At 38.3% G+C, this 54,286-nt stretch overlaps 1 protein-coding gene across 1 annotated transcript; it reads left to right on the forward strand.

Annotated features, from left to right (window-relative positions):
* Nucleotides 1-253: 253 nt before the first annotated feature.
* TM9SF3 (transmembrane 9 superfamily member 3) lies at nucleotides 254-53,249 on the forward strand. Its single transcript, XM_030029550.2, has 15 exons — nucleotides 254-481; nucleotides 10,177-10,372; nucleotides 18,698-18,820; nucleotides 23,356-23,516; nucleotides 26,910-26,987; nucleotides 27,949-28,080; nucleotides 28,605-28,771; nucleotides 31,503-31,597; nucleotides 33,532-33,662; nucleotides 42,743-42,882; nucleotides 44,463-44,531; nucleotides 44,626-44,772; nucleotides 45,203-45,286; nucleotides 45,397-45,473; nucleotides 49,972-53,249. Exons 1-15 carry the CDS (start codon nucleotides 269-271, stop codon nucleotides 50,037-50,039), a joined length of 1,881 nt encoding a protein of 626 aa, XP_029885410.1. The 5' UTR covers nucleotides 254-268; the 3' UTR covers nucleotides 50,040-53,249.
* The last annotated feature ends 1,037 nt before the right edge of the window (nucleotides 53,250-54,286 follow it).

A 54,286-nucleotide genomic window follows, 5' to 3' on the forward strand; every position in this document is an offset into this window, starting at 1 on the left:
GCGCTCATGCTGAGAGCCGCGGTGTCTCAAACGCCGGCGCTGTCTGAGCGTTTCGGGTCCCGACTGCCCGCCTTTTGCTCCCGCCCACAGCCACCGACCCGCCCGCCGAGGCCGGGCTCCGCCCGTACTCCTGGGCGGCGGCCGGCCCCCCCCCCCCCCCCCCCGCCCCGTACTCCCGGGCGGCGGCCGGCCCCCCCGCGCAGCGCCCCGCCGCTCGGCTCGGCTCCTGGCGGCCGCCGTAGGCGCCGCGCTTCCGGCGTGCGGCCGGATGACGTGGCCGGGCGGAGCGGAAGTGGCGTCGCAGGTCGGCGTTGGCGGCGGGGCGCGGGCCGGCTCCGCGGCGGGGCCTGCTGCGTGCGCGGGGACGCCGAGGCCCGAGATGGCGGCGCCCGGGCTGCAGCTCTGCGCGGCCGCCGCGCTGCTCCTCCTCCTCCTCCTGTGCCTGCCGCTGCGCGCCCGCGCCGACGAGCACGAGCACACGGTGAGGCGGGTCCCGGCCTCCCCCGGCGGCGCTCGGGCGGCAGCCCCGGCCTCCCCGCCCGCGGGCCCTGCTGCCGCCGAGGGGCGGCGGCGCCCGCAGCGGCCCGGAGAGCGCGGCCGGGCGGGGAGCGACGGGCCGCGGCCTGGGGGGGCGGGGGGGGGGGCGGCGGCGCCCCCTCCCCCCCCCGCGGGGCTTCCTTCTTATCTTCGCCCCCGCTCGGGTTGTTTTGGCTGCGCGGGCCGGGCTTCTACGGGATCGGGGCCCGTTCTCTCCAGTTGGGTGCGAGCGGGACGCTCGGGGAAGGGCTGCCGGAGTTGTCTGATCCGGTCGGGACCTCCCTGCGTTAGCCGTTAGCGTGGCAGCCGTGCGGCCGGGTGCGGTAGCGCTGAGCTAGCCGCCGCCTCTGCCAGCTTTTCCTGGAGCAGATAAAAGCCGCGGCAGGTACGCGTGCTTTGTTTAAAGAGGGCTGCCTCGCTGTTTGACTTGCGCTCTGCGGGAATAGCCGTTTGTTCCGCCAGGATGTTTGCGCTTGCTTCGGAACCAAAGTCCAAGCCCGAGCGGGGCTCCGCGCTGCCTGCGCGGTGACAGCCCGGTGGGAACGCGCTGCGGCGTGACAGCTCGCTTCGGGGAGAGGGAGGCATGGGGTGGGTCCAGGCTGAGGAGTAGGGGCAGGACAGGGGGCTCTCGGACTTGGAACGCTGACATGGACCCCTAAGGAAAACGGGTGCATAGAATGCTGCTGACTTGAGCGCTCACCTATTGGTGTGAGGATAGGTTTGCTAAAGTGCTTGCGGTATCACCCGAAAAGCATATCTAGGAAGTAAGTACCAGTGCTTCATCGGTTTCCGATTTTGTATCGGGGTGGTGTTAACCGTGGGTTTTGGTGTGGGAGGGTGGAAGTCTGCGCCGTGAGCTGAGATGTGATTGTGGAACGAGACTTTACTGAAAACCGTCCCCGTTTCCTCACGAGTGGATTAGAGTGTGGCTGTGATTAAACACAATGTCTGTCTGTCAGAACTTTTGTGCTCTTAAGCAGCCTGGCTGGTGAACGCTTGCTCAGTTTCTTAACATAGCTTTCTCTAGGTGTGGTATGGTAAGCTTAATAAGTGTTTTTAATAAAACAGATAAGTAGCATTGATAGTTTTTGTATAAGCGGCAGTTAACTAGGTGCCTAATTCCATGCACTTATGAGACTTGAAAACTGTTTAGGATTGTCTTTATTTTTTAAAAGCGAAGGGGATTTATCAGTGCTGTAGTTAATGACAGAAAAGTTAAGCTAATATTGAATACTTTCAAGAAGCAGATATTCTTTGAACTAGCTTAGGTCCCAGTTTTGTTGCTGAACCTGCGTTTTAAGCTTAGGTTTCTGCTGAGGTGAAGTGGTTTTCAGCATAGCACTGTGTTTATTTTAAAGGCTCTTTGACTTGAGAGGTTCCTGATTATTCATTTAATATTGGTAGTCCTCTGGGGAAAAACGGGTTTCATAAAGCTGTCATTGAATTTATTTACTTTTGAGCTCTCCCTTCAAAAGTGAATTCTGATGGTTTTTAGGTCTTCTGAGTTACTACCTAAACAATTACCAATGGAAATTACAAATTACTTTTGAAGGCTTGTCATTTTTTCATCTGAATTACTAATTCTTCAAGATTATAATGCTGTCTCTTGATTTAGTATTCTCATTCACATGGTGTCCAGTTCAGTAACATCACATGATAGGTTAGGAATAGTTGATGTAGGAAGACGGTTACCTTTTTTTGGAAGGCTGTCTCCTTGCTTAGATATTTTGATACTTTAATATTGCACAGGAGATTGGAGTGGAAGCATTAATAGCATGGATGAAACATGAACAGGGTTTTGCAGTAGTACACTGATTTTGAGATTAAGAACCTGAAGGAAATGTTCCTTAAATACTGCATTTTAATGAATTTCAGTTTCGAATATGGTTGCAGTTGGAAGATTAATCTTTTTATAACCAACGTGCTTTATTACATTTTGGAGGCTCTGCTCGCTTTTGGGGAAGTGGAGGGGAAATAGTAATATACTGGTTCAGGACTTGGTAACTTCAAAATGTAAATTTTTACTAACTTTAAGACTTGAGTCCTATTGGTAGGAATACACACCATTATGCACTGCTGTTTCCTTATTAATGCTTTAGTGTGCAACTTCTTGTGCCCAAGTACTTGGTCATGTCTGGGTGAAGGTGCGTTGTTACATCTTGCCACAGTTTACTTTTAACTGCTGATGTACAGGGCCTTATCTGTATTGAGCATGCTGAACATTTAGAAGTACTGACTTAAGTATTTAATGCTCTGTGTTAGTAGGTTAATTTTTAAATTCCTTTACTGCTGCTATAATACATAATACTATACAATATTTATAAAATAATATACATGTGTGCTATAATATGTATTTTTGTATTAATGTAAATTGGAGGCTAATGTTTTATATGTGTTCTTTATTTTATAACTGTAGGACTGCATAAGCATATATTATAAAAGGTAATTGTGAGATGACTCTGCTTGAAGCTCTAGGACTATAACTACTAGTGTTTCTGGAGATAGTAGGTATGGATAGCTTCATTGGATCAACAGCTAAATCCTTTATCTTAAATTTGAATTAGTCTTTAAAAACGGTGTCTGCATTTGTTTAGGGAAAGAATAGTATAAATACAATTATAAGATAAAGTCTCAAGTCTTTAAAAATCAATAGTAAGTGAAGAGAAATTGGGATTTGACACAGCATTTAAAATCTCCTTTATCAAAAGGCAGCGCAGCACTGTAACTTCAGACCACAACAGAAAAATTTATCAGAAACTAACTGAAAACTTGTCTGCTGATTCTTTAACTTATTTTCGTGCTTCAGAGTGTGTCATGTACCTGAATTTTGCCTGTATTCTGATAATTGCACCATTTTTTGACAGTTGGCCTTTTACTTGTGGAAGTGATAGTATAGGTGAGATATTGGTGGCCTTATCATGATATCTGCTGATCCTGCAGAAGCAGGGTTGATGGGCTCCTGCCTGGCCTTTGCTTTCATGTCTTCTGTTGCTAGACTTGTTGGAGTTGTTGAGAAAATAGGCAAACCATAAAAATATTCTGAGATATCCTGGGGTTTTTGTTGCAGGGAAATGATCTAGGGAGTAGGTAGCTTTTTAATGTTGCTTCAGTTTAATTATCAGTGCTCCATAAGCTTGGAAATACATGACAAGCATTGAAAAATAAAACAAAACCCACCCTATACTACATAGCAAAATTCCTAATTTATAATGATCGAGAAAAGCATTTTTGTTTGACGTTTAGCCTGATGAAGTACGTTAAAACCCTGAGCCTGTAAAGTTTGTTTAAAATTAATACATAAAAATATGAAATTTATATCGTATCTGTAAATTGTCAGTTAGAGAAACACTGTAGAAAACATTTCAGTGCATGTAAAATACCTCTTTGCATATGAAGCTGTGTGCAGACAAGCAGCCTGATTCCTTCTGAAGTTCTCATGGTTCCATTTTGAAGAGGTGAAATAAATGTCACAGAAGCAGGATGTGGTGTGCCTGAGCAACCTTGTGCATCTAGGAAGTATAACAGTAAAAGGACTGCTTGTACAATAGTTCCGACTATGCTGCTAGTACAGTTCTAGCCACGTTTTGGTGAGGCCTACAATTCAGAGAGAGATGAAGAGATTGTACTAGAAATAACCTGCTTTATCCAAAGAAGAGCATGAGGCTGAAATCCACAGTTTAATAAGACTATGGATGTGAGCTGCAAACGTTGAGTATTGTCACAGTGCTTGATAGAATGTCTGTAAGATACTGGGGACTAGAAGCTGCCTGGGATATTACTTGCTGGTTGAGTCTTATTTGCTGCGTCTCTTATTTCCTGTCCTGCTTCGGCAGCTTTGCTCTGTCAGTAACAGATAATGTTGGTCCTTTTCCCCTGAAAGATGTGCTGGAGTTCAAGGAACTGCATCGTGGAAGGCCTCACTCCAAACTTCAACTTGAGAAAAGGAGTAACGTTGCATACTTTCTGAAAGAAACTATCTTGATATGAATTTATTTTGCTGAATCATCACATAAGCTTTGGTAGCTCTAATCCTCTCTGTGCCTCCATCATTTTTTGCAAAGTGTTTTCATGGTTTAAAAAAGAGTATCAACAACCTGCCAGTCTCGTATCCTTTTCTACAGCCTTTCATATACTGACTTAATCTAGTCTTAATTGTTTTATAGAATAAATAGTTCATTTCTAGGGCTACCATGTTAATTTCTATGGTTGTGCAAAGAGAACAGTAAGTTGCTTTCCACATCATGAGTGCCCTATTGGGTAACAGGAAAGAAAGATGCATTTACTGTGTTGAAGATTGTCTGAGTATGGCTATGCTCGAATAGTTTTTAAACCATACAGATGTATGGAAATTGTCTTTGTATTAAGCCTCAAAGTGGTGCATACACCCGAGTTTTCAGTAGTTGTATTGTCATGGCAGAAGTCCACGCTTGGCCAGGTCAAACTGCGCAAGCTTCATGCCAGTTTAATATTCTGCAGGGGACTAGAATGGTAGTGTTGCCTTGTTGCTGGTATAGATGGGTTTAAGGCGATTTTAGCTTGCACGTGCACAACATCTCTATAGCCCAGTGCTCTGAACAGGCAGTATGACCATATTGTGCTGCTTTGGAACAGGTGTCCCCAGCTGTGATGAGGGTTGTAGCTGATACGTGGTTGCACTTGAGGTGCAGATTGGTTGTCCACCACCTGGGTGGCAATTATGGAAAAAAGTTTCTGAAGGTTTGCCTCCCATTAATCAGATTGTACCAGCATATGGTAGGTAACTTGTGTTGATGCTGAGACTTGTTCAGGCTGCCCCTGTGGTTTTGCACAGTTGAAAGATCGTTATATACTTCACATAGTCACTGAAATTACTGAGCTGGTATTAAACTTAGTGCAGAAAAAGATGCAAAGCCAAACTTGCTATGCTTACAGAACAAATACTACGTTTTTCGTAAATTACAGTAAGTAAAAGGTATTTAAAATTGTGTTTTGTAATCTTCGCTCATATTTGGAAGTAGTGAACTCTGTGAATTCTGGCATCACTACCAAGTTGTTAAATGCTTGTGTCTGTGAATTTAGTTAGGATCTCTGAGCTATATGCAGTATATTGTGCTTCCATATAAACCAAAACCAGAAGAGCTTGCAGAGATATACCAGGGTAGAGATTGCAGCATCTTACTTGTTGATGGTTTTTGCCTTGTCAGTTACTATGTTCTTAATAGGACACTTGCGTCCATCTTCTGGCATGTGAAAAGCTGCCTTTCTGCCATCTAATTCTGTGCAAACAAGTCAGGAAAGAGAATGAAGAACAGAAAAGAATTTCTGAAATGGCAGTACTTCAGTACAGCAAAATAAGTCCTTCATGTTAGGAAGATGTTTGGCACTTGTTCTCATAAGGGATGAAGATAAAAATTGCATTCATGCATAAGTGTAATTCTAGATATTAGATTTATGTCACTCAAATTATCTGGAGTCTTCTCTGCAGATCATTGATTTTACTTCAAATTATTTTACCATTTGATGTGTTATTTTGTTACTACCTGCCCCTGTTGCAAGCCTCAGTAGTTTAGATAAAGCTGTAATAGGAATATGTTTGTTTCATTTCTAAAAGTCCTGTAGCAGTGATGGGTCAAATAGTGACTCAGGACCCTTATGATATATGGAATGAGAGCAAGAAATTTTTATTTAGATCTCTTACAATGACAGCTATACTTGGTGAATTTAACTCGTTGGATGTGTGACGTGGATATTCCTGCACATTGTAGCTGACTTCTCTTTTGTTTGTTCTGTACCTGTATTGATAGGGAGTTCTCGATACTTTTGTCATGTTTTCTGGGATCTGGCGGAATCTCAATGAGTTGAAGTATTTTGCTTGCTGATTATGTAGCAGAAGATAAGGAAACTATCACACTTACAGTTGGTTATGCAAGTTTTATATTGCTGTATAACAATTTTTGAAAGAGGCTATTGGACTCTTTGCACCATGTCTTATTCTGTGTTGGTTCTGAGTTATTGCTGACTTGCCTGCTAAGGTTAACAGAAGGCAATAGGATTTTGACTTGCTCTGTTGCATTCAGAGCTCAGAGGGTACAGTCGAACAGTTGCTTGTCAGCCAGTATCAGAACAGTAAAAATAAGAATTCAGGGTTTTTCTGTTTTGTCATTTTGTTCAATGTGTCTAAGGCTGATCGGTTCCTGATGAAATGAGAATAGTTTCTTCAATATGTTCTTTCTGACGAGAATGAAAGGTGGTGCTATGGAGCTGAGATTTTCTTCCTGTTTTCTATGGCTCCAGGTTCTCCACAGTTTGCAGGGGACTCCACATATGCTGAAAGAAGATATAAAAGAGCGTGACAGTAGTTGAAACTACTGCAAGACTGACAATGAATATGCTGACCAAAATCTGACTGGTACTGATACAGCGTACCTGAGTGCTGTGGCTCCCGTGGAACCAGGGCTTTCTTTAGCAAGCTTTAGTTATCTCTCACGTAGTGTGACGTTTTTGTTGGAAGGTATGTTGTATGTTAGCCTTCTCCGAACCTAGAAGTCCTCATATAGAGGTGACAGAACAGTCCTACAAGATGCTCTAGTTCTTTGTCTTGCCTAAATAAGAATTGTTTTCCTGTAAGTGTGTTGACACTGTTATTTGTTGTCAGTGGTTTGATATTGTGAAGGCAGTAATGAAAAAGAAAAAAGCAAACAAACCCCAAAACAAAAAACCCAAACCACCACAAACTTGAACGCTTTGATAGCACTGAGTTCTTGCCACCAAATTACCCTGCCACTAGGGTAAGATTATAAGGATGAGATATGTCATGACAGGGAGACGTATTTAAATGTGAAAGCTCATGTTCATAATGGAGAATGAGCAAAACTTGACAAATGTAGGGAGAAGAAAATCTGTTTGAGTTTCTGCTAGGCAACACCCCCCCCCCCCCCAAATTCAGGCTGAAGTTGCTTAAGCTGGATGTCTTACTACAGTCCTCTTAATTTTGGGAGGGCACTGGGAGCACCTGATGGATTGCAAGTTGCTGTGACTAGCGACTTGCTGATTGTGAGTGAGGTGTAGCCTGGGATGGCTGAGGTGCCATGTTCATTTATGTAGCAGTCCTGAACAGATTTCTCTTGTGCTGTTCTGGGATGGTTGTGAGAAAGGAGGAAGTAATAAATGTAGACTGAATTCTTTGCTTATGTTTGATTTGGTCCCTTTTCTCTCCAGAGCAGACTGATGGCATCTTGGACTCATTGTGGGAAAAACTCGTAGGCTCTGAAGGAGGGCTAAGCATCGTGCAGATAAGAGACAAGCAAACACCAAATTTGTTATTGTAGATGTTGTAATTACAATGTAGTTACGTTATTAGATCAGAATATTTAACAAGATTTTGAATAATGTGTTCTTAAGAAGTTGGTTTCTGTCACTTGATGGTGATCTGGTATAGTTCTAAAAATGCAGAGGTCCAAACTCAGTATGAAGCAGGTCAGAAACAAGAAGCTAAGTAAAGTGGTGGTCAATGCTTTCTTTATTCAAGCCCTGTCAAAGATGAATTCACAGACCTAGGGATGTTGTCATATTCTGTTACTGAAGGTTGAACAGAGACGTAGCTCGGTTCACATGTAAGCTGTTGCATTACAGGGAGTAATGCTAAAGTGGGCTCTTGACAAGTTAAGACCGTTTTGAGAAAGGGCTGAAAATATGTTCTGCAGCTGTTAGAGGAAGAAACAGGAGACGTGCTAGGCATAACAGACTAGAAAGAGATATGGACCAACTTGTCCCTTGCTACATTGGCAAGAGCTAGAGGCAGTATCATAGTGCAGATTTCACTATCTGCTTCTGCTGCTGAGGGGGCTGGAACTGTGAATTTTCTTTCTTTCTTCCTTTTTTCCCCAACTTTCTTTGAAGTTGGACAACTGTGCTGCACTGGTATAACCTTTCTGGTTGCTGGCAGAGAGGAGGAATGTCCACTTTCTCTTGCTGTGTTGTTTACTCTTCCTTTGTTCCTTCGTTGACATTCTTTACCTGTCAGAAATGTTCTGAAGTGTGTGCTCTGCAAACGGGCAGGTTTGCGAAACTGGTAAGTGTTTGGTCTTTGCTGTAACTGAGAATGAAATCGGTAAGATATTTAAAGTTTCGTGTTGGAGATCACTCACATAAGAGGCTGGAATGACCCTTGTGCATCTTTGTAAAGAAAATAGGTGAGGCTTGTAATTGAGATGATGTGTTACTATAAAGGGATTAAATTATTTCCCAAAGCATGTTTGTTTAAAACACTGAGTTTAACTTTTAAACACCTCATCTGAAGAATGTATTGCATTCCACATGTAGCTGATTATTTCTTAAGTTAACCCGTCAGTATGACTGTGGTTTTTCAGAATAAATGGAGTTGAAGAACCTTTGTTCATTTGTTAAAAAGGGAAATACAGAACTGTGTTCAGTATATAGCTGTGCGCTATGAAGTAGTTACGGCTAACTAGCATTTGATTTTCTTTTCCTCTCCAATGTGTTCTGTGTTTGCATATTGGTCTTAAAATGGTATTTTATTCTTCTGTACTTTAAAAAATCAGGATCTATATGGTGATTGTGCTTGCAGGTGTGTACAGTTATAAGTAGGGTTTTTTTCCTGCCTTAAAAGTCAGATTGCTGTCCCTCCTAATCTGTTGAAATTATAGTAGGTGAAGAAGTTGTGTTGGGTGAGAGGCTTTGTGGTAACCAGCAAACATGATGCCTCATCCAGATGCATTCAGATATAGTGCAAGTAACGATTTCAAATCGCTTAATTCTCCTGAATTCACGCAGTATTTGATACTGATAGATGAATGGCTCTAAGGACTTTTTTGTTGTTGAAAAGTTATAAGGGCTTGAAAAAAATTACTGGCTCCTAGCCAAGGAGTAAGTTTTCCTGGCTAACAGTAGCTGTGGAAAGTGAAGGGTGGATGTTCCCAGAAATAATTTCATGGCAGCCACCAGACTCTTCGCTGTTCTGTTTTTTCAGTGTGAAAAAGTTGGAAGTGCATCAAAATACAGTCTTCTGCCTGACTTTTTTGTCTCTTGGCTACTGTAGGTATGCCACAGTTTCATTTTAGTGCTTCCTGTGAGGCATTGCGCTCTTCTGGGAATTTTGAATGTAATTTATACCATTACAAAAATGAAAAGGAGTTGGATTTTAGGAAAATACAGTATACCTGTTCACCATGGGTAGAGATGGCCTGATTTATTTGCTGAAGTCTTGTTTAACAAGATGTTAGTCTGATACTTCCTTTCTTGCAGTAACGACAAATAGAGTTTTGCTTTTAACTGACGTGTGTTTCCACAAAATTTGTAAAAGCTTATTTATTTTTGAGACTTCTGCTTTTCTCCACTTCTGCTCTCTGCATCTTCTGCTTCTCTATTAAATTTGTATGAATCCCCCTCTTCTGATACTTTGATGATAGGCTCTAAGAAATCATATGATCAACTAAGCTTTTTTTTGTGTAGGAAAGCAGGCCGAAAATCTTGTTCTACAATCCCTGCCACCCAAAAGACAAAAGTACTCGACTGTCTTTAAATGTAACTGCTGTCTGTGATTGAACAATCCTGCCTTGAGAGTTAATGTGAATGAGAGAGTTTCTTGAATATTTTTATTCTGCTGAGCTTCTCATCTAACTCAATAACTTTGTCTTTCAGTACCAGGATAAAGAGGAAGTTGTTTTATGGATGAATACAGTAGGACCTTACCACAATCGCCAAGAAACATACAAATACTTCTCTCTTCCTTTCTGTGTGGGATCAAAAAAAAGCATCAGCCATTACCATGAAACCCTAGGAGAAGCACTTCAAGGAGTTGAATTGGAATTTAGTGGTCTTGACATCAAATTTAAAGGTAAGTAATAGAAAGTGCATTTAGTCACTTAAACACCACGAACCCTTAAAACTTGATTTTTGAACTAGAACTGAAAGTTCGCTGCTGCTAGCAACTGAGTGTATTTTGTATTGTTGCTTGAAATGCCCTGCAAGGTTGTCTACTAGCACTGGCTTTTCAGTTTACAGTAAATTTTTCATCTGTGTGCCCTTCAAGGAAGATGCTTGCAGCAGATACATGCTTCTGAAGTAGCTGATTACATTTTCTGAAGTAAAACTAAGCGTTCTGTGTGTGAATGATTAAAAGTATATTTACTGGAATTGTGGAATTATCAGTTCTGAAGATGTAATTTTTTCCTATGATGTTGAATACTTGCAGACTGTGCCATGGAAAGGAGTAGCAAGGGCTCAACATCTCAAAGTTCTACCTTAACACAAAGTTAATTATTGTATCCTTCTGGTTACTGTCTAGTTTAAAATACCGTAGGCAAATACCTTTATTTTATTGGCTCTAACTCATCATATGCCAGTCAGGATGGAGCTGGTCTGTTTTTTCTGTTGTTTCCTGCCCTCTCCCTCTTTCCATACTGTTCCAGAGTTGACATTTAACTTCTTTTGCAAATACATTTCTTGGTGTTAGGGCTGAGCCTTCTATTGTATAATTTCCCTGTGTGTGTTCTTTGGTCCTTTCAGATATTTGTAACTGGTAGTTGCAGAGCTTCAAATAATAACAGATTCTTTTTGTCTGTATTGAATTTTAACATTTATATATTGAATCCAATTTGGGTTTCTGTGTATATGTATTTTTTTCCCTAGAGGGCTAGACTTCATTGCATCACCAGTGCTTAGCTGCATGAAGAACTTAAGCGTAGTATCTCTTGTCTAAGAATTTGCAGTCAGATGTAAGTTACAAAAGTTTTATTCAAAACTGGACATCTGCAAAATAAGAGGCTTGATGATGTTTTGTTGTAAGTACGATAAGTGGAATAAAAGATTAAAAGTTTGTTAAAACTGTAAATCCTTCATAAATTTTTAAGTTGCATAGGGGATAACACCTCAGCATTAAAAGAATTTGGAGTTGAATCTTTCCTTTTAAGAAAGGAACAGTACCTGCACAAACAGTGGAAAACAGTCCTATTACTGGTTTGCAAGACTTGTAGCCTGCTGAAAATTTTATTTAATGTGGGAGAAACAGTTTTCCTGTTGGAACCTCATAGAATATGCTAAAAAGCGCAAAATGGAAAGAACAGAGAAGGCAACTGGCAGCAATTCAACATGACTATGAAAATCAAGTAAAACTTCTATTGTCAGAATATGATAAATATTTATTTTTACGGCCAGTTACACTTGTGATTTTTCCTTCCTTTACTTGCTCCATCTTTACAAAGAGATTGTGTTACTCCAGTGACAAGTGTACTCTCTAGATGCAGCACCCAATTGAAAAGACTGCAAGGTTTGTGAGTTAATGTTTACTGTTATGAAGTGTCCTATTCCCAGATTTATTTTCTGAAGATTATCTGTAGTTAATTTATTCCCCTATCATATCAAATTTTTGCTAGATTAAGTCTTTCATTTTGTGACTGGGAGTACTGAGCAGATTGTGCTGTTCTGTAGCTCACTTTTCAGCACTTGCATCCTGGACCTGCCCTTTTCCTTATTGACCTGGAGGTAGTAATTTAGTAATCTGTTTTTATAGTGGAAGTGTTGAGGTGATACCAAGGGAAGGGAATGGACTAGCTCAACATCAGGAACTGGCTGAAATGCTTGAAAAATTTTCTTCTTTAGGGGTCAAAAAAAGCTAGAGCCTCTGTTGTACCAGAAGTACATGCAATAGTCAGGCTTATTTAGATATGTAAAGCACGTTCATCTTCTTATTCCTGAAATAACAGATGAGATAGATGAAACTTTCAGTTTATCTTTTTTCTCCTCTTGTGACCACTGTTTAGTCTGTAGTCAGATATAGGTTAGCTTTCCAGAGTATTTTCTGCCGTTTCTGAGGGGAATATGCAGAAGCAGAGCATTGGACAAATCCATTCTTCTGCGATATATTCTCAAATACTTCTGTAAAATACTCCAATAATGGAGAAATTAATGAGTTTCTGTTTTGGTAATTCTTTAATCTAACACTTAGATAAAAGATACTTAACATCTGTTTTAGATAAAAGATACTTAACATCTGTTTTCTTAAAAAAAAATAAGTGCAACTTGGGTAATACTGAACCTCCGGCTCCTCAATACATAAGAATTGATACTATTTCTATTTGGTTAAGAGAAGTCTTCTGGAATTCACAACTATGGGGAGCCAAAATCATCCTGGACTAACACGAATTCAGAATGGTGGAAAAGTGCTGTGGTTTTTGTACCTTGTGATTGCTTTGGTTTTGATTATGTCCCTGCCATATTAGTTTATCTGTTGTCTTCTGTAGTTCTTTACAACAGGTAAACCTGTTTTCCTGAAGTCTTGTTTTGCTTTCAGGTTAGGAGTTTCAGATTCTGATTCACAATTGCTTGTACTGATGTTTTGACACAGAAAGCTTTAGATTTTCTCCATTATAAGTATTACTTATTGTGAAAAATTGAGTGCAATTTCTCCAGGGTTTAAGGTCTGGTCTTCCACTCATACTGTTTTTTTCAGGTGCCTTTTTGCATCTCTTAACTGCTTTACCAGTGCGTACCAGATGTGTAGTTGCTATACTGGGGTATATTCTTCCGGACAGACTGGGCATGATGTTGTTTAAAAAAGGCTTTGAATGGGTACGGAAGAGTAGAGATTTCAAAAAGAATCAGGTGTTTATGGCTTGTAAGTATAGGTGATTGATGTGCTGGTACATTTCCCAGCAGGTGGGGAATTCCTCTTCATCCATGTCCTTTGTTTCTTTTTAAAAATTTATTTATTATTATTAACACATTGGCACTCTGTGTAGATCGATAATCTGTATTGGACCTGCAGTGAATTTCACTCCTAACCAAAGTGGCTGCAGGTCAGATGTTTTCTATAAAGCAGATGGTAGGTGGTAGCTGGTTGATGACTAAGTATGTGTACATGATCTGGGAAGCTGTCCATGTGCACTTCTAGTTTTTTCCCTTACAATCTGTGTCCTCTGGATAAAAGATGTAGACAATAATCTCTTTGCTGTTAGCTGGCATCCAGCAGGTTCTATATCAGGAGGTGCTTTAGTATTTCTAGCAGTGCATCTATGAAGTGAAATCTGAATGGGAGTCAACTCTATTTTACTAACTTTAATCTGCTATTAAAAGTATTAAAATATATTTTTTTCTGAATTTCAGAGTAACAAGTATAAACTAATTGTAGCAGTAGTTAATAGTACTTATTTAATATAAAATTATGTAAAATTTGTTGAAATCACATCCCCTTGATATACAGGTTTTTAAAGTAAAAAAAAAAACAGAGCAAAGGATTGCTATCTGAGATTAATTTTTTACAGGCTTAAAAGCTGTCATAAAACCAGTACAATTTATATCCAATGCATGTAGGAAAATTTAAATTTCATAGAGCAGGCCTTAAAGTTCAGCATTTGTATAAAGAATTCTTTTCCAATCTGGTTGTTGAAATGTGATGATAGCTCAGTTTTTTGGTGACTCTTCAATGGTAGATCTTTTTTTTGGCTGAAGTGGTGTTCACTTTTTTTTTAAAATATTTGTAACTGGATTCTATCAGTGAAATTCAATTATATTTTTTTTTTTTGGTAATGGATAAGTTTTACCTTGCTGTGACTGATCCATGCTCTCACCTCTGCATCAGTAGTCCAGAAGTTGCTGCAATGAAATTGAAACAGAGTTGTTGGTGATTTGTGTGGTTTTTGGGGGGTTTTTTGTTTTTGTTTTCCTTAACAAATAGAAGCTTATGTTTTGGCACCAATAGATTCATATGTTCTTGAGAAAAAGATACAGCTTCAAGGAGTGTTGAGTATCTAACATCTATGGCTGAAATAATTAAAAGCTGCTTGAATACCTTTCATTAATCATTTAGATGCTTGAATATGCATTTAAATACCTAACCATAGGGACCTGCTTTTCAAAATGTTAGCATGACCATCTGAAAACTTGTATAGATTTTCTTCATGAGTCAGAGCTAAGTTCTGAGTTAACAGGTAATCATGTTTTTCCTCATGTGCATTTGGGATTATGGCAAGACTAACAATTACAGATATTTTTCCTCTTTAAATGAGTGTCGTAAGAGTTTACAAAATTAAATTAGATTTGGATTTTATACTTTTAGATTTTTATGCTCTGGAGTGAGTAAAGGGGAATTAAAATTGTTCTAATAAATTAGCTTCTGCAATAAAGAAGAGTTCCCTTCTCAACATAGCTTGACTGGACAGCAGTAGCAGGTAAGTGTGAAACTATGTTGTTCATCATATTTGAAGAATTACTTAGGCTGCAGCTGTCAGTAACTGAAGTACTGTAGACTGTGTAAGTAAAACTGTCAGTTGAATCAGTGCACCGTGCCTGTATTTTTGAAATAGAATAAGAAAATTATGGCTTTGCAGAAATGTATTCTGCTGAGAATGGGGGTTTGCACTTGAATGCTCATAGTGGTGACCGGTGGGGCAAATCTACAGTGTATTCAAGAATCCATAAAGTAGTGTTTCTTTTTGTATTTAAAAGTGCGTCATGTGAAAGGATACCTGTGACCATGGAGGATAGCTGGATTTCCTTTCTGTTACAAATCTGAACAATGTTGTTCTTGTATCACAGGTCTCAAATCTGTATAAGTATCTTTGTGAAGAAAGTAATGAATTATTAATGAATACTTATATTGTAATATAACTTTAAGTTTTCAGTTGGCTTAATTCTCTTGTCAAGCTAAATCTAGAGTAATAATGCTTTTTATGTAATATGTCAAGTACTTTATTCAAGCATTTGAATTGACATCCTCTACATTACACCTGACACCTAGTAAATTATTAAATGTATTGAATGTTGGGATCATAGTGACTTCAATTAGAAAATTAATTTTTGACACTGCCATACAATACCAATTAGAAAAGATGAATTTAAAGGGGAAAAGGTTTTTTTAACATACTTGATTTTTGCGCTTATTTAGAAATGTTACTAAATAACCATACTTGTAAGTGAGAACTCCTTGCCCAAGACTTCCTTCTGCAACACCTCTAGAAAATGACAGCCGTCCAGGATGATGTTCAGTGTTGTACTAGGAGATGGTCAGATATAATGAGGCTTTATATGGTTTATGTGTTTGAATAAAACCTGGTTGATCTGGCTGTTCATAGGAAATTTGAAATCTGGCATAAGCACACCTGCTTTTATAATGAGTCTTGCTTTAATGGTCTTTTAAAATTTGCTTAACGTGCTACTGATGTTACTGAAGCTGTATTATATAGCAGATGTTACCTCTTTGACATCGCCTGATATAGACACAACACAAAACATACCTCTGACTTCACAGTCCTCACACAACCATAACTTGGATAAGAACTATCTAACATACAAAACTGTAGATCTGGTAAAGCTGTAGCAAAGTAGACTTCAGCTTCCCCAGCCACTGAATGCCGTTCTAAGCTACTTTCATTTAATCATTTAGCACAGTGCATTTAAGCTTAACCATCTAATCCTGCCCTGTAACCAAATGACAGCTTCAGCATTTGCAGTGGGTGGAGAACGGAACACTTGTCTTCATTCCTCTTGCCTTCATTCAGTTGTTTTAGGGGGAGGTGAGAGGAACTGTGCTGTGTAGTATGGCTGAGGGTGAAATCATATACAATACGTAAAGTCACGCCTATATTTTGCAAGAGTTGAATGAGGTTGTTTCTAATGATTCTGCTGCGTTTTTGTGTATCTGCACTGGAGTAACTTGTAATGTAGTTGATCCGCAGTTGATTGTAATATCTCTGTGATGTCTTTTGGTATTCTGAATATTGGGAGTAAAATCCATAAAAATGGATGAAGACAGTTTTTTGGTGGCATGCTGCTGTCTGCAGCCTGGTCAGATGTCAGTGCAGTCATTTCACTTCAAATGATATTTCAAAGTCTGTCTGTCTGTCTTTCTCTCTCTTTCTCTCTCTCTCTCTCTCTTTTTTTTTTTTTTTTTTTTTTTACAGCAGCAAAAGCCACTGTTTACATCTTAGCATATTAGATGCAGAATGCCTTATCTCAGAAAAAAAAAGTGGCACATTCCCAGGGGTCTGAAAGCCCATGGAGTCACTCTGTATTAGATTACAATCTAATACCAAATTTGTCTTGGTTAATAACTGCAAACAAAGGCTTCTGTATTCGGGCTATAAAATGGGAAAGGTCTCTAAAAAGAGCACTTGTAGTTCATGCGATTTTTATTTCAGTAGTAACACTTGCTCCTATCCCTGTGTTGTCCTTCAGTTGTGCTAGTATCATGTAAAACCAGCCTGGCCCCCATAGCACTTCCTCAGATCAGGCTTCCATGCTCCAGCACTAGGTAATGCTTCATTTAACAGCCTCTACCAGTTTCTCTCTTACCCTTATTTTAATTCACAGTATATTTTCATTTCACCTCTGTGTGTTGGAACAATCCTTTGTGAGTTAAAAAATGTAACATTAGAAAGGTGTTATCCTTTATTTGAGTATAGTATGAAACTGCTAGAGAGTGACAATAAAGCGCCAAGTATTTTGGAAAGAGTTAATCCCTACTTAGCAACAAATCCAGAAGATAGGGATTCTGGGTTTTTTTCTTGTAATTAATGTCAAGATGGCTCAAAAAAACTGTTAAAGTGAAAAAGTGCCAAGCAGAGGCATTTTGGGGGGGAACATAGCCCCAAAAGTATAGCAACCAGCTCAGTAGAGGTATAAATGCAAACCGAGGCCTGGATTTGTAAGTCTGTGTTTCAGCTATGGTGCCAACTTTAATGGCTTTCCTCTCCTCACTATACCAGTATGGGTCCTGAAAATGTAATCCATGGTCTAAAAGTCTTCTTGGGACATTTGTTGACTTGAGTGGTTTTGTTATTCTCCCCCCCCCCCCCGCCCCCGCAGAAGTTTTACTGCCTAGTAAGTCATTCTGAAAAATGGTATTTTTTTTTTTTCAGTGAAAAGATGAACTTAGAGTGCCTTTGTTAGGTCTTGGAAGAAACAAAAATAGAAAATACTGAAGTTTTCATAAGAAGTAGGAGAAAGAGATGCATCCATTCCAGAATAGCCAGGGGCACTATTTTCTCCAGGGCTATAGGAAATCATTGCAGCTATGCAGGACTGCTGTTGGCTGGTTTCTTACCATCTTGCTTCACCAGGCTTTGCATCAGTTTTGCTTGACTAGACGAACTGTGCATATTTTCATTTTGTCAAATTGTCATTATCACAGAAATAATGTTTTGTGTTGGAAACATCCTACTTGCTGGTGTTTTTTCTATGTGGGTGATTTGATTTTCTTCTTAAGCTTTATATTGCAGTTAGTGTATAGCAGAAAGTAAGCTGAATGTTTATATAGATTAGAGCTGTACTTGGGGCACAAATTAATTTTATCTACTAGAAAGGAGTCCTCGATTCCAGTGATGACAAAAAGAGGAGAAAGGGGGAGCTGGAATTATTTATGTTTGTTTGACTGTTTGCAGAGTGAAAACATTTATGAAGTGGATGGGGGTGTTGTCTCTAAATCTCTTGCTGCCTGAATTCTTGTAAACATAAGCCTTTTTGTCTTTTTTCACTTGAAAAGGAAACATGAGGGAAGGAAATTGGGATGTGAAAGAATGGCTGCTAACTGCATTACTTCTGAATTGTAGATGGGGAAAAATAGCTTTTGGGCTCGAAGAGGTGAATTTATTTTATTTCCAGATGTAGCCTCCTGCGTATTCTTTGCGTTTATTCCTATTTTTGTCTTCTGTCCTTTTTATCTACCTCTACCCTGATTGCTTTGTTTCTTCCTTTATGGTAGTTTCTTGAAAATTGCTGAGAACTTTAAGAAGTTTTAGTTTTTACAAACAGAATTCCTAGTCAATGAGCCTGATGATGCTAAAATGGAGTGATAATACCATACAAAGTTTTAGGTATTTGTTAACAATTCCATACTTCTCGTTAAAGAGGTCTCATGGTCTGTCCAAGTAAAGCTGCCATCAGCTAATGGATCTTAATTTAGTGTGGGAGGAGTAACAAAAGGATACTTGGAAACCTTTCCTATCCAGTCTGTGGGAAGCTTCTGCATGTGGAAGGGTAGAATTACAAAAACAATCATGTAATTGCTTTAATGGTTCCTTTTTAAATGTCCTTTTTTGTTACCTACTTGAGGATAGCTGAGAGGGGTTAAAGACTCCAGCAATGTCTGTTCCTCCATTTGCTTGGTTTGCCTTTGCTTTGAGCCAGCTCATTAACGAATCATTAACTGTGCTTTAATTTTTTGCAGACGATGTAATGCAGACTACTTACTGTGAAATTGACTTGGACAAAGGAAGAAGAGATGCATTTGTGTATGCTATCAAAAATCACTATTGGTACCAGATGTATATTGATGACTTGCCAATATGGGGTGAGTGATATTATGCATAAACAACTTGATTACAGCTACAGGAGTCCTATGCTAGTGGGTTTCATGGAGTCATTTAATGACTAAGCTTCATTACAAGAATCTCATAAGTATATAGAACTTATGTGACCAAATTATACAAATAAATTGAAGGATTATTGCATTGAAAGAACAGTAGGGATGGCTTGTACTAGTGAATTACAAAAGCAGTGAAAAGCTGTGTTTTTCTCAAGCACTGATTTAATAATACCAAGTTCTTAGGGTTAAATTCTTTTAAATGTTCAAGTGAGTGGTAAATAGATAGGTCAGATATAAAGTCCATGTTAATGTGTTCATGAATAACAACTTTCATAACCTCTTTCAATATTTAAACTTTATTTTGCTAGTTCTTGTGTTTGTTACTAACACAAGAGCTGTTTGGTTTACTTCTATGGTAATTTAGTGGCTTTTAGCAGTTTTGCATGTGAAGTCTGTGGTTATATGAAGGAGTTTCATTTTACTTGTTCTTACACAGTTCTTAAAATTGCTCTTGCTGAGTATTATTAATCTGGGTTTAGAAGTGCTTGTGTCTTGAATAAAAATTTATGTGTCTTTATTGCCATTGTCTCCTAAGCTCTCTGGTTTTTGTTACTCCCTTGTAACCTGTGATCACATACCTGGTAAAGAGTGCTCTGCAGATTGTACTTTGCACTGATAGCAGTCAACCAAACCCCCCAAGCCCTAATCTCCCTGTTGTAGATATAAACTGAAGGGAAATGAAAAGCACCACAGAATGCTTTGTTAAGGTAAGGTCTTTGTTGCCTGTGGTCTGTGAAAGAGGTAAAACCACTGAAAATAAACAAAATCCCACAACACCTACAAAAATACAGTTCAAGCCACATGACAAAAGTCCTTTGATAGGTAGTATGCTGAATAATGCTACCCGTCATTCTTTCTTTCATTCTGACAGAGGGTGGGGGGTTTAGCTCTTTTTTATAATTTTAATCGGTTTTAGAAAGTAGCTATCTGATGAACATGAGCGCCAGCCAGAAATGCTAGTGCTTTATTTATTTATTTATTATTTATTTGTTAGTTGGGAAGGTTCTTGCTTTTTTTTAAATGTATCTCTTTTTAAGAGATGACATTATAATGCCTGACAGGAGAAGTACTCATATATTGTATTTGTTCTTTTCAGCTGATTTGCTTAGTGTGTGTAACAGCTCTGTGGCAGGGCTTGGCGTAGACCGTAGTTAACCTGTGTGGCCTTTACTACTTGCGCAATTGCTAGTAGGCTTTTAAAAAGCATGCGTGAGTGACAGTTGTTGCTACAATATTTTTTTATGCTTTTGGTCTTTCAGCAAAAGATCAATGAATGATTTTCCTAGACTAGTGGCAGCTACATAGGCTTTAGACTGCCCAAGGATGATGGATGCTAAGCTGACTTCTTTGGAATCCTGTGTGGCTAGCGAGTCTTGGAGACATTCTTTCTTAGGACTGTTTTTTCTGATGTTATTTGGGAACATTTTTTTCTCACATCAAATACCAAAGAACAAATATACTTACTAAATCTTCTACACACTGACTAAATTTTATGCTCTCAGCTGAAAAATCTGTTTTACTGTGATTCCGGTGTTTTAATGTTCTTCAGTAATATGCTTTGTATCCACGAGAAGTCATTCCTAATGCTACAGCTAACAAACACGTAGAATCTAGGTATCATCTTTGTAAGATATTAAGAAGCTGGCTTTGATAGTTTTTTGGAACCAGGACCTCAAGTTGTGTTACTTAATAGATGACTGCAGCATCGTAAGTACTGGTAATATTATGCAAGGATATAATCTGACATCAGATGTGAAAGCAAATGGTGCTGACGATTTTGGTCTATGTCTCCTGAGGGCTAGGTAGAACTAGCAGTACTGCATATTGGTCAGTCAATATTAGCCTGGGTTTTATTCCAAAAAATTAATCAGTTCTTGATGGGGGGGGGCTGAGAAAGGAATGGATGCACCTGAACTGATCAGAAGTGTTTATCCTCAAGGCTGAACAAGTCTTTCTGACCATTGTGTTCTAAGCACACTTTAGAAAACTGTGAATATAGCTTATCTGCATTAATTCTGGTTTTGCTGGGTCTCTGTTCAACAATAGGAATATTTCAGGCTCCGAGTCCTCGGAGACTTGCTGCTCACTGAACAGTTATATATATTTCTGTTATGAATATGGCATGAGTGATACAATACACATGGCTCCTCCAGCTTGTTGGTGTCTTGGACTGTATTGTATAGACTTGCCTAGTACCATGTGATGTGGTGGTGGAGATACTAAGGAAAGCTAATATCTTATGCTTGATTGAGTGTCATCACATAGCTGTTAATTTCAGGAACTAATGAAAAACATTAGGACTGCAAAAAATATAGTAAGAACTTTAGTAATTATGATGGCATTTCTGAAATACTCTGAATACTGAGAAGTTGTTTTGTGTTTTTTTTTTAATTAAAATAGTGTCCAGAACTGGTTACCTTCAGTTACCAGAACTGGTTTACCTTGCATTAAAAATATCTTGTGCTGAAATGGCTTTTTTGTTGCTGTGTGAAGGCTATCTTGTTGACCCACTTCATTTGGATTACTTTCCTGAGAACCCTGCTAGCCAGCCTGTATTGTATGTACTGTATCACCGAATCCACTCTTTTTTTCATTGTTGGTTTGTGTCTCGTAGCCCAATTAAACCAAAATTTTGTTCCCTAAATGTAAATGGCTAGAGTCCTTTTTTTGTGCTACCAAAAGAAAGTAAGTATTCTCTGAAGAGTTTAAAAGAAAAGGATTCAGATGGTGTTAATGTTTGCTGGAGAATTCTAGGCAAATTCTGTTTAATTCTGTTCCTAAATCTGTTCCACTCGCTTCTCTGGGCTCATCCAGGTGGATTTGTGGCACTCCTCCTGTCTCCTGGCAAACTTTAGTTAAGTTCATGTTTTATGTTCTTTGTGGCTTTCCACCTTGGTAAGGCTTACTGATGTCAAAGTCATATGCACAACCATTAATATTTGAAATTCTCCTTAGGAAGTCCTCAAAATATGCAGTAAGGAGTACTCTATTTTCAGTAAAGACTAGGCATAAAATAACTTTTCTTAACTGCTGATAACTAAAGGTAAGGACTTCCAGCTGCTGTTTGAGGGCTTTGAAAGGTTTACACTTTATTTTCTGACCTGAAAAAGGCAACCAGATCTTTTTCAGTGCATTCAGATAAAATTATTCCATTTTCTGTTTTTTCCTGAATTGCTATCCCACAGTGGGGTGGCTAGGCTTGAATGTCTTTGTTTCAGGACATCTCCCTAAGTATATGGAGCACTGTGTTAGTTCACTCCTTCAGGTAGTGATTGATCAGAATGTCCTTTAAGTAGTTTAGAGGTCTGTATTGTCATGGTTTTGGATACTACCGTGGGAACAGATGGTATGCCAGGTGCTAGGCTGTATGGCATAGGCACAAACTGGCACATGTTTCGTGTGGATGGCATATACAAGGCAATCCTGACAGATGAGCATGAGTAAAAAACATGACAGAAAAATGCCACCTTGAAAATTAAAAAGCACAGGTAATGCACAAGTGCCATTCTTTCATATACCTGCTGCTTTGCAATAACCTGTTCCATATCCTTCACCTACTTGTTCTTCCACTCCCCTCCACCTTTGTATATCTTGAGTGCTGCTTTTATTGTGGCTTTCCATCTTGTATGTGATCTTTGGTGTGATGGTCTTGACATTAAAGATGATGCTTGTAGCCTGTGAACTTGGTGACTGTTAGGCTTGACTTCCCACACACACACTCCCCCCAGCATAGTACATTCTCTGGATTTTTCTGTAGTAGATTAGACATTTTGCAGTAATTTACTGAAAATTAAGAACTTAATCATAGCTAATACTGAGCTCAGTTGAGTTCTGATGCTCCAGGAGCATCTGAGCAGCTTTCCATGTTGGTGGTAATAAAAATCTTCAAGTAAATGATAACTTTCTGAATTTTTCAGTGAAAGTAACAGAGCAGTCAAAAACTGTCATTCTTGGCAAGCATTAGAAGCTTGTGTGCAAATTAGAGCAAGAAGTATGTGTTGGGAAGTAAATTAATGAGGAATACAGAATGGAAGTAAAATTTTTAAGAAGAAAAATGAGTGAAAGGATAGACGGGAGGTGGGAAAATACAGAGGTCTTGGCCAAGTTCTATTCATGGATATTAAATCTGTATTCAGCTAGTTGTTTATCTGGTAAGAATTCAAAATAAAACTAGAGGAACTGTTGTTGTGTCTTCTGTTTCTTCTGCAGTGTTTGTAGCTGCATGCTTTTTTCTTTTAATGCCGTTACAAAATGCTTCTTGCATATACCTGTGGATTGAAGGTGTAATCGAGGTATTAGAGTTGAAAAGAAGAGCATAAGGTCTGGTGTGTTCTTTTTACTGTAGTTATGTTGCTTTTTTTAGCTGGTAGAACTTTTGTAATGCATATTTTTAAAAAAATAATTACAGAATATTTGAAAAGCATACCTGTAATGGATGCTTACACTTGTTTCCTATGCAGGTATTGTTGGAGAAGCAGATGAAAATGGAGAAGATTACTACCTTTGGACTTACAAAAAACTTGAAATTGGTTACAATGGAAATAGAATTGTAGATGTCAATCTGACCAGTGAAGGAAAGGTGAAATTGGTACCAAACACAAAAATCCAGATGTCATATTCAGTAAGTAATTTGGTGCTGCATCTGTAATAAGAAATTCTATATGATGAAATGGCTCAAAAATAAGTACTTGTATACCTACAACTATGTATTGATACAGCAGGCTGTATTAGAGGAAGATGCATCTTCACTCTTTCAAATTTTTTTTTTTCATTACTGAAAAACCTTGATAGGTTTATTAAGAATAAGTGTAAAATGAGGGATTTTGAAACATGTCAAAACAAACTGAAGCTTCTATAATCTGCAGAAAAGTGTTTTGGAGGGAAAGGAAGATGTCCCAAAAGGTATGGAGACTAGAAGTATAGAGGACCCCCCAGTAGGTACACATTTTCTTGATGTTTGGAGCACTGACATTTGCATCATAGATTTGAACTGGATTCTGAGCTAGGACCAAAACCCACTGTAAGCCTTCATACTTTGCAAGCGGTTAGTATCAAAGCTTATTTTGGTGTCCTGGTTTCAGCTGGGATGGAGTTAACTGTCTTCCTAGTAGCTGGTACGGTGCTATGTTTTGAGTTCAGTATGCGAAGAATGTTGATAACACACTGATGTTTTCAGTTGTTGCTAAGTAGTGTTTAGACTAATGTCAAGGATTTTTCAGCTTCTCGTGTCCAGCCAGCGAGAAAGCTGGAGGGGCACAAGAAGTTGGCACAGGACACAGCCGGGGCAGCTGACCTAAAGCGGCCAACAGGGTATTCCATACCATGGGACGTCACATCTAGTATAGGAACTGGGGAGTGGGGGCAGGGAATCGCCGCTGGGGGGACTAGTGGGGTGTCGGTCGGTGGGTGGTGAGCAATTGCACTGCGCATCATTTGTACATTCCAATCCTTTAATTATTGTTGTTGTCATTTTATTAGTGTTATCATTATCATTATTAGTTTCTTCTTTTCTGTTCTACTAAACTGTTCTTATCTCAACCCGTGGGTTTTGCTTCTTTTTCCCGATTTCCTCCCCCATCCCACTGGGTGGGGGGGGAGTGAGTGAGCGGCTGCGTGGTGCTTAGTTGCTGGCTGGGGTTAAACCACGACATTTGGTTTTGCAATTCCAGTAGAAAGTTGCATATTGATAAAACCTTATTAGTAAGGTTTTCTCTGAAGCCCTCTGCTATTATGTTGAATTGCTATGATGAAAGGTAATGAATAAACAATGTTTGCTGATCTGAGATAAATTAAACTTTTCAGTTTTCCTCCTTATTTATTTGATGTTACTTAAATCTGCAATGGTTCACTTCTCATGTTCGCCACATTTGTATACTGAAACTAGTTCTTAATGCATTGCTTTTCTATAATGTGTTAGCAGTAGGTGTCAGCATAAGATTTTATTTCGGAGGATATTCTTGCCACTATTACATTTGTCTTATGCTGAATAAGTTGTAGAGTTTGAAGTGCAGATAATTGGTTTCTATATATGCTCTCTAGAATTATGTTTGCACTAATCTCCCTGTTTCTACTGCAAAATGATAGTAGAAATTTTGAAATTTTCTATTTCAAATTCCACTAGCGTTGTGAAGTCCATTTGCTCTGTAAATTTTGAGGTGGACAGCACTGAGTATCTGCTGGTAATGAAAATAACATTAGATGTTTCCTTAAAATACTTTTAGCGTACAGAGCTCAAGACTCACCTAGCCAATTCTGCTGGCACCACTGGGCATTTGCTAGGCTGGTGCGTGTGTGGTGTTTAATTCACAGATTGTGTCTGGTGGATTTGTTCTAAGCAGTGCTTATTAGTGGCAGATGCTCTAATGAGAAATGTATCTGCTTAAAACAATATTGAAAGCTATTAATGTTTTGAGTTACTAATCTTGAACAAGGTTGTAATTTGAACTGATGAACATTAATATCATACCTGAAAGTGAGTAATACTTGAGTCATGGGGTTTTTAATCTGTCTCAGGACTGTGGTGGGTGATAGGGGTATTCAATCTACATTTATATGCTTTTTTTCTGTACTGAATACAAGAACATCTGTTGGAAAGGATAATTCTTTGTCAGGTATTTTAAAAAGATATGCACAAGGGGGCTGCATTTGTTTCAAGATCGCTAAAAATCTTGGTATTTCCTAATCTTGGCATGCTTCTGAAAAAATTTTAGTGTCAATTTGTGTTTAATTTCTGAAATTGCATTTAAGAATTAAAATGAAAACAATCTTGCAAAAATTCTGAAAAATACTTTATGCTACCATATTAGCACCATGTAGTTCATCAGTATAATTGAATCTTCCAAATCCAAAGCAGTCCTCTGTGCAGCTAGTGGAATAACTGATAGCAGTAATATGCTGTTACCCTGTGACAGTATGGCCATAAATGCATACTTTTCCAGCTGGATTCAGAGTTACTTAATGGCAGTTGAAGTGTCTAGATGGCAGAATCCTGTGGTCTTACAGATTTTAGGCTGCAGCTTTTAGCTTGTAGCTTTTAAAATTCTAATGTCTGTCTTTTAGGGTCCGGCTTGATCCCTTTTATCCAGTTCCCTTCCAGCCAGCTTGTATCTCAGTTTATGGCCTTTTCTTTCCTATTGGCATCTGTTTTAAATTTGCTCTTACATCTTCTTATTTCCCTGACTTCTGTTAGACTGCATCTTTTTCTTGGGCACTGTACTCAGACAGTTTAGGTACAGATGATTTCATTGACTACCAGTCTCAGTGTGTGGCAGCGAAACAGATCTCAGCTGCTGTTGGGGGAGCAGAAGTAGAGGGTGTTGTCATCGCTCAATGAACACTGGTAATGTTCTCCACAAGCCTCTTTTCATACAATGCAGCACATGGAAATGTTAAGAAAAGGGAGTGTGCTGTCAGAAAAAAAAAACAACAAACCTTTGGAAAAATTCCATTGCTTTCTAACACATCATTCTTGAACATATTTAAACATGCTTTCTTTCTCTAACCTTTGTTCTGAAATCTTGGGTGAATTTGGGAGGATTTTTCAAAGGTATTGCCTCATCGTTTTACGGGTATCTACTGTGGGGAAAAAAACATCATCTTAGAACTATTTGTTTAACAAAACTGAAAAATAGGATCATTTGATGGATTTTGGTTTTGACATCTTCAGTATGAGTATCTTTGAGCTCCTTCTATAATCATGAAAAGGGTTTGTTGTATTTGACAACTAGAAGTTTACATCTTAGGTTAGCCTTGCAAAGGCTAAGAGGTTCTTAAACATAAGCATAGACAAGATTAGATCCATGAACCATGGTGGCTGATGTTCATTCTGTGTCTGACCTGTAGTTATTAGTCTTTAAGAATATCAGTCCATTGTTTTTGTGAAAACCTAGATTCATATTGAAGAAAAAAAAATCTGAAGTGGATGATTCTTAAAAAGTGTTTTGGGGTTCTGCATGTGAGTATGGCTAAACATATTATTAATGAGCTTTTCAAGTGTAAATTTTTCACTGTTTAGGTGAAATGGAAGAAGTCAGATGTGAAGTTTGAAGACCGATTTGACAAGTATCTTGACCCATCTTTCTTTCAGCACAGAGTATGTATTATTCTAAGACAATCTTACAAAATATCCCTTTGAAATGGTTGCTTTAGTTCAGAAGGTGTCGTGGAGTTTTTGGATGACATCTTTGAATTTTTGGATGTCCCAGGTGTTCTGGGACAATGAAACAGGCAGGTCTAGGACTGTAGGTTTTAAGTGATAGTTCTGTTGCTTGAACAGGATGGCTCCAGTCTTTTAGAGCGCTTCATTAAACGTGCAGGCAAGCTTCAAGCCTGCAACAAATACCAGGCAGTTCAAGAAAACATATTCACATGTTTGGAAGCAGTGAAGTTTCAGGGGCACAACTGTGTGACTTGTAAGCTGAATAACTTCAGTTGGTCATTTGTACACTTTTTACTGAAGTAAACACAAAGTAAAAAGCATCAGCCTAAACCAGTTGGTGGTATCAGTTGTGATGGTTTAAACCTGTGGTTGTAATCTCCTTACAGGTAGTATACTGAGCTATACTACTTTCCAAAATGAGAGGTTTTGAATTCTGTTTGGAGCTCAGCGTAAACCAGAAGATGTACTTGTCAGAGGCAAAATAATGCCGCTGCACATTTTGGTCCTGTGCAAAGCAACGGTTCCTTTGGCTTTTTGGCTGTGAGCATCTCTTTTACTACTTAAACCTCTTCTCTAGGAAGGCAGCAGTACATTGTGTTGCCTTTCCTTTACCAAGGAAGCACATGCAGCCAGTTGTTCAAACTTTGCTGGTGCTTAACTAAGCTGGGATAACTTGTCATGAGCAAGCTTGGCTGTTGAAAAGCTTTATGTATGGTGTTTCACAGGCCAGTTTTAGTGGGACTTTCTACAAATGTAGTGTTACTTAGAATATGTGTTTACTGTTACTCAGCTAGTGCTGACAAGCTGTCCTGCTAGGCAATGATTTATCCTTATTGGAACAGATTTGAAACACATTTACAATTCTAAACCTTAGGGATGTGTTTTCTTTTTGTAGATTCACTGGTTTTCAATTTTCAATTCTTTTATGATGGTGATCTTTCTGGTTGGCCTAGTGTCTATGATATTAATGAGAACTTTGCGAAAAGATTATGCAAGATACAGCAAGGAGGAAGAAATGGATGATATGGTAAGATCTGCATTCATGCTTTTTTAAAATCTTTTTTTAAGGCTTATTGTTTTCTCTTCATGCATTCGTTGTGTTGGCAGCTCTGAATGGCTTTCTTCAGTTGGACAGAAAACTCTTATGTGTGTCTTGAGAGTGTTACTGGTTTTCTTTATAACACGGGTCTAGGTTGCAACCCAGAATTTTGTCTGTAGTCACTGTGTTAATGTTCATATCCACACTTAGGTTAAATGGGGTCCATTCTGAGTGTGTAATAGAAGCCTGTGTATACTCCTAAGCACTTCAGAGGATTTTAGGGACAGGGAGGGAATCTGACTGATTTTACTGCATCATACATTCAGGTAGTAATTTTTGTTGTCTTCATAAGCATCTGAAAAGTAAACTTTTCTCCTAGATTTGATGCATTCAGGAGAGAAGACATACTTGCACTTGAAGTTGCTTTAATAAATCAAACCTTTAATTTATGCATAGCTTGTGTGCTTGTCATTAATTGTCATAACTAGACTTTTTTTTGTTGTTGTTCCTAGGACAGAGATCTAGGTGATGAGTATGGGTGGAAGCAGGTCCATGGAGATGTTTTTAGACCATCCAGTCATCCTCTAATATTTTCATCGCTTATTGGTTCTGGTTGTCAAATTTTTGCTGTGTCTCTTATAGTTATTGTTGTTGCAATGATAGAAGATTTATACACAGAGTAAGTATAATTGTGCCATGCTTTCCACATATAAATGCTTAAGTGAACAAAATAATTACAAAAATGAATGTGCTAACTGGCCTGGAAAAAAGCGTTTGAGAGTCTTTACTCTTTATGTTTAGATCAGATGTAGTATTCAGAAGAGTTCTTTTAAGTTGTAAGGAAACTTTGCCCTACTCTTATCATGGGAGTTGGTCTCCTTTAATTTTACTCTTTTAATGCTTGCTTTTTACATGATTTATTTTGAAACTAGTTTGTCATTCTGCAGCATCACAGGTAGGTTATATGGGAAATAACTGTTAAAAGGCAAATATTTCACTCCTGGTTTCATCTGGAGTGACAAGATCTTACTATATTTCTTACCCTGTTTTCCCCACCGTGTCCTGTAAAGACTGAAGTAGGAGTGTGCTGTGTTGTGAATAGTCCTGTTTACTGCTGACAATGAATTAAGCCAGTCTTATCCACAAGTCTTCTCAGGAATGGAGATTTAATTTCTGAAGTTCTTTCAAACAGATACTGCTCAGCCTGTGTTGCATGTAAAACCTCCAGCAACAGGTGAGCTGTGGTCCTAACTGGAGAGAATTCATTTAAAACAAACAAATAGTACTCAAGTTTAAATATAACACACCACTTGTGGTTCACCTAGTTCTCTTCCTTTACCTTTTATCTGTTTGAGATTTTTGGTGTCCTGGATGGACTTCCATCTGTTTCTGTAGTGATTGTATTTTGGATACTGGAGGGAATTTTTTTTTTTTAATATTTTTTTACAAGTGCTTTGTTTTAAGCAATGACTAAAATTTCAAATCTCTGTTCTATGTTTCTCTTGAATATCACCTGTAACTATTGATTTTAACAAGTTGTAATACTTCGAATGTGCCACTAGAGAGAACTCTAGGTTTTGAATTTAGCTGCCTTTTAATGACGTGTTTAAAATGCCACTCTGTACTACCAGTGTCTTGGCATGTTTTCATTTTTCATGTAGTGTTATTCCCCGCCTTGTGCGCCATGGTTACATTTCTGGATAGACTTACATACACATTTTTAGTTGTACAGCATGTCAACCCTTTTAAGGTGGGGAATGAAACTGTTTCAGAATGTTTTGCACTGTAGGGAAGCTGTAAGTTAGTAATGGCAATTGTAAAATGTGTCAGAACAGTAATTTTTAAAAATATATGTGCACTTAGTCTTTTATTGCAATAGGCCTTTATATCACTTTCAAACTGAATTTAATTCTGGGTATGTAATGGAACAATTGACCAAATCTGGTACAGACAATTCTTACGTTTAGGAGAATAGTGATGTGAGTGAAAAAGGCTGTAAACCAGAATTACAAGAATGATTCTTGTCAGAGTTCTTCAGGTCTGTTAAAACTCTTGGGGATCATGCAGCTGATGCCAACTAAAAGTCTCTCAGTGAAATTTGGTCGTGTCAGCTATTAATTTATTAATACTGGTTTGTATTTTGAGAAGCTTTTCCATTAGAATACTTGAAACATATGTGAGTAAGCTTGAGAATAGCAAATTTTGAGATAATTTTAGATTAACATCTGCTAGTCATTTTACATGTAGCCTGGATTTACATGTGTCACTTCAGACTGTGCATGGTCTTCTGGGGTTTTGCATGTGTTCCTAAATTGTCCTAAGTTAGGAGAAGTGTTAAAATTGGTTTCTGTCTAACCAGTAGCTTTGTAAAATGGAGCTATTGCTTATTTTTTTTAAGAAATGAATGTTAGCATAATGCTTCTTTAGGGTGTGTGACCAGCAGGTATATTTGCTTAGTTCAATCCATGCAGTCATGGAAGCTGGTTGTACTAAAGATTACTTCTTTGAGTAGGGCAGGCATCCAGTAATGGTTCATCAAAAGCCAAAATGCCAATAGTCTGGAATCTCTCAGAACAACTAATTTGAAGAAAGTATAGCAAGCTGGCTGAAAACCTTCTGCTTCTTTTTGCTATCATAGAGTAACAGAGGGACATGGGGAAACAGCTCTCTTCATGAATAACATTTGTATCTTGCTATTCTTAGACATGATTTTTAAAAATGTATTTGGAGATGGCTTTTGTGATTTAAAATTATTAGCTTTGCCTGTAAAATTTCAGAAAAATTATGCCAAAATGAGTACTCCAACATTTAATGAGGTGATAATTTAAAAATGACTAAACTCTTCTGATTGGACTACTCCATGCTGATTTGTGGCTTCATTATAGTATTTATAGTTTCTAAATCAGGTTTTCTAATTTTCTGCAAGATGAATACTTTCGATCTTAACAGTTAATTTCTGAGGGATGGTAGAAACATCATTCACAATCTTAGTATATTTTTGTTAATACTGGCCTTCATATTAAGAGGAACTTTTATCTGCAATAGTTGAATCTTACACTTAATGTATGTCATGCGTATGAAGAACTGATCTATTTACAAGGTACCCACATCCAAATGTCAGAGTATTTCAATCAGAGTTGAGATTTTATACTCCAGTGAAAATAAATGCATGTTAGAAAAGAACGTACTATGTCAGAACCCTTTTTCCCATATTGAATTAGAGTTGGCCAGAAGCTTTGGATACAAACAGTTCTCATTCTTAGGCAGATTTTACAATTTAAGCACTTTTAAATTTTTACGTTACCTAAAGATATTAAATAACTGCTTCTGCTAAATGTATGTATGTTACTGTGATCTTCTGCTTTAATACTGTTTGTTTTTCATTTACCAAAAAAATCACCTTCTTGTAGGAGAGGATCAATGCTTAGTACAGCTATATTTGTTTATGCTGCAACATCACCAGTGAATGGATATTTTGGAGGAAGCCTTTATGCTAGACAAGGAGGTAAATTGTTTTCATGGTTCAGCATTTTCATTACATTGTTAAATGGAGAAGTTATTATTTTCTGATTTGCACGCATATAGAAGTGTCCTTATGGAGTTAGGTCATTCAGGTGGAATTCATTAAATTCTTAATAAACAGAAAATATTTCGAGTATAATTAACTTTCATATTATTTACTATTTGGTATTGGCTGCATTTTCTAATTAAAGATAGCTGAAGTCTTTGGTTAATTTAAAAGTACTAAGAGCTACAGAACTGTTAACAGTTGTATCTTATGAATTGGTTGTTATACTCTTGTATATAATTGTTTGGCTCATGACATCCAGAGATTATAATAGTCTCTCCCTCTTCTGTAACATGCTGTTAAACAGTTCATGTCATCTTCTCCAGATGTCTCCTACATAACCCTTCTCTATAGGTACTGTGGGGGTTATGTTTACTAACACGGAAAGGATGAGTATACAGTACTTAGTAGACCATTAATTGTGGATGGGGAAAACTGTTTATAGCATCTTTTAAAGAAGTTTTTTCTGCTTTCTGTTATGTGCTCTGCTTTATACTTAGCAAATTCAAAATTAGTATCAATAGGGAGCAGAAGCCCAATAAAATTGACATAACAGATTTGGACAGGCTGTCTTCAAGTGTGCCCCACTATGCCTCTGAGTTGTGACCAATTACATCCTTGCAGTCCACTAGCTTAATCCATTCCCTATGCTGCAATAAAAGAGTAATCAATATCTATTATCTTCTACAGTGCTTTAGAAAAAATATTTCTGGTAAGTTCACAAAAGAAAATTTGTATCTTTTTAGCACGGCATACTTGTTAGCGTTCAGTCTCAACTGCACTCTGATCTGAGTTTGGAGGTTAGATGTTTCTTTTCATGTGGCATGTGTATCAACCTAGCAATTTGTAGAGAAACAGATCTACATAAATTAGGGTTGCTGTTGTAAAATGTACTGTGCTATATAGTTGAGCCAGATTTGCTTTTTTTTTTTTTTCTACAGATCAAATATGTATCAAACCTTGAAATGCTGATTATGTTGGCTTATGGTGAAAATACATATGATGGTCTTGAAAAGCATATGCTAGTTTTCTGACTGTTTTTTATTTAGTGCATATTATAGATGCATCTATGGTGTATTAAATTTAAATATAGACACTACTTAAGACCATGGAAAATAAAGGGAATACAGACAGTGAAAATTCTTAAGGTATTGCCCAAGAGGGTTTTTTGAGCTCCTCAGGGAGCTCTAAACTTAGTAACAACTGCTAACAAGTGTTGCTGTTCCATTTATGCCTGAGGTTTAGAAATCGCTTTCCTTCTACCTTTTCTGCTGTTGAAGATATGAGTTCAATTTTGCTGTATATTAAATGCTGTGGCATTTTGCTTTACACCAGGGATAGCCAGTTCCTTAATGCATCCTGAATGTATGGAGTCAACTTTGTTGGGTCAAGACAACCCAGAGCAGGTGGTGCCCGAAAGCAGCTGTAGTGCTGAGTTCTCCCAGGAGCAGTGCTGAGCTCTCATGTGTTCTCAGGGTGTGAGCAGGCTCTGCACAGGGCCAGCTTTGCTTGCTCTGTCTCTACTAATCTGTAGCTTGAATATACACTTATGTTTCATGCCCTGGTTTCTTTGGCCAGCTTAGCATATGCTGTTCTTGAGCTGAAATGTTCTCATGCTGTATCCCTTTTCCTGTCTTTTCACCTGTCCTAATAAATTGATTAATGTACTGCATCTCATTAATTGCCAGGAGTCAAATGAAACTGTTAGTTGACTCTTGGCTCTTGTATTGATGTAGTATGTTCTTACTTATTTCTTTCACCTTTTGGGGGGAGAAAAGTCGTCAAACACCTAAATTCTGGTGAGCTTGCTGGTAACTTTTTAAAAAAAATACACTATCTCACCAGTCCCGTTGGAATGTCCTTTCTTACAGGAAGGCGATGGATAAAGCAGATGTTCATCGGAGCCTTCCTTATTCCAGCAATGGTGTGTGGAACTGCCTTCTTCATTAACTTCATTGCCATCTATTATCATGCTTCAAGAGCTATACCCTTTGGAACCATGGTGAGTCATTTTACTGGAGAATTTAAACACCACTGCAGACATCAAGAAAACTGTGTTTTAGTCTAAATACAATTGTGAGTCATAGCTTTAGCTTCCTAGTTAGAAATTTATTCTGGGAGGGGTATAAGGTGCTTCAAGTATAATTCATTTTAATCACAACAGCAACAGCTGCTGGATGCCCACAACAGTCTTCTCTCTGCTTAAAATGATACCTCTGCTTTGTATTCAAGCTGAGTGTTGTAACAACATAGGAAGTTAGCAACTTGAATTTTCTTCTGGATGGCCAATGCAAACCAGTTATAAGCTAAAATGCAATACAAAAGGATTCCAAGTGAAAGCTACTTCCAAATCATTGCAGTCAAGCAGGAAAAAAAAAAAAAAAAAATCAGGCAACAATACGAGATGAGACATCCTGAGGACATCTGACTTTATGAAAATGAATCACTGTTTTCACTTTGTGAAGTGGTATTTAGTATCCAGTTGTGGTCTTGTGTCTGTGTATTAACCCTGTCACTTGAAAAACAATGCTGGTTGGATCACTTTCTCATTTAATTGTGATGACTTTTCTTGTTTCTTGTGGCTTTTGTCAGGATTTTGTTTGTTGTCATGGCCCTTTCAAGCAACCTCAAATAACCCTGTGAATACAATGTAGGAAATAATCACTTAGCACTTTGGCAGAATTTCTGTTTGAGCTTGCAAGGGGTATGATTTTGAGAGCAGAATTTTTTGAAATATGCACCATAAAATTGCTTTTTCTAATTTTGTACAGTAGCGCGATTAACTTTAAAAAATGCCTTAATACAGGAAGGCTTGTTTTCAATATCTGTAGCAAATCTTGGGATTTAACATTTTTATAGCTTCCTTCTTTGCATATCAGGTTTTGTGATACGTTAAATTGTTCAGTCTATTCAGAGATGTTTGAGTAGCCTTGGATTTCTTCTTAGTTTAAATCTACCACAAAATGAAGCTTATTATCACAAGTTCTGTCTTATATATTGTATTACTTGGGATATAATAAAATTCAGTATGTGACTGAAAATACTTCTTAAGAACACATTGTTAATGAATGAATGTGATAGAAATCATAAATGGTGATAAAAAGAGGAACAATTCCCAGTTTCAGGCAAAGGCTTTCAATAATTTTTTACTGATGGAGGACTCATTACTTTACATGTACATTGCTGGTTCTAGTCACCTCCTTATTAGCAGTATTTTCAATGCATGCCTAAATACCAACTTTTTACATTGAATTTGTTGATATTATATTTAGTGGGCCTATAACAAGTTAAACATGTTTATAAACTGTTCACTTAATTTTTCTGGTGCTCTTCTTCAAGAAATTAGGCTAAAATTCTATCTTTGGATATGTTTGTATTAGTTGGTCAGTGTCCCAAAGGAATATTGTATTGGTTTTTCTTTCCTCAGCTAGCAGCCATATACAACGCTGTCATAAAAGTTTACAACATTGATCTCTGATATGTGGAAAGAGGCTCTGTTTTACTGCTGAGCAAGCATTTATGATATCACATTTCTCACTTGTATTCCCATTTGGAGGTCAGGAATGCTGAGTGAAGGGAATTCCACCTGTGCTGAAGTTTGTCTTGTAAATCTGTTCAACTGATTTGTATTTTAAGATCATGGAAACATGTACATGCAAAAGCAAATGGGAATATAAATCTTCAGGGGTCACTTAATCAGGATGTTAGGACTCTTTATACACAGTGATTTTAATGATCTCAAGGTTTTATGAAAGTGTTTGAATCATTATGACTGTGGCAATAAAACTTCAGTGGAGTTAGCAGACTTTTAGTAGGAGCAGGTTATGAATTGGAAACTTCATCAGAATAAGCAACGCTCTAATGACTTCAAATCAACTAATGAAGCTGGTTTGTGGAAGGGAATGAAAATTGTTTGTAATTGCCATGTTACGCTTCAGTTTGAAGTCCCTGGGAAGCCCTCTGGCTTTATGGATAAGATACCTTTATGTCTTTCCACCTTTGTTTTCAGCATAGAGAAGCTTCCAGAATTCTCTAGTGCAAACTTGCTGCTGCTATTTTCTTGGGGAAATAAAACCTCTGCCATCTAAATGTACTAGAACACAGAAATTACTTCCTTTACCGTGGCATGTCTTGAAACCACCCTCCTTGATTTAAGTTGCTGGCAAGAATTACCACCTCTTCTTGACTACTGTAAATCTGGAAAAAGCAGAAACTGAGTTGCTGAAAAAAGTCTCTGAGCTAAAAGGTTGCTAAGAGACTATGCTTAAATATGACATCCTGTGCTTTGTGCATTTTGCATTGCCACTTCCCAGCAAACCGCTAGGTAGTCTCTTCTCTGTGACTTAATTCCTCCCTCCAGACAGATTTTTCTATGGAATGTAGGCAAGGACAGCTGATAGTGTCAAAGCCAAGACATCCAAGCTAACACATAGTTGCTACATCTTTGATCTACATGGCATCTGCTCTTCCATACTTTGTCTTGAAATGTTCAAATTGATTGGGCTCATCAGGACCTTCATACACCTCACTGTCATTGCAGTCTGTCTTTGAACTTCAAAGCTTCATTCATCTTGTATAACTCATTCCCAATGTCTGGGATTTCCTCGAAGATGTGGCAGGGCCTGGGAAGATCCAAAGCTTGTTTCTGAAATCATTCTTCAGTCTTGGGACTCTGCCTTTAGCCCTTTTGGTGGACATATGTGCAAGCTGTCTCACCTATACTGTGACAAACATTCTGTAGTGAAATACATCATGAGCCTGAACAAAGGCTTAATCTCTTCCCTGGGATATCTTTCAGCTGCCCTTCCCTTCAAAATGCAATAAAGAATGTGACAGGTTTTATTCAAATTTGGGAGCTTTTTAAAACTTAATGGTTTAAAGCTTTCAACTCCCTAAGCATATAAAGGAGATATAAGAGTCTGGGTTTTTTCTCTCATCTCTTCCCCTTTATAGGAATGCAGTGGGTACTGTTCAATTCTTTGTTCTTTTGGAGCCCAAATTTGATGTTTGGGGTTTTTTGTTTATTATATCCTGTTACTGGTGAACACAGAGGAGTTCTGAAGGTGTTGTACACCTTGACTTACCTTCTGTTGATGTTTGTCAGTCTTTTCAGTGTATTTATCAATCATCTTTATATTTTGCTGTGTTTGAATTATACACAAAAAATGGAGCATGGATCAATTAAAAAGAATTTTAAATAATAGCAAGTGAAGTGACCTCTCCATATATGTTTGAGGAGTGTGGTGGTAGTTCTATGCAGAAACACTTACTAAGTAATGCAGAATTTCTACAGAGTACAGCATGATAGAATTTGAAGAGACCATCTTAATTCTGGCATTTCATAAGTTGTGACTGCTTACATTGTTCTGTATGTGATACATAATTTAAAGATTTCCATTAAGGCTACTATGACTAATGTAATATTCTGACTGCAGAATCCATGCAGCTTCTATTAAACTGTTTAAGATGTACCATTTTTGTTTTGTTTGAGCAGTAGGTTCCTGTGTGGCTAACGTCTCCAGTATGCATTTTTAATGATTTAATTAAATAAGGTTATGCACACTGAATTTCTCTTGGGATCGAGACTCTGGTGTTTGCATCTTTTATACCTTGTTTAAGCTAGAAAAAAGCGTTTCCTCCAACAGATAGCTTAATCCAGGCTGCAGCCATCCCTGACAGCTTTGAGTTGATATGAGTATTGGCTGCCACTGCAAAATGAGGATCTGGTAGCACCAAAGATTTTCATGCCTTGAGCCGGATAAGGAAATACACCTGGCTAATAATAGAAAAACATCTAGTTATATACATTCAGCAGGGTGCTTCCTCAGATTGTTTGAAAGTGACTGTGGAACCCTTGGTCAAAACTCTCATTTTTGCTGAAAATAGACACAGCTTAATGCTTCTGCCTAAATTTTCAACAGTTCAATTTATTATCTAAAGCAGCACCCTAGATTAACAACTTTGTTGTAATAAAATTAATAACACTTTATTTTGAAGCCTTCTATTCTTTTCTTGTTCTGTGTAATGTTTGGCCAGATGATGTGCAGAAAGCTGTTTCACTGTACAGATTCAGTAACCTCTGTATGGGGGGAGAGTCTCATGACTGAGTGCAGTTTTCATAGCTGACAGGAAAGATCAAGCTGCTGCTTTGACAGTTAATTTTTATTGCTTTTCTCCCTTGTGCATTAAGCAGTCAAGGCACCATAGCCTGCCAGTAGCTGTTTAATATTAGATATGCTCATAAAAATTTTAATTATCACCTTTGAATGAAGTTTAATCTACAGTTGTCAGAAAATATGAAACACATGGCCCTAGAACATAAATTATATCCCTCTTGGCAATGTTTCCTTTCAAATAAGGAAAACTGAATTCTGCACGTTGAGTCAAGGGCAGTAGAATATTCTTTCCCCACAAAACAAAACAAAAAGGGGTTAGAAAGAATGCAGGCTTAGTGAGGTTGACAGTCTCTTCTATGGCAACTAAAACCTGCAAACTAAATCAGATGCTTGTGTATAAATAAGATATTTTGTGCAACAGAAATGCAACAGTCAAAATAGGTATGTTTTAATGTACTGGCTTGGTAGAAAAACTCTTGTAATTTGTCTTCAGTAATATGGACTATGGAGAATGTGTACTTGTTTGCTTGATGGAAAACTGGGTTTGTAGATGTAGTAGATTCGCCTGTTTGCATAATTTGTGCTTTCTGAAGTAGTAGGTAAAACAGTTCTCTCAATTTCTCTTGGCTGATGTTACAGCAGTACTCCTCTTAAAAGGCTCATGAAGACCTAACTTTCTTATCTCTGCCTGTCATGCAACAGCTATTATTGGTGTTTGGTTTTTTTAGTATGTTACCAGTGACCTCTGTAGAGAGGTGCTTCTGCAGGAGGGCAGAGCCCCTACGTGTGTTGATCCTGCCTTCGTTCCTCTTACCATTTGGAATGGTGAAATGGAAGCCAGTAAATGTCTGAGCTGCTTTTGCCATTGTAATCTTATTCTCTGAAACCTTTGAGGTAGAAATCTCATAACTTCATCTCTTTTTCAGTTAAGATGCTCGTGTACCCCATTGCCCTGTGTTTGCTTCAGTTTGGGTGTAAGCTCTCTAGGTTCAGACATTGCCCAGCCTGCATCATCACTGCCCTTGCCATCTGTGGCAACAGGCACTACCTGCTCAGTTTGGGAAGGAAGCAGTGTCTTCACCTCAGATCTGAAATTAAGAGGAACATGCCTTGTGGACACATATTTAGCTAACGGTCATAAGAGCATTCCAGACGCCTTTAGAAGACCTTGAACAGAATAAACAAGAAGACAAAAAAAGAAAGATGCCAATTAGAAGAACACAGGTGCCCATTCCACGATAAAGAGAACTTGGCACAAAGAACCTCAGTTCAGCAGTTTATCTTAACCAATTAGACTGAGACAAGTTTCGCATGTTTTAGTTGGTATAACCAATTATGTTCTATGTTTATGTGCGTGTACAGAGTTAGTATAACCAATTATATCGTTATGCGTGTGTACAGTGTTGATATAACCAATCATATTTTATGTTTGTACACGTGTACAGTGACTTTGCAGAATATGCGACTATAAGTATGTGTGTGTTTTAGCAATAAAGGGTCGTCTGTTGTCTACTCTCAAGATTACAGACATCTGTCTACTTCAATCTCCTCAATGCCTGAGAAGGCAGAAGCTAGAAAAGCCAGCTATCTCCAGTCATCTCTCACATCCAGAGAAGGCTATTTCTGCCAAGAATGAAGAAAGTAGTTTTCAGCAAGCATCAGTCTGAGCAGGTAGACTACCATGGAGACAGACAGCGAGTTGAAAGTGAGAAAGAAGATGCGTGTGTGTGCTGATTCTAACCAGCACTGGTTGTGTTGGTCAACCTACTAAGACCAGGGCGGGGTTATCTCAGAAGACAGAACATTCACATCTTTACCAGCTTGGACAGCTTATCAGAGGCAGGTGGAAGTGGGAGGCGTTCCTGAGCCTGCACTATGGTCTGTCCTTGCTTGCTTAGTTGGGCCTCCTTTGCACTACAGAATTATCTCAGATAATGTTTAGACTCCTGAATGGCTCCAGGAAAAAAGGAAAAAAGTGCTTCAATTCTAGCTGTCCTCAGAGCATAGCATAGCATTAAGACAGACAGTTCATTGTTCAACAAAACATTGACTTTACCTAATGCTGCTTACTATATTTGACTGAAGATGCTAGCTGTTCTGTCTGAAATCAGTTCATTTTTCAGCCAAACGGTTAATAGAATGGAAGATGTTGCACCATTATCAGTCATGCTTTGACTGATCTGATAATGAAACCACAAGCACTCGGATTTTCTGACGGCTGCCAATTACAAGTGTACTGGGGACAGGTTGGCAGTACTTACTGAAGCCATTATTCAAGGAACCTTGGTCTGTCTCAGCTTGTTTTATGCAGATGAACATCTTAGATTTCAAAGCTGCTGCTGAGTCAGTCTCCCAGACAATACAATAGCCAAGCCCTGCTGGAAGAAGTTGGGCCTTCTCCTTGCCCACCTGATTTGAAGCCGTTCAGCTCTGCAGTTGGTGTCACTAGAATGAGATGCTGTTGACTGCCTTTTCACATCTAGGAGTTTGCCAGCTAATCAGTGATTAGGCCTGGATGTTCCTTGCGTGGTTCCTTGTCCAAGGTTATATTCTTTCCATGTGGATTCCCTATGGTAGATGTGTTTTGCAAGATGGACGATTACAAGCTACTAAATTCTGTTCCAGGTGAGCTTGGAACCCAAGACTGTTCCTGGGCAGTTTCATTCTGCAGTAAAGCAGTGGATTCGCTTTCTACCGCTATTCCCAGTGAGGGGTAATTTCCGAGATCAAGAAATGAAGCTACAGACATCTTGATAGCTGTACTATAAAAGACAGTTGTGGCTAGATGAAGCAGTACAGATGCCCTTTCACACTGCCTGTGTCTGAGCTTTCTGCCTCAGCCAGGTTTGAAACCTACCTGCCAGAGCGCCTTGGAGCACCGTGGACAGGGGCCACCCAACACACCTGGAGGTCCTTGCCAGGCAGGAAGCAGGGCAAGCTCTTCTTGCAAATGGAAATGGTTTCAATACGGTCAGCACGGAAATTCTTTGGAGCCTGTCCAGGCCTTAGTTCTTGAAGGTCTCTTCTACCCACTGCACCTCAAACAAGCTGGGAGTTTTTGGTCAGGATTTTAGTAAATGTAGCATTCAAGATGATGTTCTTTGATGTTTCCAATGCTTTTTGACATTTTTCTCTGAAAATTCTCACCTGCTTATTTTTTTTAGACTGAGCAGTTTTCAAGGGCAGCACCTGCATCCATTAAGTGAGTTGTATATTTCTCCTGTAATTTATTCTTGGGCAATCTCAGTGTCCTACCTAAGATACTATGCTTGCTTACCTGTGTTTTTTCAAATAATGGAAGAAGATAAATGGGAGATACTAAACATGTATTAGTTGTGTAAAATCTGCTTTATTGTTGGCAAGTATAAACACTCCTTAGCTTTTCCTTATTTACCACCGAAGTTTCATATTTTAGTGGCTTATGATGTAATTCTTTAATAACCTCTCCTCAAAGATATACAGAGCAGTCTGGACAGTGCTTCTGCTTGTTGACCACCTATTTGGTGTACCCCTTCTGTGAAGCATGAAGGCTTGCTCCATCCAACCCCAGGCAATGTTTTCCATTCACATCTGGCCTAGACTGGTAATGATATACAAGTCAGTAATAGAGGGATAACCTACTGACTTTTGTCAGTTGTTGCCTTAAAGTGGTGTGATTGACTTAATGATAAGTTTGTATTGAGCTAATGTAGTGCAGCTCCTCATCTCATGAAGCGTAGCAGTTCTTGCTTTTCAGCTGCTTGCAGTAGATTTCTGTAAATATAACATATGTGAACACCCTTTATTTATCCTGGAGTAACTGCTGCTTAAACAAGTCAGTGTGTGGCTCTTAGACCTGGTCCTCTGTCCATTGTTTTGGATTAATCAGCTGCCATGGACTTTGTGTCCTGATGGAGTGAAAAAGGAGTATAGCTTCTTTGCTCAGAAGGCACCAGGGTGTACACACAGCCTTAGGCAACAGTGCTTTTAAAAGGCAGTGTTTTCATATGTTTGCATAGAGAAGGTCACAGGGTCAATATTCAGAATTATGGTTATTGCATTACAGGCAACTGTTTTGTCTTTAATTATCAATATCAAAAAGTTAACTGTCTAATGCTAATTCATTTTGTGCTAAAGAGTTATGAGTAGAGAACGTCTGGCTAAACAGTTAAATATTCCCATCTTGGAAGACAAAAATATGTTGCTTTCAAGGAATTGCAAAAGTAGAGCTACATACATATACTGGAAAAAAAAAGATGATTCATGGTAAAATTTTAGAGAGGCTGTTCCATCGGAAAGAGCTGGAACATTGGCTTGACTATGCTGCATTGTGCATAAACCTAATCTCTATATGTAAGTAGGGCTATTTTGCTTCTAAATTGTGTATCTGTGCATACATACCAATGGTCACTTGTGTCTTTGGTAGTCTGTGTTCTTAATTACATGGTTGGTGGATAATGGAGAAATTTGAACCCAAAATTTTGATTGGTAGTGTTCTAACATGGCTTTGCAGTTCTTGTTTGGTTTTCTTTTTTGGATTGGATTAAAAATTTTGCACCCAGGAATTGTAGTTTTGTATACAACTGCCTAACTGCTAGATGCTGACTCCCAGGGATAGCATACTCTGCAAAAGTTTAAGAGAAGCTGACAAAACTTTCTGTGATGAAGTACCATGAAGATTGCCATTTCATTCCTTTGCCATGTATTGAGTATAATGATTAGATGAAACCAGTAAAAAAGTCGGTAATGGTTCTGTTCTCTCAATTGATGCAAGAAAATATACTTAATAATGTTTATTAGGAAGTTTCTTAGGAAATAAATACTTCCATTTGATAAAATAGATGTATATTTCCTAATGCTTCATAACTAGGAGTATGATTCTATAGCAGTAACTACTAAGGACTAATGTATACGGAGTGGGTTCGTTATCTTCTTTTGTTATCTCATACCTGTTTTTTTTAATTATTATTTTATTTTTTGCTTACAGGTGGCAGTGTGCTGTATTTGTTTCTTTGTCATTCTTCCTTTGAACCTCGTTGGTACGATTCTTGGCCGAAATCTGTCAGGACAGCCTAATTTTCCATGTCGTGTAAATGCAGTGCCTCGCCCCATACCAGAGAAAAAATGGTAAAGACAAGCATGCATGTTAACTAGATATATTCACTTCAGTACATTTAAAAATTACTTTTTAGATGTGATCATTAAAAGTTGTTCTAGAATAACTTTATTTAAATTGAGTTGTGTCTAGAAGAACACCACTACTGACATTTCCTTAATATGATTTTTCTGTTAAATAAAAACACCAAGTGCAGTTAAAGGTTAATAGTTGTAGCAGATTTTACAGTCCTGGATCACTGATTCACATTTGGCCTGAAATGCTTTTCAGTCTCTAATATAAGAGGTATGGTCCCAACCCAGTTCTTGTATGGGTATCTTGAAACTAAACCTTTCGTCTCTAGTTAATACCTCTTACAGATTTAGGATTGAATGTGCCTTGAAGGCAGAACTGTTCTGTTTAATGTTCTCCATGTACAAGGTGAGACATATTTGCAGGGTGATGGTGGGGAGAAGCTTGCAATGCTGCTCCCAATTCTGCACTTTTGTTGATGGCAAAGAGCCTAAAATACTTCAGGTATATGGTTCGAATTGCGAATAAGCCTTTATTATTTTGAAGTGAATATAAAGGGGTGGGTGCCTAGTCTCAAAAAGTAGACTTGGGTTTTTGGAAAATCATGAATGCAGTCACTTTTTCCTATTAATTTAATTCTGAGGTGGAAGCAGCAAGCTATGGAAATTAAAATATCCTCAGAGGATTTTTTAAAGTAGATTTTTCTTGCTTTCCCTGTTCAGAGGAATGGAGCAGACAAAGTGAAGGGGGCACTGAAACGTGTATATCCAGGAAGTGCAGCACACTTAGTCTCTTGTTAGTGGTCGTGCAGCTCAGATGCTAGGATTTGATTTATATTGTGACCTGTATCTTGGGAATCTGATGGATTTTTCTGGATCAGCATGACAGATAAAAAGAAATAAGATACTTCTCTTGAAGATGATGAAATTGCACACCGTCAACTTAGACAAGTCTCCCTATAAATAATAAAAGAAGCTGCAAATTAAATCACTGGTTACTAGCCAGATTCAGCACCATTGCAAGTACTACACAGAGGTCACCTTTAGTAAGTGACAGTATCATCTACAGGTAGCTGAGTATTCATGTTTTTTGGCCGTAGGCTCATGACTCAGTATAGCATTAAAAAGAAACACTCGTTCTTAATTATATAACTATTACCCTGCAAAATTTTCTTTGTGCTTTTTGCTGTATTTGTAGCCATCAACAGCTTTGAGTTTTCACTGCCTTCGTTCAAGGCTAGTGGATGTTATGGGGTTTGATTGCTTAAGCCCTTTTTGGGCAAGAGAGATTCTTTCCATAGGCTTTAAGGCTGGTTAGATGCTTAACCTTATGCCTGTAGGTGATAGGCATGAGACTTACGTTTTGTTTCAGCTTTCCCCAAGAATAACTCCTCCTATCCATATACATGACACCCTTGGGGGAATCTTCTTTCTAATGTGCTGGTATGAGGCAGAAATGTTCTTGTTAGCATGCCTTTTAAATAATTCTCTATGCTATATTAATTACCTGGTTATATGTCTTAATATGTTTATAAATGAAAGATTAAAGTTGTCCCTAAACTAATCTTAATATCTTTCAGGTTCATGGAACCAGCTGTTATTGTTTGCCTAGGTGGAATCCTCCCTTTTGGATCAATTTTTATTGAAATGTGAGTATGTCAGCTATTTGCCAATTTGATAAAAAAGTATGATAATTTAAGTTCAATTACAATATCATCTGCATATTTTGTTTACTCTCTTCAGGTATTTCATTTTTACTTCATTCTGGGCTTACAAGATCTACTATGTTTATGGCTTTATGATGTTGGTTCTGGTTATCCTCTGCATTGTGACAGTTTGTGTGACTATCGTTTGTACGTATTTCCTGCTAAACGCAGAGGATTATAGGTGGTAAGTATTGCATTATTTGCATAGTTTACTTTTCTATAAAACTCTCACAATCTGGTTATGTTCTTCAGTCTCGATGGGTCTTTGCGAAGTGTCCCATGTCCAGATTTTAGCTGTAGGGAATAAAAGCAGTTCTTGGGTCCTTTCTGTACAGGAGCTTTCTGTGTGTATGTGCATCTGTGCATGCTTGTATGCATGTATAAAAAAAAAATGTCAAGGCACACAGGAATATGAAGCAGGATCATCACTTGGTATCAGTGGTAGCTGTTGCCATAGAAGCTTTTGTCACTTACACCAGACAATGTACACATTTAGTTAAATAAGCCTGTAGAACCAGTACACTTTATTTTCAGGGTAGGGTTTTAGCACATTGTGCATCTTCTTGGGAAGCCTTTTGGTTAGATATATGATGGACATGTGTGTTTACTTTCAGGCAATGGACAAGCTTTCTTTCTGCGGCATCAACTGCGATTTATGTTTACATGTACTCCTTTTACTACTACTTTTTCAAGACAAAGTAAGTGGTAGTTTTCGTGCTTGAATATCAAGTTACCACATTGCCAAATAAGTTTTTATCAATAAACCTGGGGAAAATACCTAGCATAAATTCCTATCTTTCTTTTTCAGGATGTATGGCTTGTTTCAAACATCATTTTACTTTGGTTATATGGCAGTATTTAGCACAGCTTTGGGAATAATGTGTGGTAAGTTTCGAATATATTAACAGTTTTCTATGAGAATTTTTCAGGCTCACGTTCCTGATTTTAGCTCTGTGGTTTTAGTGGTGGAGTGTGTAAGTCTGCAAGATGTGCTGAAAAAGCTTCCAATCTTTAAAAAGAATCTTAGAGTTATCTTGGTTTCTACCTAATATAAGAGACTTCTGTGGATTGTGTCTTCTAATTTATGTACTGTGCAGAGAATTTCACCCTGAGTGCAAGCTTGAAAGGCTCAATAGCTGGCAAGAAATTCTGCAAAGTAAATTACAAATTAAGTTGGAGTCCATGCTAGCATTTTGTTTCAGAGTTTTTACTGTTGCCCCAAGACAAGGAGCTAGGTACATGCATTGAGGCATCAATGGTATTGCAATACTGATGACGCTACCATTTGTATCTTGTGGCATGTGTATGTATGAGGGTGACCAGAACAGAAAGGGCTGACGCTTCAGGATAGCATTGGAGAAATAAGTATTGGAATATTCAGAGGCGAGGAGAGTGCAGAGTGCTCTTGTGTATAGCTGGATTTCATTGCTTTTTAAGATACTGTTTTGACAGATGTATAGAAAAAACATAGTTCTCGGCATGGAGGTCATCTGATAAAGTCAAATATACTTGTTCAGCTATTAGCTTTATTTTTATCCTTTGCTGTATGACTTTCAGAAAGTGCTACTTGGTTCTTTGGCACTTTCCTATGTTGTTATTTGCTTTTTATGTGTGATCCTTATTTAATACTTTCCTTCTTAGCAGTGAATGAATAGTCCTATAGACTCTAGTGGAAGGATTTCTTTGAGTTAGATATTTGAGACACATGATGTCTTACAGGAACTTACTTTCTGTAAAGTACACATTTCTTGATGTCCTAGGAGGGTGGGTAATTCACAACGCTTTATAAAAAGGGGAGGGAAATCATCACTTAACTGCTGAGTACCTGTTCCCCTTTTCTCTCATACAATCTCATCTTGCTTCATCAGGTTCTTGGCACATTACAAGACTTGCCTGCTGTTCTGGTAGTCTTGCAGCCATTTTTTTTTTTTTCTTTAATAGGCTTATACTTTTCAGCTCTAATCTTTTCTTTTTAAAGTGCTCAGGCTGGTATTGATTAAAATGTCTATGATGCAGAAGCCAAGCTTGCCTACCAGTTTCTGTAATTAAAATGTTTTTTATAGCATGGGAAGGGAAGATTGTTGAATGCTTTCTTGTCATGGTAGGACATTACTTGATGGAATATTAGAGTAAAATCCAAATTTATTCAAAATCAGAAAATAGTTTAACACATTAAACTTTATTTCCACAGCTCTGTTGAGATTTCTTTTTGTCTTTTTAAGTGTGTTGGAAGAGAAGCTGTGAGATTCCTTTTTACTGAGAACTCCCATTTTCAGCATGTGGAGGGAAGAAAAAAATCCCCTGTCAAAAAGCATTTGTCTAGGGAACTTGCTGCCATTGAGGTCTAACAAAGGCATTTGTGTTAAAGAATTGTGCAGTGTGCGTGCTACTGACTGTATGTCTCCTGTGAAAATTGTGTAGGGCTGTGCTTTGGAGGCTCACACGAATGGGCGTGTTCACACAGTTGGATATGAGACAAACTAGTTAGGGTCCAAAGCAGCCACAGGGAAACTCTGTAGGCTTGTATCATCCAGCTCTGGGTTGAGTGCCCCTGACAATGCCTGGTGAACTCAAATCCCACATGATATGCAATGCTTTGATGCACAAAGTCTGCTGCCCTCTGTAGAGCATCTCAGTTCTGGGACTGGACAGTAGGGAGCCCATGAGAACTTCCAAACCTTTTGAGCTCCTCGTGTTTCCTTCTTAGTGACAGAAAAGAATAAAACTTATTCCCCAACTCAGTAGATGGCTTAGGAGCTAGGTTGTATAGAAAGGCCTCTTGCAATACCACACTTCAGCACCCAGATAAATACTGTAAGTATGATTGAAGGGCTTTTTAAAAAAAATCTGTGCTTACAAAGTCACAACTGTAGCAAGTGTTAATTGGTTTGAAGTAATAGATGGGAATTAATCTCCTTCTGTTTTGTGGTTGCTCTTCCTCACTATTTGGATTTTTCTCTTTATTTAAAAGCTTGTTTTTCTGCTGAAATATGCTTGCAGTCTATTCCTGCTAAATCTGCATAGGCCATAACCAAGTTATAAATATAATCTGATAAGGTGTTTAATAAGTAAATAAAATCATTCCCTTTACTATGGACTTTTTTTATTCAAATAAACCAACTGTCCTGCATTTGTTTCAGGAGGACATTTAGTTGTCATTGTCTAGGGTTTCCCGCTCCCCATCCCACGTTTTATTCAATGCCTGTGAAGTAGCCTTGAGGCTTAACCTCTGCCTTGGGTATTGGCCATTGTGGCCTTCCTGGATAAGGCTCCTGCGATTCAGGATATGTTATGATTTGTTTATGGGGTTGAGAGCTTGTGGTCTCATGTGACTGCTACTCTCTCCTCCTCCCCCTCACTTCCATCTCATGCACACATTCTCTAGATCCCAACTGAAACACAATTAATGCTTTGTTCTCCCAAATCTCTGTGATATCTGGCATCACATCACTAGAGAAACCCTCAAAGACCAAGTTCTGGAATGTATCTGAGTTTAGCAACTAAAATGGGCATTGGATCTATTGGCAGTGCCTGCTTTAACAGGCAAAACATGATAAGTCTTAAAACAGGAGTTCAGTGCTATATGTTGTCCATTTACTGCATGAGACAGAAGATGAGTTACTTGACAGGCTACAGAAGAATCTGCATGTTCTCCTCTATGACTCCAAGCTCATGTCACCTCCTCTGCACAGCCCGTGCTTGGGTTGGTCTGAATGCTGTATGGGACTCTCGTTGAACTACCAGGCCTTCCCTCTGCTGCGTCCTCAGCACACTTAATGCTTGCAAGCAGCCACCTGATCTTGTGTGTGCTGTATTTGTTTTAATCAAACTCTACTTTGTCCAAGTTAGTAATACAACTCCCCGATTGAAATGCTATGCAGCACAGAGGCTGACTCCACAGGGTCTTTACCACTCTGATAGCATTGGAATGATGTATCAGGTTTGCCTTGTGCAGATTTCCTGATTAGATATGAAAGTTGGGCTTTTGGGGGTCTAAAACCCAAAATTTTGTGAGAGTTTAATGGCTGACCTCATGAATTATCCAATCAGTCCCCAGGATTTAAAGAACTCTCCAGGTTCTGAATAACTCTGTGGTCAGCAATGCTAGCTGCAGCTCTGTACGGCCTTAATTTCTAAAGGCAAAAAAACCTTTATATTTTTATTGGAAAATGAAGTTCTGGCAGAAAACTTTTAGCATTGGTTAGGCTCTTGTATTAACGCATCTTGTACAAGTCTGGTGCATTCCAGAGCACCAAAAATGTTGTTTCATGCTTTGTTCTGGGCTTTTCTGTATTGCTTCAGGGAAGCAAAAATATCTTTTCTGTTTAGAGTCCATTCTTTACTGAGCATCTAAGCATTTTATGTTAGGAGTTCTCTTCTCTGTAGTGAATTACAGGCCCTGACTTCTCTATTCTTTTCTTCCCATATCTTATGATGTGTTATTCTGGCAATCTGACAGCAGTTGTCTCTAATTCTTGCTTGATTTTCAACTTCACTTCTAACCTGGGAATTAGCCAAACTGACTTCCACAAGGCTAACTTACTCTTATTTTGCTTGGAAGAGGTGAAGATATTCCCTGCAGATATCATAAGACAACAGTATTTCCTGAGCCTGGCAAACCTGAGGTTCTGGGTTTGACCAGGTAGGTTGCTGAATCTCTTACAGAGAAGAGGTCTTGGTCCAGTGCATTTCTTTCATTTTTCTAGATGTTCTTAGTCCTGCAGTATTTGGGGTTTAGCACAAACTGTTGCCCCTATCAAAAACCCAGTGACCTGTTCTTTTATTACTGCTGTGACAATGCATACTCTGCTCATGACTCTTACTAATTTGAAAACCACAGGTTGCAATTTCCTTTAACTACTAACTGCTACTAGTTTAATCTCTTTGTACAGACCTCCTTGGAGTTTAAGACTCCTGGGATGGGGATCTATTATTATTTGTGCCTTGTGGGAAGGGAAAAGCCATCTGCCAATAAAACACTCATCCAGAAGGCATGGAACTTATAATAAAAACCCGCCCTCCCATCCACCTTCCCTGCAGAGTGGGTGATTGTATGTTTTTTACCCTCTGTTCAGAAAAAGGGACCCAGTTATTGGCAGCAGTAGGGGGGCTGCTATATTTATCGAGGCCAAGTGAGCATGGCCTCTTGGTAAGATGGCTTAATGGATTTAGATTGCTAGACTAGGGGAGTTCTTGCCAGACATTCACTCGGAGCATGGATAATTAGAGTTTGAGAACAAGTATTGCAGGTAAATAATTTTCTGTGTGCAGAGTGCATGCTTTATGTGACTTTCTCTCTTAAAGTGTGTGTGTGTTTTATATTGCTGGCTTATTTTGATGATCAGCTCTCTAACATGTTCAACGTTTTTGGTTTATTTTGCAGGAGCTATTGGTTACATGGGAACAAGTGCCTTTGTTCGTAAAATCTACACTAATGTGAAAATTGACTAAGGAAATAAGAAAATTGAACTATGGATCAGCTCCTGTTTTCATGGAGATGAACTTGCACAACAAAAAGCGCGAGAAGAGATTTGGGTTTTAACACTGGGCACTATATGGGTCTCCATTTTGTGGATGGCTTAAAGTAACATCTATTTCATTGATCCTAGGTTCTTACTGACTGCTTTCTCCAACTGTTCACAGCAAATGCTTGGATTATATGCAGTAGGCATTACTACAGTACGTGGCTAATCTTCCCCCCTGAAAAAAAAAACAAACAAAAAACAAAAAACCTAGCTCATTAAAGATGAATAGACTAGCTCTCTTCAGTGAAGAGGACAAACGGTTTATTTAAAGCATTTGTTCCATTCAATAAAAAGAGGGAAACTTGGCTGCTAAAACTACTTGATTAGTAGTCTTCCTGGTACTTAACATTTCTAAATTATGTAAAAATGCTGTTCCAGAAAGATTACTCTTCTGATTTTTACTGCCATTGCCAGGATAGGAGGTATGTTTTATATTTTGACTCCAGGTGCTTTTTGGTTTATTTGCGATATCAACTATACCCTACACTCATTTGTTTAAAAAAATAATTTAAAAATATATAAAAAACCCATATGCATGTAATATATCAGCTGTTGTTCTAGTTGGACCAACTTCCCTTTATTTATCTTGAAAGTAATATCCAGCTACATCTTAAATCCATCCAAAGAAAATACAGTCTGAAGACGGGATGTGTTCTCTGCAATGCAATTTACTGTACAGTTAGAAAGCAAAATGTTAAATGAAGAGGATTGTTTGGTTTTTAATAAACACTTTGAGGTCTAGATTAAAACAAAACCAACATTTTAACTGAATGTCTAAAGTGATTCTCCTTTTTTCCAAGTTAGTCTTGCATATTTTTTTTTTGTTTGGGTTTGTATGAAGATTTTCCTTTAGACATTATACAAGGGGTAATAAGTGTATATAACATTAAATAATGTAACTTAGGTGTAGATCCCAAATGTATTTGGATGTACAGATTTACTACAGAGTACTTTTCTGATGATTCGGTGTAAAAATGTGTGAATTTGGGTGGCTTTTTACATCTTGCCTGCCATTGCATGAAAAGTTGGGGTTTCTTCACAATGTGTGTATGTCATGCTTTTCTGTTCTATTTCCTTTCTCAAGCTCTTACAGGAATTAAATTTGTAATTTAGAACATTTTAATTTTTGTTAATCCTATCTGGACACTTGTGTAACATCAAAAGCACAGTTGCTTTAGAGTGTTCAGAAAACTAAAATAAACTTTTCAGACAAAAAAGTTCTGATTGTGAAAATAGATGAGTTTGCAATGGAAGATGTTTGAAAAAGCAATACTGCTGAATGCCAGTTTCTGTATACAATATTAGTGTGGTTTTCAAATATCAAAACCCCATGCTTTGAATTCAGAATTTGCTTACAACTCTATTGTACAGTACAGCTCCAAAGTGGATGACCAGCCCCAAAAGATTCTTCTTGGCTGAACTGTCTGTGGAGAAATCTGTTTTATGATCCAGCTAGTGTACTGAGAAAAGTGGGGGTAAGCGTGGACTGAAATAAATGGATAAATGGGCAAATAAAGGTTAAGTCTTTCTAAGATGACTGTTAATTATGCACTGTATTTAGCTAGAAATATCCTGAATGTGTTTGTGACAGATCTGAGAGCCAGTTGGCTTGATTTTTTTTTTTTTTTTTTTTTTTAAAGGCATCTGCCACATAGGGATGTTTTCATCAGTGTGGCTGTCTGAAATAGAGCACCTGCCATGGAGAAGGCAACTTCCTGAATTTAAAAAATGAGCAAAGTATTTGTATTGATTACCACTGTATTGTCTCTATATAAAAAGTACTGATAATGCAGTAGCCACAGTGAGAAACAACCGTGCTTTGGCAGGGTCAGCTTGGAGGTTGGGGGAACTGAACTGATAGGTAATAGTGAGAAGCCATGCATACTGCTGTATATGGCTTTGGAAAAAGTATTTGAGCTTTCAGCTCTGATTTCTCTGGCCAATTTTAGCCAATCTGTCAGAAAATAATTAAGTTTTGCTTCAAGTGAATGGTTGGTGTCTGTAGCTGAACACTCTACATTTAACAGAAGACAATTTTTTTTTTGTTTTTTTAAAGTACAGGCTGATTTTAAGATGAGCTCATAAACTGGGTCAACAGTTAGTTTTCCTTTGTTCCAAAACATGGAGACTTAAAGCAAAGAAAGGGTTTTGTACTAGTTCTTGCTAGTGCATACAGCTGTGGGAAGCCCTCTTTTCATCCATGTTCTTCTAAATCTGAAGTGAGAAGCCATTATCTCCACACAATAAATACATTAAGTACTCTGCCGAGTTACAAGTTTTTTAAAGGGAATATTTTGATAATGGGTCTGTTTCTCTATTTAGAGCACTGCTATGTGATTAGTCTATCAGAAATGTCACTAAACCGTTTGTGAATTTCATTTAATCACCTTTTAATGCCACAGAATGGTGGGTTGCCTACTTGCTTTCTCTATCCTCTGGCATTATTAGCTTTTGCATATCCAGATAGGATTGTATAGCTTTTAAAGTGACATTGAAAAGATACTTACTGCACAGGCATTGCTTTTGTTTCTGCAAGCACGTTCCTCTGGAGAAGTACTGTGTTTAAATAATTGACATTTTTATACTTCCACCCTAGCACGTAAGTTGGGGGTTTGCTTTGTTTTCCCCCTTCCTTTTGGTTTCTGAGGGAGTGCAAAATGTGACCAGTTTTCAACAGCTTGTCTTTATGGTTGGTGTTTGGGGCAAGGCTATTTATTTGCCCCCCAAAAACTGTGGGTATAAGCTTGAACCATCTTGCTTAATACAGTTCAGAAACTCTCTGCTTAGATGATGTAGTCCTTCCTCTTTTATGGAAGAAATAAAGATCTTACAGCCAACACTCCTTTTTCCATGGTTGTTTCTTAGGAGTTTCTGGTTCTTGAATTCAAGTTTTTTGATAACTCTTCAGCTGTCTGCTCAGTGCTTCTCTTGCCACTTCTGGTACAGAGGCCAGCGAATTGGATAAATAGTTGTGTAGCAATAGCCAATCTTGATCAAATGCTTTAGATAAATACAATTGTAAATCTTTTCAATTGAGGCAGAGTGCATATGGAAAACACCTCTGGTACTTCATGTATGAAAAGTGGTGAATGCTGGATTGGAGATAATGGAGACTGCAAATAAACATTATATTATGCTCCTTTTTTGATGTCTTGAATGTTTTGAAGCAACAGTGTCTATTAATTCCTCTCCAGAATTACATTTCAAAGTGTGTAAAGGGCACACAATTAAATTGTTTTCTGTATGATAGTCTAGATGTACTTCTTTAACAAGTTTCAGGTTAAAAACCAAAACCCTAATATTTTTTACACTTTTGGTGCTAAAACTGGGTAAAATCAATAGCACATTCTTACCACTGTCATTGCACAAATGAAAAGGTTACATTTTGCTCTGGCTTCAGTATCACCAGCATCTAGCCAAATTTGCCCAATGAAGTATATATACACAGCTTCATTGAAGCCTGCAAAATTGTGTGAGTGCATCAGCAATTTCTCCACTGGAATGTGTCTGAAAAGTGTAAGCCAAGGAAAAACCAAGTCTACTCTCCAGTCTGTGGACAAGCAAACAATGGTTGGAGCTAGAGTTGAGGGATCCTCTTGAATTAATTCTTAACTCTGCAGCTTGTGTTTCATTTTAAGAGTTGGTTGGAACTGTAGGTTGGAGGAGGATTCCATTTTTGGATCCCTTGGATCTGTCCTAGCTAAATGCACTATGGTAGCAGCAGCCTTGTGATGGCTATTAGCACTGTTGCTGTCTAAAACAAGTGTATCTTACCAGCGCTAGCACTGAAGTCATGAAAGCCCCTGCTATTGTTGGACTTCTGTTGGAATAAAGCCGCGCTTTAAAATTTTGAAGCAGCACATTTATGGCTTGCATTCTTAAGGAGCATCTTTTGTCAAAAAAAAAAAAAAAAAAAAAAAGTTTTGGTGCCATTTGTTTTCCAAAGCCTTGCAAAGGAACGTTTGCTTTTTGCTAAATAGCTTCAGTGAGAAAATTCTCCTGATTTTCTAAGGAGCCATCTGCATGCAAGTTCTAGAAGTAGCTCCTCACATCTCTCAGTTTTATCCAAGAGGTGCTTTTTCAGTTGGGGGAAGGGCTGTTACAGTATTTACTTTTATGACTAGTTCTGTGGTTCTGAAATTTCTCCAGTTTTGGGGTTATGGCATGGCAGAG

Source organism: Aquila chrysaetos, chromosome 11 (assembly GCF_900496995.4).
Source record: "Aquila chrysaetos chrysaetos chromosome 11, bAquChr1.4, whole genome shotgun sequence".
Lineage (NCBI taxonomy): Eukaryota > Metazoa > Chordata > Aves > Accipitriformes > Accipitridae > Aquila > Aquila chrysaetos.

Coding starts and splice junctions, on each gene's coding strand:
- TM9SF3 (XM_030029550.2), top strand. CDS start 269: ATGACGTGGCCGGGCGGAGCGGAAGTGGCGTCGCAGGTCGGCGTTGGC. Junction 10,373..18,697: donor TCTTGACATCAAATTTAAAG/GTAAGTAATAGA, acceptor AATTTTTTGCAG/ACGATGTAATGCAGACTACT. Junction 28,081..28,604: donor AGGAAGAAATGGATGATATG/GTAAGATCTGCA, acceptor TGTTGTTCCTAG/GACAGAGATCTAGGTGATGA.